This window comes from Nicotiana attenuata, unplaced genomic scaffold, assembly GCF_001879085.1.
Source record: "Nicotiana attenuata strain UT unplaced genomic scaffold, NIATTr2, whole genome shotgun sequence".
NCBI lineage: Eukaryota > Viridiplantae > Streptophyta > Magnoliopsida > Solanales > Solanaceae > Nicotiana > Nicotiana attenuata.
The window spans coordinates 68,211-127,636 of NW_017671415.1; the positions used below are offsets into that span (position 1 = coordinate 68,211).

General features: G+C 40.7%; 2 protein-coding genes across 2 annotated transcripts; both read left to right on the forward strand.

The window, feature by feature from the left end:
* Nucleotides 1-13,464: 13,464 nt before the first annotated feature.
* On the forward strand, nt 13,465-16,531 carry LOC109208148. Its single transcript, XM_019371196.1, has 8 exons — nt 13,465-13,626; nt 14,528-14,620; nt 14,710-14,901; nt 15,096-15,149; nt 15,514-15,669; nt 15,746-15,799; nt 15,885-16,025; nt 16,148-16,531. The coding sequence occupies exons 1-8, from the start codon at nt 13,465-13,467 to the stop codon at nt 16,529-16,531; spliced, it is 1,236 nt and encodes a 411-aa protein (XP_019226741.1).
* A 26,555-nt stretch (nt 16,532-43,086) lies between these two features.
* Nucleotides 43,087-45,663, forward strand: LOC109208150. The gene is made up of 9 exons (XM_019371197.1): nt 43,087-43,151; nt 43,270-43,434; nt 43,796-43,888; nt 43,980-44,174; nt 44,288-44,341; nt 44,553-44,708; nt 44,862-44,915; nt 45,002-45,142; nt 45,278-45,663. The coding sequence occupies exons 1-9, from the start codon at nt 43,134-43,136 to the stop codon at nt 45,656-45,658; spliced, it is 1,257 nt and encodes a 418-aa protein (XP_019226742.1). The 5' UTR covers nt 43,087-43,133; the 3' UTR covers nt 45,659-45,663.
* Nucleotides 45,664-59,426: the final 13,763 nt, after the last annotated feature.

Below are 59,426 nucleotides of genomic sequence, written 5' to 3' on the forward strand. Positions count from 1 at the left end.
CTATGACGGTTGGAGAATGTTCTTCGATGGAGCAGCAAACTTCAAAGGAGTTGGCATAGGAGCAGTCTTGATATCAGAAACTGGTCAGCATTATCCAATGTCCGCCAAACTCAGGTTCCCCTGCACCAACAATATGGTCGAGTATGAAGCTTGCATCTTAGGGCTCAAAATGGCCATTGACATGAACGTTCAAGAGCTGCTAGTGATTGGAGATTCAGACTTACTTATACATCAGGTACGAGAAGAATAGGCAACCAAGAACTCCAAGATACTCCCGTATCTGCATCACGTACAGGAGTTGAGAAAGAGGTTCGTAAAGACGGAATTCCAGCATGTCCCCAGAATCCAGAATGAGTTCGCCGATGCATTGGCTACCCTATCATCTATGATACAGCATCCCGACAAGAATTTCATTGATCCCATTCTAGTAAAAATCCATAATCAGTCAGCTTACCGTGCCCATGTTGAATAGGAAGCAAACGGAAAACCTTGGTTTCATGATATCAAGGAATATTTGGCAAAAGGAGAATACCTAGAGCTTGCAAATCCTACTCAGAAACGCACACTTAGGAGATTGTCCAACAACTTCTTTCACAGTGGAAGAATCCTGTATAGGAGGACACCCGATTTAGGATTATTGAGACGTGTCGACGCAAAAGAAGCATCCAGGCTACTAGAGGAAATTCATGCTGGGACCTGTGGTCCACATATGAACGGTTTTGTCTTAGCAAAGAAGATACTCCGAGCTGGTTACTTTTGGATGACTATGGAAACAGACTGCATCCAGTATGTCCAGAAATGCCACCGCTGTTAGATACATGCAGACATGATAAAGGTACCTCCAAGCGAGCTCAACACAACAAGCTCACCGTAGCCATTCGCCGCCTGGGGGATGGATGTTATCGGACCAATCGAGCCTGCCGCTTCCAACGGGCACATGTTTATCCTAGTAGCCATCGACTATTTCACCAAATGGGTCAAAGCAGCATCTTACAAAGCAGTGACTAAGAAAGTCATGGCAGACTTTGTCCGCGGCCGAATTGTTTGCGATTCGGAATTCCAGAGTCGATCATTACTGATAATGGCTCCAATCTCAATAGCGATTTGATGAAAGCTATGTGCGAAACTTTCAAGATCAAACACAAGAATTCCACAGCCTACAGACCTCAGATGAACGGAGCTGTATAAGCCGCCAACAAGAATATCAAGAAGATACTAAGGAAAATGAAGAGAAACATAAACAGTGGCACGAGAAGTTATCATTTGCTTTACTGGGATATCGCACCACAGTCCGCACATCAACCGGGGCAACCCCCTATATGCTGATTTACAGTACAGAGGTTGTCGTTCCCGCTGAGGTAGAAATTCCTTCCCTAAGGATCATACAAGATGCTGAGCTCAACGATGCAGAGTGGGTAAAAAGTCGTTACGAGCAATTAGCCCTTATAGACGGAAAGAGAATGAATACAGTCTACCATGGTCAACTCTATCAGAACAAAATGGCCAAAGCCTTCAACAAAAAAGTCAAGCCAAGACAGTTCACATCGGGGCAGCTGGTGTTAAAGAAAATTTTCCCCGCGTCAAGATGAAGCCAAAGGGAAATTCTCTCCTAACTGGCAGGGCCCATACACGGTTCACCGGGTTTTGACGGGAGGAGCCCTCTACTTGCAGAAATGGACGGAGAAGTCTGGCCAAAGCCAATCAATTCAGATGCAGTCGAGCATTACTATGTGTAAACTTTATGCTTTCCTTATATGATGTAAGTTGAACTATGCCTGACCTGATTCCCGTTTAAGAGGGGATACGTAGGCAGCCTTATGGGTTCGGTCACAATTCATTAAAATTTTCATTTCCCCCCGCAATTGGAAACTGGGGCAGAATTTTGAGGAGGACCCTCAAAAGTCCGAAGTAATTTCAGCCGATCGCAGCACGAGCAACAGTCAGAAGCGTCGAGCCATCAAACTGGGGCAGAATTTTGAGGAGGACCCTCAAAATTCCGTAGCAGGAGAGGTTGCAATGTCCTGAACTACGTCACAGTCGTCGGTTCATCTAAAAGCTATTTTTGTTTAGGCCATATTGAAACTGCTTTGTTTAGCAACGCTACCCCAATGATACAGACGGTATCACCGGATCGAAGCTAAATGCGTCAAGCGAAAGCCAGCGGGGATACGAACTAACCTTCCCCCTTACAAAACTCGCGATTTTTCTTTGGCAGGCACTAGAACTGCGAAATCATTAAACATACTGTACACCCATGGAATAAACATGTTCAAGAATACGACTCTCCAAACCGTCGCACTTGCCAACATTTGCTATCAGGACACACCAGTAATGCTCCGTAGTCACAATGCTCCCAGTAATCACAACGCTGCAATCTGCTCTCAGCTAAGAAAACTCCACTGTCATTTGTTATTTTATTTCTTGCATGAGGCTACTATTCTGCCTTTCGAGGTTAAGCTCTACCGCCATCTGCATCTGCATTGCGTAAGGCTACCATTCTGCCTTCCAATTTGCATAAGGCTACCATTCTGCCTTCGAGGTTAAACGCAACCTCCATCCACATCTGCATTGCATAAGGCTACCATTCTGCATTCCGAGGTTAAGCTCTACCTCCATCTGCATTTGCATTGCATAAGGCTACCATTTTGCCTTCCGATTTGCATAAGGCTACCATTCTGCCTTCCGAGACTAAACGCTGTCTCCATCTGCATTCGCATTGCATAAGGTTACCATTCTTCCTTCCAAGACTAAACTCTGTCTCCATCTACATACTGCATGGCTGAAAGATCGCCACATACTGCATGGCTGAAAGATCGCCACATACTGCATCTGCATGGCTGAAAGATTGCCACATACTACATACTGCATGGCTGAAAGATCGCCACATACTGCATCTGCATGGCTGAAAGATCGCCACATACTACATTTGCATGGCTGAAAGATCGCCCCATACTGCATTTCATAGGCTGAAAGATCGCCACATACTGCATCCTTCATGGGCTGAAATATCGCCAACTCATCCAAAGGCGTCATCGTTCGGAGGCACCATCTTCATAGCCCGAGAACACCATGTCATGGCTTGAGGATCTCTTTTAATCTTTTTCATATCATTATTAAAAGGCGTCATGGTTCGAAGGCACCATCCTCATAGCCCGAGAACATCATTTCATGGCCAATCCCTTATCATACAACCCATGGCCCAGGATATCATGGTCTAAGGACATGATCCTCATCGTCCAAAGACAACATTCATCGTCCAACGGGAATTCGCATCATGTTTAAATTTACGTACAATATATGCTTGTATTGCTTATTTGCAGGTAAACCGGCAAGCAACGACCATCCCGGCAGGAGCGATCCCGCTCCATTTCCCGCAGCCATATCAAACCTAACCATTCCCGTAAACCGTCCACTCACACAACCCTAGATGTTGCGTCCGTTCTTGAAATCGCCCCATCGGTATACTCCACTGGTGGATCCTGAACTACATACAGCCTGATTCCTGTAAAACCAGGGATATGTAGGTAGCTCAGAAGTCGGGGTGCGGCCTAACCTCTTCAAACCGTTTCGCTCGGTCAAAATTGGTCATCATTTCTTTACCCGGAAACTCTTCCATTCTTCCCGGGTAAAGAGGAGCAGTTGTTGATAGCCAATTTTTCCCTATATATTTTCAATATGCAAAATAACTTCAAAATAGCACATATATGCATACATAAGCATGTCCAACTGTTTTATTATTTTTCCCATAATTTTAAAGGTTTAAATTGATTTATTTTCTCCCTTTTTACCCATAAAATCCCCAATAATTATTTTCAAAATTATTATTTTTTTTGATAATTCATCTATTGGATTTTTATATTTATGCCAAAGTATGGCTAAAGTAATTTTTACATATTTTTATAATTATATTTAGTATTTTTGAAGCTAAATTGCACATAATTGCAATATTAGCCATTTTAAGGTTTAATTATGTTTTATACGCATAAAATTGGATCCTGTATTTTTTAATTGTTAATTATGTATTATAAATCATTTTAGACCTTTAATTTACTTTTTCAGAAACTATTTACTTTTTTTTTATAAATTAAAAGGGGAAAATTGGCTATTTAAATAACAGCCCATTTGTATTTCAATTATAGCCTAAATCAAACCCCAATTCCCCAGCCCAATTTTAATTTAAACCGGACCCCAACCCAATTGAAAACCCACCAGACCCAAGCCCAAACTCGGATCCCCACCTACTCTCTCTAATCTCGACCGTTGATTTGGGAGATCAACGGTCCACATTGCCTCTTACCATTTTTAACCCCAAACGACCCCCTAACCTAATTTGTTTCCTACCAATCCACCGCCCTTGAATCCCCTTTCCTCTCCAATTCTCTCTGAAACCTAACTCAAACCCTAGCCGCCGCCACCCAAACTAACGCTAATCCCCTTCGATCCTCTCTCAATCCATGGATTCCCATGGCTGTTCGAGACGTGTACTTGTCTCTTACGTCCTCTGGTGGCCCGATTTTGTGATTTCGTGGAAAGATCTCGAAGAGATCTAGTCCAGACCTTGCTCAACTTCTATCCATGGTCTTTTTCCGGCCATCCATGGTTGTTCGAGTCAGATCCATGGCTTTTCCGGCTAAAATCGGTAACGATCTAATGTTCTCTCATCCTCTTTGGGTTCTCTGAAACCCTAGCCCTTGAGATTTCTTACTGTTCTTTAGATCTGTCTTCGATCTAGGTGTATCCATGGGTTTTAACCAATCTTTTCTTCGTCTCTTTCATTTTCTGAAAAAACCTAGTTATAAATCTTCCGATCCTTTTAGATCTGTGATAGATCTGTGGGTTTCTTAAGGTTGTCACTTGTCTTCTTTAAAATGTTCCACCAATTTTAAACAGTTTCTTCATTTTCCAAACTAGGGTTTCAAAACCTTTTTGCAAAAAAACGATTTCTTTCTGATTACTGTGATTTTTAGCATGTTTAAACATTACCCGAGCCTTTCATTTTGGCTCGACTCATTTTTGTCAAGAGACCCTAATACTTCTGGGTTCGATTCGAAGTTTGAATTTGTTTGTAGTGTGTTTGCATGACTACCATGAACATTCTGGGCTTTATGTGTGTTCTATATGCTCTTGTGCTTCTTGTTTTCGTTTGTTCTTAAGGTCTCTTTGATTTTGTCCAAACCTGTGTTATTTATAGGTCCGACCATTTGTTTTATTGATCGTTCACATAATTTATGTTGATTCTGTGTAATCTCCTTAAACCTACACCTTTGATTCTGTGTATTTTCCTTGTAGTTCTATACTGATTTTTCAAAATTGCTTCCTTACTTTTGAGATCCTTTCCTTGGTTAGTACTGATTCCCTGTGATTCTCAATCTCATCCGTGATTCTTTGAACTAATTTTCAGAATCAAATTATACTCTGCCTTGTTTATTTGCTGTTAATTAATGTGTACTTTCCTTATGTTGAAACTATTCTGTACTTAGACCCTATTACATGCTACATGCTTTTACTATTCCTATTATGGTAAAATCACTCTTACAAACAATTTTTTTCCTTATTTGATACAACTGGTACCCGTTTGAACTATGACTCCCTAATTAAAGGGAGCCCGGGTCTTTAATTGATTCTAATTTGTATTATTTCTATAATTATGCTAAGTCGGTACTTGTTACCTTATATTCCTGCCTGTTTTCAAAGCTATAAATACTCTACCCTCTCTTCTTTAAAGACACGAACAATTAGTTCAGAACACACACATACACACTCAAACTCTCTCTTATTTCCCTACTACTTGTGTTACTGCTTGTCTAGCCGGCTGAAAGCCAAGGCTAGACTGTGGAATTCTGCTTGCTTTACTTTTCTGCACTTTGCTTCCTTAACTGGTATGTCCTAGTTTAATTTTAAAAGCCTCAACAACAACATGCTTCTCTTATTGTTTAAGTTTCTCTCATCGCTGGACTACTTCTACTTGTGGTTCTGTTGTGAAACCTATAGTTGAGTGTCATTTCTATCATGCTACTATGTCTCCCTTTCCCCTTAGATTAATGAATTTCCTTATGTGTGTTTCAAAGCATGCCTTGTCAATCACTTACTGTGTACTTACCATCTTATGAATCCCAAATCCCTGTCCCTTCCATGTGTTTATGTTCTTTCTGACTGGTCTGTGATTATGCCAGTATCAGCTGTTGTTGGGCATGTCCAAACCAGTCCTAGGACCCTTGCTGGGGTTATGTGTTTACAGCCAAATATCTGTGTATCCCCAAATCCCTTGACCCCCCCTGTGTGATTACTGATTCTGTGTGTGATCCCACCTTAAGGTGTTTGAGTTTTGTTTAATACTGCAACTGCTTTCAATCATCTCTGTCACTGATTGCTTTCAAAATGGACTTGTCAGTCCAATTTTTAAATAAACTCCTTTCAAACATGTGTTCTGCACCTTCACTATACTCTTAGAATACTAGGTTCAGCCCCTTTTGTGTGAGCCTTGCCTTGGGATCCTTGAGCTCCCTCTTAACTTGGACACATGAAAGCTGGCCTTTCCACACTGCACTTACTCTGTCTTGGCTATGAAATCTGGGTGTGAGCCTGCCCGGGATCCCTTGAGGTCCTTAGGGAACTCTGACACACCTAGATATGAGGGAAAGTAATGAACAATCTTGGCACTTGAAGTGATTTATTACGTAAATTAGGGAGGAAGTCCTAATCAGGCTTCCTATAGTGTAACTTCTTATTTTTATTGCTACTTATGTAATTCATTTCAATGTTGGTCTGTAATAACCTGTTGTAAATAAGTATTGGGGTGGCTAGTGAAAAGGAATGGGGTAAATATGCATGCTATAGTTGTTAAGGGTAGAAAACATGTTATTAGGGTTATATTCCTAATTTTGCAATAGAAACCATGTTTAGGGTTCATACATGCATTAGAAATCATGCTCTTAGGACCCATGTTTTCTTGCTTCAGCATCTCATCCATCACTAATCCATGTTTTATGTCTATTACTTAGAGATCCTGCTCCTAGGACAATAACAACATTAGTATAAAAGCTGTTACTCTCGTACTTTCAGAAGTCACATTTCAATAATTCTGCAACTCTTTTGCGCATTTAGAAATCATGCCTTAGGGATTCTGTTTTTTTTTTTTTTTACAATCCTGCCATTTGCATGTGCATCTTAGATACCATGTTTTAGGATCTTATCCACACTTGCATTCAAACTTAGTGTAAACAGCTGTTTATAAAAGAGGTAAAACAGTTTCACACTTGATTATCCTGTTTAAAATAACTGGTAATAATCTCTGCATTCGTATCGACTAGAACAGCATGCTCTTAGAGTAAAATAATTTCCACTGTTTTAATAATTCTGAATAACTGCTGCATATTATTTTACGCCTAGGCAAGCCTTAGGTAATCAACTTTAAATAAAACCAAAATCATCTTTGTGATTAGTGTCTAATTATCAACTATTAAAATCAGTAGGCAAGCCTGATTCAGACTTCTTTTCTGAGTCATGTGATAAATCTAGTTCTGCTGTTATCACTTAGATACCATGCATAGGACTTAAGTTCAGACTTTAATTGTGTATGCGTCATGCTGCCTATGTGTATTACATATGGAGGTATATTTGAGCCTTCCGTTTGTCTTTCATGCTCCCCTTAATTGAAGTCCTACTTGTTATTGTATGTCGCCTTAGTATTTTGCCTTTAAACCTGAGGGTCTGCCTAGAACCTCCTTCTTATAGGATAGGAGTCCTAAATTCCTCCGGGACTGATAGGAAGGGATGGGTAACAGCATGCGATAGGGGTCGAGACCCACCTTCGCTTTAATTACCTTCACGTGGCGGGAAAGGGTAGATATGGATATGATGATCGGTGCGCTAATGCCATGCGTAGTCCCTTTTCTAAGGAATGATTACCGGGCATTGTACTGATGTGATCCATATTACAAATAAACCTAGGACACCCCTCTTTACATTCATGAACATGCTTAGATTGTAATCCTTTCAAAAATCTCGTTGTCCTTCAAACATTTGTATGTTTAACTTAAATCCCCTACTCTTTGAGCCATACTTGCTTACTTGCTAATTGTACAAATTCACAAAAACCGTCTGGCCGGGAACCACACTAGTGGATCCTGAGGGGTGCCTAACACCTTCCCCTTAGGATAATTTCAAGCCCTTACCCTATCTCTAGTTATCAAACATAGTTAGAAATGAACTATATAGGTGCCCTAACGCACCTTAAAATCGTTAGGTGGCGACTCTTCAAAAAATGCAAACCCCCTTTCCCAAAAGGAAAGAGTTGTCCCAACCAAAAATGTCATAAACCCGATTCCCTTCGCGAGGAAAGGAAAAAGGGGGCGCGACAAATAATACTCCTCGATGCCTTTGCCTCCCGACTCGGCCTCAACACGCGTCGAATTTATTCAAAATCAGAATCATAACGTCAATATATGCTAAGGGAACGATGCCATGCGAAAACAATCAAATTACATCAAGAATCCCGAAATTGGTCCAACCCGACCTCCGGGCCCACGTCTCGAAATTCGATAAAAATCACATCAATAGAATCCTTATCCTCCCACGAGTCCATACATACCAAGAACATCAAAATCCGACCACAAACGACCCCTCAAATCTCTAAATCAAGGTCTCCAATTTCAAACCCTAAACCCCCAATTTTAACCACTAACTTCCATAAATTCCATGTCTAATTAGTAAAATATGACCATGGAACGAGTTTTAGTTCCATGAACCTTACCTCCACGAAGTTCCCTTGAATTCACTCTTCAAAATCTCCCAATAAGCTTCAATCCCGGATAAAAATGGTGGAAAACAACCCAAATTTCGCGAAGGGGAACTTATATACTTCGTGGCCCAGGGATTCCACACCTGCGGCCCTTTACCGCTTCTGCGGTCTAACCAACCGCATATGCGGTTTCCACTTAAAGTCCTGGGACCGCACCTGCGCCTCGCTTACCGCACCTGCGGTCTCACATGTGTGTTCAACCTTCCGCACCTGTGACTTCTGGTCTTCTAGCTCATGGCCGCATCTGCGGCTGCTCTAATGCTTCTGCGATCTCGCACCTGCGGTCCCCAATTCGCAGGTGCGGTTATGATAGGAACTCAGCAGCTTCAGCTGCAAATTCGAACTTCCAACTTCCCGATAACCATCCGAAATCACCCCGAGGCCCCCGGGACCTCAACCAAAAGTACGAACAAGTCATATACCACTATTAAAATTTATACCAATTTTCGAAACACTTAAGACAACATCAAATTATCATAACGCCCTCGGATTCAAGCCTAAGGTTTCCAAAACTTCCGAATCTCGTCCGAATGACCTGAAATTTTGCACACACGTCAGAAATGACACAACGGACCTACTCCAATTTTCGGAATTCCATTCCGACCCCGATATCAAAATTTTCACTACCAACCAGAAAACGCCAAAATTCCAATTTCGCCAATTCAAGCCTAAATCTACCACGGACCTCCAAAATACATTCTGATCACGCTCCTAAGTCCCAAATCACCTCACGAAGCTATTCGAACCATAAAAACCAAATTCCGAGATCGTTTTCACACAAGGCAACTTCCGATTGACTTTTCCAACTAAAAGGCCATCTTAAGAGACTAAGTGTCTCATAACTCTCCAAAACTCCTTCAAACCCGAACCTACCGACACGATACGATGAAATGAAGCTGAACAACACATAAAGAAGCAGAAATGAGGAAAACGGAGCGATAACTCATGAAACGTCCGGCCGGGTCGTTAAACTATCCCGGCAAGTCATATAACAGCTATAAAGTACAAAAATGAGCAGTAAATGGGAGAACGGGGCTACAACTCTCAAAACGACCGGCTTGATCGTTACACCTCCCCAGACCCACTTGTGAGATTCCACTAGGTTGTTGTTATTGTTGTATGTCCAAATGCCCACTAAATGTAAACAGACTAATTAGTATGTAAAGAATATTACACTGTAGAGCGTTCAGTTTTCAAATACAAGAATTTACAACAAGCAAAATAAGAGAGGAAAAAGAACATAAAGTTCATTTTTCCCAAATTTAGGACCCGTTTGGACAGAGATTCCCAATTTTTTTTTTTTTTTTTTTTTTTTTTGAAAAGGTTGATTTGGATAAGTTTAATGTGAAATTGAAAATGTGTTTGGACATGAATTTCGGTGCAAGTTTTGACATGTTACAAAGTTCTTTTTTTCAGCTAAAAAATCCCAAATGGTCATGATTTGGCCAAAAAAGAGGTCTTAAGCTATATTTGGGATTTGAATTTTTGGTTTTCAAAATTTCCCAAAAACTAGATTAGTTCTATTAAGAAACACATATTTGAATTTATTTTTGAAAAAAATTCAAAACTTATGGCCAAATGCCCAGTTAGTTTGATTTGGAAACTCTTCCTGGGCAAAAGATCATTCGACAGAGGAATTGCATTTTTTCTACAAAAGTGAGATTATCAAATAGAAACAATATTGGCTCAAGAGATTACTAAAACAGTGATCATTTTGAATCCAAAACAAATACCTTTACTGTTTTGACGGCAGATTTGTTCAAAAGTTTTAGTTGCTTTTCTAACTCTGCATCTTCTAGTTCAGATAGATTTTTTTCTCCTTGAACACCATTATAACTCAAAAGTAAATATAGCACCAACAAAGTTTGTCGAACAATTCTTTGATGCATCCCGAATTCTTTCATTTTTTTTTCAGTGTGAATATCAGAATATTTTTTTTAAAAAAATCGAATTAATTTATAAAATATGAAATATCTAAAAAGTATACTTGGTTTGCTAGGTACATGAGACCGTTGCTATTATGAGGATAACGTTATTTAGAGGAATAGAAGAGCATTAACTTGACAATTATACCATGATATTAAACTTATATAGTCTTGTGAAACGTGATTAACCGAATCTACAAAAAAAAAAAAAAAAAATGTTCTTTTAGTAAATGTTTATTGCTCATTTCTAAGTAATATCCAAAATAACAATAGGAACATAGATTTCAGCAGATTAACTGAATCTACACAAGTTATTTGTTAATGAATATTTATAGATCGACATAATATCCAGATAAGAACTTTTGACCAGCGATTGTCACTCTCTTTGTCAAAATTTTGGTGGGGATAGTGGGTGATGATGGCCGATAATGCTGGCAGTTATGATTGAGGATTATGGTTGCGTGGTGGTGGTGGTAGTGGTTGAGTATGGTGGTGGTGGTGGCATGGTGGTAGTTGATAATGGTAGGCGGCGGCGGCAGTTAATAACGAATATGTGATAACATCTTAATGAAATTAAGTCTCTGTTATAGATCTTAATCATACAAACCTATTCAGACCCATTAAGTGGTTATGAAGTAAAAAAACAAACACACTTAGTGATTAAGATCTGAATAATTAAGATTCAGATTTTAAAAATAAACGCACTTAATGTCTGAGATCTGAATGATTAAGATTCAGACATCCATTAAGTGCAAACAAATGAGGCCTTAGACTCTTTAACTTTTCCTACTGAACTGGATTTCCCACTTCAGCAGAAAAAGTTTTTCAATAAATTAAAAAATCGATCGTATTTCAATAATTTTTCGATAAAATACGCATTTTCTTTGTTGACCATGGCACTCTAAAAAACAGAATTTGAAGGTGTTTAAATTGAGTTTTTAGTTGATCAAACTAACTTTTAAGCTCTTTTTATTTTATTTTTTAAAAATATTTTGGCATGTTGAGAAACAGGGGCGGTCCTTCCGAAAGCAGGTAAAGCAACTGCTTTAGATCCCACATTTATAGGGGTCCCATTTTTTGTTTCACCTAATAGGTTTTATATATGTTTTAAAAAAAGTTATGTGAAGTGAAAATGTTTGATTTCATTCTTTAATAATATAGAAAAGAAAGATTTGCAACTGTTATAATTCCTGCCAAGAAATTGCACTTGAAATGGATATTGAACCAGAATTTGGTAAGACATGTGATATATAGGAAGGAATAATTTGATGAAAATGTTGATAATCAAACCTCATAATCTCTCGAAAAACATTTTAGAATTTATTCCTTTTTATACATAGTAAATAAAGCTATTTTTTCACTTTAAAATAAATTTGAACAATTCGAAGCATATGAAATTTAGCGGTAAAACTGAAATTACCAGGAGATGGAAATTTGAAAGAAAATATTATCTTAATCTTGCATGTTACTTAAAGTATAATAATCAATCCGATATTGATGGTTTAGATTTATTTTCTGAATTAACTGTTAAGAAAAATAATACAATTAGAAGATAACAGTTTAATTGATATACTCAATCAAATAAAAAGATTTGTTTCTTTTTCAAATGCCTATACTGCTTATAAAATAAAGTTTATAACTCTTCTTATTGTTGCTTCAGTGGAAAGAAGCTTTTCAAAATTAAAACTGATAAAATCTTACATAAGATCAACAACGTCTCAGGAGAGGTTAATGGATTAGCTATATGGTCTATTGGGAAAGACTTACTAGGAGACATTTATTATAGGAAATTTTTTTAATAATTTTGCATATAAAAAAGGCTAGAAAAATAGATTTTAAATTAAAAATAATATATTTTTTTGTCTCAAAAAAAGTCAAGGCCCCTCATAAAATTTGTCTTTAGGCACAAAATTCGCCGGGCTCCACTATTGAGAAAGTTGTTAAAATAAGTTAATAGTACTTAAAATAAGCCAAAAGCTATAAATTGGGCAATTCCAACTTGTTGCTTTTTAATTTAAAAGTTATCTATGTTTGACTGAGCATTTTATTATTATATCCCTTATAAGTTTTTATAATTCCAAAAATACCTTCAAATCAATTCCCACAATATTTCTTTTCTCTTCTTTCTTTACTCCACCATGGACATTCTTCTTCCTTGTCTCCATCTTTATCTGGCCTCTCTCAATTGCCCCGTTCTTCAGTTTTTTTTTCATCTTTAGAATTTAATTTGTGCAATCTATTTCTAGTAAGTTGGTATATCATCAAAAAAAACACAGGATGACAATCTATGGTCAGATTTGTCTTTTTAAATCACTTAGAGGTGAACAATCAAGCTTAAATGCATAATAAACTTTGACACCTGTCGATTCTATTAATTTTACTGATAATCTATGATCAGATTATCTTTTTGGATTATACATAGAAGAGAACAATCAACATTCATTACCAGAAAATCTTCCCTGGATTATGTTAATCATGCTTTAATAAATTACACTTATTTAATATATATGTATAATAGCCATTTCCCCTTGCTCCTCTATATAACATCTTCCCCATAGTAGGAAAAAGGATATATAGGTGCTCAAAAATTCAACTCTCATACATCTTGTAAGTCAAGTTAGTTAGTTGTTTAGTATCTTCAATGTGTTAATAATTTTGTCTTTAAAGTATTTTTTTTTTAATTTTACATATAAATATTTATCATTCAAATCTGTAAAGATAATTTAATGGATTCAGATAATGCCGATTCGTCAGCAAATTGTTCGACAAACTTTATTAGTGTTATATTTTCTTCTGAGCTATGATGGAGTTCAAGGAGAAATAAAGCTGTCCGAATTAGAGGATTTAGAGTTGGAGAAACAACTTAAATTGTTGAACAAGCCAGCGACCAAAACAATTAAGGTATATAATCAGAGAAAAAAAATCATATTCATAAGTCTCTCGAGTTTTTTTTTTTTTTAAATTTCTCTCAAGTTTTTTTTAATTGGATGTCCCGAAGGGACTAATAAGCAAGCGTTTGGCTATAGATTCTAAATTTATTTTGAAAAAATCATATTTGGGTGAAGTTTGGTTTGAAGATGAAAATGTGTTTGGACATAAATTTTCAAAACATATTTCACTTTCTTTTTTTTTTTTTGAAAAAAACATGAAACATGAGTTATACCCACCAATTCTAAAAAGTATCATAAATACCCAATGGTGCATTTATCAATAATATTCATTATATTTTCGCAACTCATAGTCCTGAACATTAATAAATTTGGTACAAAATTATCATTTTTATAATGAACTACATCATACACTATCAGACCGAGAAGACGAAACAGCATTGTTACAAAATAATAAGTGATGGGCTCTTTTATAAATTACAAAAGTTTGGGGCAATTTTTAAAAAATACACTAGTGATATTTTGGGCCAAAACTAGCTCTTGAGCTGGTTTTAGGATTGGGTTTTGGGAATTTGCCAAAACACTAACTTGTTTTAAATTGATTTTATCCTATATTCTTTTCTTATAAACTGATATTGTATTTGAAAATTAAGATTTTTGTATGTCATAATACTTTCCGCCTAGTTTCTAACTTCATTTTATCTTGAAAATTACAAATGAATGAAAATGGCTTCGATAAAAGCATATTAATTTCCTTTGAAACTCAACATTGATTAATTAATCCAAAGATGGAATAGTGATTATCATCTCGTGGACTTTTTTTATTGGGTAAAATTTGTACGTATTCAGAGGTCACATATTGAACATCAATTAGTGTAATCAAGATTACGTATTTATAATGTTTTGGATGACAGACTAAATATGGAGATACGTATGATTGTGTGGATTTCTACAAACAACCTGCATTTGATCATCCGTTGTTAAAGAATCACAATTTCCATCCAAAGGCATGTATCTACTCCTTTTATTTACCTTCAACTTTTTAATAATAATTTTTGAATTGTTGACACGCAAAAATTTAATATTTGATGAACAGGTGAAACCTACTTTAACTAGGACACTGCACAATTCAGATATCTCAGCAGTTAATAAGTTATCGAGCATATCGTTAAAGAAAAAAGGTTGTCCTTCTGGAACAGTTCCCATCAGAAGAGTTACCAAAGACGACCTTATTAGACACAAACATATTCCACCGCCAGAAACTATCATTGAAGCTCAATTGACTAATGTAAGATAATGTTATCCTTAATCATTGCTTATCTTGAATAATTTATTTCAAAAAAAGATAAGTATTGACTTCATTCTTAGAATCTAATAGTTTAAGCATTAATAGAATTATAATTAGAAAAAAAGTACATTAAAAAATTAAAAATAATGTTTGGCTTCCATCATTACGGCAACTCATATATTATTTTTCAACAGATTAACAATAACAGTGAGCCCAAAAGAAGTTACATATTCTCGCATGGATACAAGGTACGTATATAAATATGAATATTTATCATATCTTAGTTTTGCAATTTTGTATTTTCCTTTATGACAATCTAATGACAAATCAAAGGACTAGCTTTTAACATGGTTATCTTTTCTAATAACCAAAAAAAAAAAAACCATTAAGATATTTAGTCTGACACAATAAGGCACTTCTTAGAATGTCATATTGAGTAAAGATTTGTGCGCGATCAGTATTTACACTAAATTATACTAATTTATCGTTGTTAAGTCATAAATTAGAGTGAGAATGTTGCATAACAAAATTAGGATTTTAGGCGAATATAAATAGGCTAAATTTGATATACCTAGTCATTTGTTAACAAAAATATTCGTTTTCTATGTTCAGCGTGCAATAGCTCAAATTCCAAATAATCCAAATAATAAGTTTGCCGGAGCTGGAATGACGGCTAATATATATAATCCCCGTGTTGAAGGTCAACAACACAGTGCAGTTCGATTGAAAATCTTCAAAGGATATGACGTTTTACAAGTTGGCTGGAGAGTAAGTTTAACCAGTTGTTCATGAATAGTTGGTTGCTCCGATTTAATAATCATGATAATCCTATTTCACATTTCAGGTGGATCCAACACTATATAACGATACTAATACTAGACTTTATATACATACGCAGGTAAATCGTCTTATCTAATTTAAATCGTCGTAGCTATTTACCTCAATTGGAAAGATAAGATGCATATATAATTTATGTTTACTAGGTTGGTAATAAGCATTGCTTCAATACACTATGTTCTGGATTTGTCCTCGTAAATACTGAGTTACCTGTTGATATGGTATTTGATGAGATTTCACATCGTGGAGCTAAAGTCGTAGTGGAGATCACAATGTTCCTCCAACGGGTACGTTTTATAATTTTTTTTTTTATGTATAATTATTTATGAAGTTGGGTCTAATAATACAATTGCAAGGATTAGAATTGAAATGTACAAAATTGTAATACATATATTTTCCTATGAAAAAGGATCCAGCCAATGGACTGTGGTGGCTTTTGATTGGTGAAAACTACGACGAAGTTGGTTTTTGGCCTCAAAGAATTTTTACTGACTTGGCAAGCTTGGCTACTCATGTTGAGTTTGGAGGAGTCGTGTATATTCCACCAGGTGGGCCTAAACCTCCGATGGGCTCTAGTTGTTTTCCTATTGCAGATCCATTGTATGATGCTTATTGTAGGAGACTTCACGTTTTTATCAATGACAGTAATGAGACGGTACATGTAGACACAACCATTGCACAAGCTGAGGATCCTAATTCATATGAGGTTAGGGATGTACCACATTGGGGACATGGAAAGTTTCCGCATTTTATATTTTATGGAGGACGTGGTGATATCGACACATGGTGTTAATTACTTATATGACGATGTTTACTTTCCTATGTTTCAAATAAATATGTCTTCTTTTTTTGCGTTTTTTTCTCATAAATTTCGCACGGTGTCCGACTTAAAAATTTCTTCTCACAAAACTCTGTCATTCTCACTAGAAAAAAATATATGACATCGACCCCATAAAGCTAAATTTGAACGAAGAAATCATTAGACCGATTGTACAATATTTAGAAAAGTACACTGATTTAATCTTGCTTTAAAAAATGAAACCTCCCCTAGATCTTGTTAATCATGCTTTAGAAAATTACACTGATTTAAGATATCTTATAGTAGGGGTGTGTTCATAGGTTGTTTGGTTCGATTTTTTATTTACCAAATCAAATCAACTATTTCAGTTTTTTAAATCTATAAACCAAATTAAATCAACAAAAATTGCTTTTTATTTCGATTTTTTCAACTTTTTTCTCGATAAGATCTCCACAAGATACAGCGTGTAACTAGCAGGGGCGGATTTAGGGGGGCGGAAGGAGGTTCGCACGAACTCCCTTCACCGAAAAATTACACTGTATATATAAGGTAAAATCAGGTTTTTACCTCTATATATTAAGTTTTGAACCCCCTTAACACAACCCAAAAGTGTAGTTTAGTGGTCAAGGGAGTTCAAAACTTTCATAAGGTTGTAGGTTCAATTCCTATTAGCTATAAAAAACATTTTTGAACCCCCTTCGTGGAGATCCTGTCTCTGCCACTGGTAACTAGTGCTTCCAAATATTTCGTATGTCCTAATAAGATATAACAATTATATGGTGCTTACTAAGTATACGTGGTCGACAAGTAATATAAGATTGTAAGTTCAGATATCGTACCCACAGGGACTTGTGATTAACTATCAACTAATCTAAACCAANGCTCCCCCTAAGAGTTAAGATCTTGCTCTACTGAATCTTATATGCAATCTAGAATTTCCTCTCCCGAGTTCAATCCTAGATTCATACATAGTATTCAATTGGTGATCAAACAATCAAATAATTAAGCGCAAGATTGAATAAATAAACCAATATGATAAAATAATAAGAACAATTCAAGCTTCAAACTACTACGTTCATGTAGCACCCAAAACTCTAGAACTAATGAACTATAAAATTAAAGGAAGAGAAAAAAAAACTAGTTAGAAGCCTCCTCCAAGCGTGGTGTGTGTTCCCACACGTGAATTCCCTTCAAAGTGTGTTGGATATCTCCCAAATTAAGTTTAAAACCCCTTTTATATGAGTTGGGATCGTGTAGAATCAAAATAATCTTATCCCGAGCGAAATAGGAAAATCCCCGCAACACAGCGTCCAGGCCAGCGCTTGGTGCCGGACCTGGCGCTGGAGGCAGAACGTTTTTCAATTTTTGCCTTCTCTTCTTTCAACTGAATTGGCCTTCCTTCTTTTGAATTGTAAAATTCCTTGGTTGTCTCCACTTGGGGGGACAAAACCCAAAGGGTGTCCCCCCTTTTTTTCATTATTTAATTTTCTTTCTTTTTCTTCCGCGTTTATTCAATTTTGTTCCAAATCTCTACATCTTCATACCGCTATATTCCTACACAATTAAAATATAATATTAAGAACAAAATAATATAATTAAACTCAAAAGACGATTAAAACTACTAGAATATGAGGGAATAATGGGTAAATATATGCATTTTTGGCCGAACATCAACACCCCACACTTAGACTCTTGCTCGTCCTCGAGTAAGCATTAAAACCACTCTCAACAAATCAAGCCTAGAAACACCAACACTTTGGTAGATACTAACAATTAGGCCCTATAGCAACTCAAACCATCATATATTACTTCCTCATCATCGTGCAAGATATACAAGTTACAAACAAACAACAAACTTTTAACCTCCTAACCTCAAAGACGGACTCTGACTTACGAAATTTATGCTCGCTCACCTACTTTGTCTAAGAAGCTAATAACATCACCTATCTATCATGAAACAAGTGCCCTCACAAAAATAAATAGTCCATACACTCAAATCAAAGAATTATTATAATTTAAGGACTTAGCATCAAAGCACAACTCTCGCCTCACAAACGAATTCACATGTATGCACAAAGAACCATAGGATTGCCCATTATGTACATCTCTATTAATTAAGTATGCTCGAATAAATCAAATAGGACTTTAACGGGTTGTAATGTGGCTAAGGGACGGGTAGGAGAATTGTATAATAGTGACTTACACTTCCCTAAGCACTTTGCATTTTTAGACTTCATCACACACTATTTTCTACTCTTCACTTTTATTTTTCAGCCATCTCTTCATCTATTGTTTCACAAGTATTTCCCTCATATCAAGAACATTTCAAATTTTTTTCAAAGAATTTTTTTTCATTCTCTCTTTTCTTTCTTTTTCATGTCACATTCTTTTCAAGAAGGCCTTTTCATCACCTTTCATCCATCATTGGTCACCATTTTTCACTTAACCATCCCATTCTTCAAATATATCAATTAATATCACGGTCTAAGCAACGGTGCTCAAGGAAGCAGGGTGCAAAAACTAGGGATTCAACAAAAGGATCAAGGCAAAAATACGGCTTCCAAACAAAAGGCTACAGGCTTAAAGGGCTAACTAGTGGTACAATATCTGAAAAGGCTAAAATTCACAAGACATATCAAAGAAAGCCTATTATCATCTTCTAAACAGAGCAACACTTTTATTTCGCTTCAATAACAAGCAGGGCAAGTTCTAAACTAAGATGCAAAACATGGAATATATGTAAGAAATCCTCACCACACATGGCACAAGTATCAATCAAGATGGATCAATTTCACTCTAAGACAGGCAGGATCATCGCGAACCACAAAATAAGAATAAGTTATATACAGAGTTACAACCCTGAGCTTGGGTATCAAAAAGTCTGCTATTTTATTTATTACTCAAGCACTCAGAGGAAAGTACGACTCAAGCTTAGGCCTAAATATGCTAGTATCAAACAAGTGACGAAAGTTTTTTTTCTTCTCCTCTTTTACTACTCCTAAAAATAAAGAAAAAAAAATTTAATCCTATAAAAAAAAAATTTACCCGGTTCAAGTTACATCCCCTGGAAAAGAACCGATGTACAAAGAAAAACCAAGGGGGATTATTATCTAACTAAAACTAACTAGAAACAAAAATAAAACATTTTTGATTTTTTTTATTGAACCTTAATCCCTCAAGAAACCTGTCCACAAAATCCATCGTCGGGAAAAGTCCCAATTTTCTAAATTTTTTTCTTTTTTCATTTCAATTTAAAACACAAGTAAATACACTAAGAAAAAGTAATACAACAAATCTAGGATTGCATAGAAAATCACCCAGACAATCTCCTCACCCCATACTTAAAATTGTGTAATGTCCTCAATGCACACTGAAAATAACAAGAGGGTAAAAGAAACTCCCTGGTAGGCCAAAGACCGAAGAATTAGCAGCTCATGGGATACTCAGACTTCTCCCAGGTATGATCCCTTGTGCGGGTACCTCACACTTAGTTTCAACCACCTGCTCGCTTTTGCACATGCCTATTGGCTTTGACTCCATGCTCCTACTCCTACAATACACAAAAATAATACTACAAAAAAAATATACAATAAAATAAAAAATAAACAAAAGAAAAAGAAAAAAAATAGAATTGGGTTGCCTCCCAACAAGCGCTTGATTTAACGTCGCAGCACGACGCCAACACTTTCATCACCTTTCCTTCCACTTTGAGGATATAAATTGCGCCCCCAATTTTGCATCAACTTTTGTATCACGTTCCTGGGGCGGTGGTGTAAAAATAAAGAAACCAAGTAATAGGTATCGCATCTTGCACTTCTTGGCCTTTAAGTGAGGAATGTCGTTTTGTCTCCTTGGTGTGGCAAATTTCAGAATATAAATACTTTGTTCCTCATCTATTGAATCCTCAATATGCTCTAGTGGATCAATTTCCATGTCACTAACCAAACACAATATTGAAAAGTGTTTAGAATGAGGTCCAATACGCTCCAACTCCAAAATTGCATTATTTTTGACATCCTCAATTTTGCACTCTTCGTCAACCTTGGCATCATTAATAATATTTTGGTCGAACAGTTGGAATTCCTCTTTTTGCTCCACAAGCTGGCTAGTATCCACAAAAATTGGTTGTAGGGCATCAGACGCCTCAACCTTTTTATTCAATTGAGCCTGCAAGTCATGGATATCTGAGCCAAATTGGTTTATCTCTTGCCTGAGCTCAATTCTTCCTTCTATTAGTTGTTCTGTCATATTTGAAAGACCATCACGGAGAAACTCATTAGATTTTATGAGTTGAGCTTGTTGCTCTAACCAAGATTGGCTCACTATATCCGCTTCTTCAAAATTATTTTCTGGTGGGAACTCGCTCTCTTCAGCCACTTCCTCCGCCTCGGCCTTCATTATCATGATTACTGCACTAATTCTTTGTATAGCCTTTCAATTTTCATCTTGTTGCTCGGCTATTTGCCTCAGAATATCCCTAATATATGCATCACGTTCCATATCCTTGTCATGACCCGGATTTCCCACCCTCGGGAGTCGTGATGCCTCCTACTAATGTGAGCTAGGCGAGCCAAACTTTTAATCTAAATACTTCATTAACCAATTATTTCCTTTTAACAAATATAAGGCGATAACGTGATAACAGCGGAAATTCAAATTTAAGCGAAAGGCAACAATAACATTTATGAAAACTGTAACTATTACAAATACTTAATCCTTAACCACCCAAAACCTGGTGTCACAGTGTCACAGACGGTCTAAGATTACTACATACAAGGTCTGAAGAAATAACAGTACACTGTTTCGGAAACAAGGAAAATGAAACAGGGAATAGAAGATAGAGGAGACGCTAGGGCCTGCGGACGCCTGCAGGTCTACCTTGGATCTCCGTGTGGACTGAAGGTAGCCAACTGATCTACTGTCCGTAGTCAGCAGCACTGGGATCTGCACAAAAGAGTGCAGAGTGTAGCATCAGCACAATCGACCCCATGTGCCGGTAATTGTCTAGCCTAACCCCGGCGAGGTAGTGACGAGGCTAGACCAGACTACCACATAAACCTGTGCAATTCAAATATATACAGCGGAAAAGAAATACAGAAGTAAACAAGTAAAGATGGGAGGGGGAAACATGCTTCGGGGAATAACAGGTAAAAAAAATAGAATATCAAGAGAATTATAAAGGGATCAAAATCCAACCACTAACAAGAATAAGGAAATAAAAGCAGATTTCACTTTCTTTTCACATCTTGTTGCAGGAGTGCAACCCGATCCCATTTCTCATATATTGTGGCAGGCGTGCCACCCGCTCCCATTTCATGTATCTCGTGGCAGGCGTGCCACCCGTTCCCATTTCATTATATCTCATGGTAGGCGTACCACCCGCTCCCATTTCATACATCTCGTGGCAGGCATGCCACCCGCTCCCATTTCATTATATCTTGTGGTAGGCGTACCACCCGCTCCCATTTCATTATATCTTGTGGTAGGCATACCACCCGCTCCCATTTTATTATATCTTGTGATAGGCGTACCACCCGCTCCCATTTCATTACCAACAATAATCACAAGGAATCCCGGCAAGGGAACAATAATATCAAACAAACATCCCGGCAAGGGAACAATGATATCTCAACAATATCCCGGCAAGGGAACAATAATATCAAACAAACATCCCGGCAAGGGAACAATGATATCAAACAGACATCCCGGCAAGGGAACAATGATGATAATAACATGTGAGGCACAATAAACCACAATGGAGTCATAACAATGTATGACACAAAGCTCACGGGCATGCTTGACACTGACGTATAAATACTCGTCACCATGCCTATACGCCGTACTCCACAATTAACACGTAGCAAATAGACACAACTCCTAATCTCTCAAGCTAAGGTTAGATCAAACACTTACCTCGATGCCACGAACACAATTCACGATTCAATTATAGCTTTACCCCTTGATTCCACCACCAATTCGCTCGTATCTAGTCACAAGTTACTTAATTACATAAATAAACGCTAAATGAATCAGCCTTAATGCATAAAAATGAGTTTTCCAAAGTTTTACCCAAAAAGTCAAAAATCGCCCCCAGGCCCACATGGTCAAAACCCGATGTTCGAACTAAAACCCGATCACCCATTCCCCCACGAACTCAAATATATATAATTTGTTTTGAAATCGGACCTCAAATCGAGGGCCAAATCCCCAATTTTTGAAAAACCTAGGTTCTACCCAAAACACCCAATTTCCCCCATGAAAATCATTGATTTGAAGTTGAAATCATGTTAAAAGATGTTAAGAATTGAAGGAAGTTAGTTAAAATCGACTTACAATTGATTTGGAGAAGATGAAATCCTTGAAAAATCGCCTAAGTGTGTTTTTATTTTGAGAGAATGTGGAAAATGGGTTTAAAATTGTCTAAGTATAAAAACTGCAGGTCTCAGATGTGGGAATTGCGAAGCTTGGGAATTGCGAACATGGGTTTGGGAATTGCGAAGCCTGGGAATTGTCGAACATGGGTTTGGGAATTGCGAAGCTTGGGAATTGCGAAGATGGGTTTGGGAATTGCGAAGCCTAGGAATTGCGAAGGGAGGTTGGGAAATGCGAAGCCTGCAGGCCTGCAATTCCTTAAGTCCAAAATTTCACCCCGTGGCCTATCCAAAACTCACCCGAGCCCTCGGGGCTCCAAACCAAATATACACACAACCTCAAAAATATCCTACGGACTTATTCGTGTACTCAAATCACCAAAATAACATCATGAACATCGAATTAAACTTCAAGACCAATGAAATTTCTCAAAACTTCTTTAAACATCAAATTTGCATTTAAGGTCCGAATCATGTCAAATGGATTCCGTTTCTTACCAAACTTCACAAAATTATCTTATCATATATAAGACCTGTACCGGGCGCCGGAACCAAAATACGGGCCCGATAACAACATGTTCTAATCAAATTTCATTTCCAAATCCTTTAAACAATTTCAGAAAACAATTTTCTTCAAAAATTTATTTCTCGGGCTTGGGACCTCGAAATTCGATTCCGGGCATACGCCCAAGTCCCATATTTTCCTACGGACCCTCCGGGACTGTCAAATCACGGGTCCGGGTCTGTTTACCCAAAACGTTGACCAAAGTCAAATTAATTCATTTTATAGTCAAAATTTATCATTTTTCACAGATTTCACATATAGGCTTTCCGGCTACGCGCCCGGACTGCGCACGCAAATCGAGGTGATGCTAAAACAGGTTTTTAAGGCCTCTAAACGCAGAATTCTTTTTAAAAATAAGTGATGACCTTCTGGGTCATCACATTCTCCACCTCTAAAACAACCGTTCGTCCTCGAACGGACAGAAGAAGGAAGTACCTGAGTCGGGGAAAAGATGAGGATAACGGCTCCGCATATCAGACTCGGACTCCCAGGTCGATGCCTCAGGAGGCTGACCTCTCCACTGAACACGTACGGAAGGAAAACTCTTCGATCTCAACTGAAGAACCTGCCGGTCTAGAATGGCTACCGACTCCTCCTCATAAGACAAGTCCTTGTCCAACTGGACAAGACTGAAATCTAACACGTGGGACGGATCACCGTGATACTTCCGAAGCATGGACACATGAAACACTGGATGCATGGTTGATAAGCTCGGCGGCAATGCAAGTCTATAAGCCACCTCTCCCACTCGATCAAGAATCTCAAACGGGCCAATGAACCTAGGGCTAAGCTTGCCCTTCTTCCAAAATCTCATCACGCCCTTCAAAGGCGACACTCAAAGCAATACCCGTTCACCGACCATGAATGCCAAATCACGAACCTTGCGGTCGGCATAGCTCTTTTGCCTGGACTGAGCTGTACGAAGCCTATCCTGAATAGTCCTAACCTGTCCAAGGCATCCTGAACCAGATCCGTACCCAACAACCGAGCCTCTCCCGGCTCAAACCATCCAACCGGAGACCGAAACCGCCTACCATATAAAGCCTCATAAGGAGCCATCTGGATACTCGACTGTTAGCTGTTGTTGTAGGCAAACTCCGCTAAAGGGAAAAACTGATCCCACGAGCCTCCAAAGTAAATGACACAAGCTCGGAACATGTCCTCCAAAATCTGAATGGTCCGCTCGGACTGCCCGTCCGTCTGAGGATGAAATGCTGTGCTCAACTCGAGCCGTGTGCCCAACTCTCGCTGAACTGCTCTCCAGAAATGTGAGTTAAACTGCGTACCTCGATCCGAAATGATAGACACGGGCACACCATGAAGACGAACAATCTCCTGGATATAAATCTCAACTAACCTCTCGGAAGAATAGGAGAGTGCCACAGGAATGAAATGTGCTGACTTGGTCAGCCTATCAACAATGACCCGCACTACATCGAACTTCTTTTGAGTCCGTGGGAGTCAAACAATGAAATCCATAGTGATACGCTCCCACTTCCACTCAGGAATCTCAATCTTCTGGAACAAACCACCAGGCCTCTGATGCTCGTACTTAACCTGCTGACAATTCAAACACCGAGCCACATATGTAACGATATCCTCCTTCATTCTCCGCCACCAATAATGCTGCCGCAAGTCCTGATACATCTTCGCGGCGCCCGAATGAATAGATTACCGGGAGCTATGGTCCTCCTCTAAAATCAACTCTCGAAGACCATCCACAATTAGGCACACAAACTCGACCCTGCAATCTCAAAACTCCATCATCACCTAAGGTAACCTGCTTGGCACCACCGTGTTGCACCGTGTCTCTAAGGACACACAAATGGGGATCATCATACTGCCGATCTCGGATACGCTCCAATAATGAAGAACGAGCGACTGTGCAAGCTAACACACGGCTGGGCTCAGAAACATCCAACCTCACGAACTGATTGGCCAAAGCCTGAACATCCAAAGCAAGCGGTCTCTCACTGACCGGAATATAAGCAAGACTACCCATACTGGCTGACTTCCTACTCAAAGCATCGGCCACCACATTGGCCTTTCCCGGATGATATAAGATGGTGATACCATAATCCTTCAACAATTCCAACCACCTCCTCTGCCTCAAATTCAACTCCTTTTGCTTGAACAAATACTGTAGACTCTTGTGATCCGTGAAAACCTCACATGCCACGCCATACAGATAATGCCTCCAAATCTTCAATGCGTGAACAATGGCTGCCAACTCCAAGTCATGAACCGGATAGTTCTTCTCATGAATCTTCAACTGTCGCGAAGCATAGGCAATGACCTTGCCATCCTGCGTCAACACTGCACCAAGTCCAATACGAGATGCATCACAATAAACTATATAAGGCCCTGAACCTGTGGGAAAAACCAACACCGGTGCCGTAGTCAGAGCTATCTTGAGCCTCTGAAAGCTCGCCTCACACTCGTCCGACCATCTGAACTGGGTACCCTTCTGGGTCAATATGGTCATCGGGGCTGCAATAGATGAGAACCCCTCTACAAACAGACGATAGTAGCCTGCCAAACCCAAGAAACTCCAGATCTCTATGGCTGATGCTGGTCTAGGCCAGTTCTTGACTGCCTCAATCTTCTTCGGGTCAACCTGAATACCCTCTGCTGACACAACATGACCCAGGAATGCAACCGAACTCAACCAGAACTCACACTTCGAAAACTTAGCATACAACTGACTATCCCTCAAAGTCTGAAGAACCACTCTAAGATGCTGCTCGTGCTCCTCCCGGCTGCGGGAATATATCAAAATATCGTCAATGAAGACTGTCACGAACGAATCCAAGTAAGGCCTGAACACTCGGTTCATCAAATCCATAAAACCTGCTGGGGCATTTGTCAACCCGAATGACATCACTAAGAACTCATAATGTCCGTTCCAAGTGCGGAAAGCTGTCTTAGGGACATCGGACTCCCTAATCCTCAACTGATGGTAGCCATATCTCAAGTCAATCTTTGAAAATACCTAGGCACCCTGAAGCTGATCAAACAAATCATCAATCCTCAGCAGCGGGTACTTATTCTTGATTGTAACCTTATTCAATTGCCGGTAATCAATACACATCCTCATCGATCCATCCTTCTTCTTAACAAACAACATCGGCGCACTCTTTCAACTGCTTTGCAACTGCTCCTTCAACTCTTTCTTCTAACAAACAACAAACCTTCTCAAGCAAGCCTTGCAACTGCTCCTTCAACTCAGGCAGGGTCGTACGATACAGCGGGATAGAAATGGGCTGAGTGCCCGGAGCCAAATAAATGCAAAAGTCAATATCCTTGTCGGGTGGCATACTTGACAGGTCTGAAGGGAATACCTCCTGAAACTCACGAACAACGGGCACAGACTCAATAGGAGGAACCTCAGCACTAGAATCACGAACATAGGCCAAATTGGCCAAACACCCCTTCTCGACCATACGCCGAGCCTTCATATAAGAGATAACACTGCGGGTAGAATGACCAGGAGTCCCTCTCCACTCCAAACGAGGTAAACTCGATAAGGCTAAGGTCACGGTCTTGGCATGACAGTCCAAGATAGCGTGATAAGGTGATAACCAGTCCATCCCCAATATAACATCGAAATCAACCATGTCCAGAAGAAGCAAATCTATACGAGTCTAAAGACCTCCAATCACAACTATACATGAACGATGGACTCGATGTACCACAATGAAATCACCCACCGGTGTAGAGACATAAATAGGAACACTCAGAGAATCACTAGGCATGACCAGGTACGGTGCAAAATAAGATGACACATACGAGTACGTAGACCCTGGATCAAATAACACTGAAGCATCTCTATCACAAACCAGAACGGTACCTGTAAGAACTGCATCTGAAGCCTCAGCCTCGGGCCTGGCTGGAAGAGCATAACATCGGGGCTCGGCCCCTCCATCCTGAACAACATCTCTGGGATGGCCTGCCGCTGGCTGGCCTCCACCTCTAGCGGCCTGAGATCCACCTCTAGGACCTCTACCTCCACCTCTAGCACCTCTACCCCCACATCTAGCTGGCTGGGCGGGCTGTGGAACACTCGGTGCCTGAACCATGGCACGGGAACCCTGATGTTGAGAGCTACTCGGTGCTCGAGGGCAATACCTAGCAATGTGCCTTGTGTCGCCATAAGTAAAAAAAAGCCCTCGGCTGTTGGGGCTGACGACCCTGGAAACTCTGAAGCGGCGGTGCACTGATAGGAGCTGGTGGTGCACTGTAGGACTGCTGATCAGAATACTGCATCTGAGAACCACGGCCACCTGAAGCACCGTGAGAAACCTGAAGTGTTGACTGAAAAGCCTGGAAGGATGGCCTCTACCATACGAATCCCTGTCTCCAGATGAGGTACCACTGAATCGGCCTGAATGACGATGCCTCTTGTCCGAACCATGACCACCTCCTTGCGACAGAACCATCTCCACTCTCCTGGCCATATTGGCCGCCTCCTAGAAAGAAATCTCACTCCCTGTCTCCCTAGCTATCTGAAGACGAATCGGCTGAATAAGTCCATCAATGAACCTCCTCACCCTCTCTCTCTCGGTGGGAAGTATGATAAGAGCATGACGAGCCAAGCGATGAATCTGGTCTCATACTGGGTAACAGTCATAAAACCCTGCTGGAGACGCTCAAACTGCTTCTGATAGGCCTCTCTCTGAGTGATGGGGAGAAACTTCTCCAGAAATAGCTGCGTGAACTGCTCCCAAGTCAAAGCTGGTGATCCGGCTGGTCTAGCCAAGCAATAATCTCTCCACCAAGTCTTGGCGGATCCAGACAAGCGAAAAGTGGCAAAATCGACCCCATTGGTCTCAACTATCCCTATGTTCCTGAGAACCTCATGGCAGCTATCTAGATAATCCTGGGGATCCTCAATAGATGCACCGCTGAAAGTAGTGAAGAGCTTGGTGAAGCCTGTCCAACCTGGACAAAGCTTCCGAAGACGTAGCTGATCTATCACCGGTCTGTGCTGCTGTTCGGCTGAAGAAGCGGTACGTGACCTCGCCATTCGCGAAAGGACAAGAGTAGGGGTTTCAATTTAGCACTTAGAGAACAAAATTGCACGACAGGAAAGAAAAGATATGGAATTTTCCTAACTCTGTAGCCTCTGGGGGATAAATACAGACGTCTCCGTACCGATTCCTTAGACTCTACTAAGCTTGTCTATGAACTGTGAGACCCATGTCACCTAGAGCTTTGATACCAACTTGTCACGACCCGGATTTCCTACCCTCGGGAGTCGTGATGGCGCCTACTAATGTGAGCTAGGCAAGCTAAACTTTTAATCTAAATACTTCATTAACCAATAATTTCCTTTTAACAAATATAAGGCGATAACGTGATAACAGCGGAAATTCAAATTTAAGCGGAAGGCAACAATAACATTTATGAAAACTGTAACTATTACAAATACTTAAGCCTTAACCACCCAAAACCTGGTGTCACAGTGTCACAAACGGTCTAAGATTACTACATACGAGGTCTGAAGAAATAACAGTACACTGTTTCTGAAACAAGGAAAATGAAACAGGGAATAGAAGATAGAGGAGATGCCAAGGCCTGCGGACGCCTGCAAGTCTACCTTGGATCTCCGCGTGGACTGAAGGTAGCCAACTGATCTACTGTCTGTAGTCAACAGCACTGGGATCTGCACAAAAGAGTGCAGGGTGTAGCATCAGCACAACCGACCCCATGTGCTGGTAAGTGTCTAGCCTAACCCCGGCGACGAGGCTAGACTAGACTACCACATAAACCTGTGCAATTCAAATATATATAGCGGAAAAGAAATACAGAAGTAAACAAGTATAGATGGGAGGGGGAAACATGCTTCGGGGAATAACAGGTAAGAAAAAACGAATATCAAGAGAACTATAAAGGGATCGAAATCCAACCACTAACAAGAATAAGGAAACAAAAGCAGATTTCACTTTCTTTTCACATCTTGTTGCAGGCGTGCAACCCGATCCCATTTCTCATATCTTGTGGCAGGCGTGCCACCCGCTCCCATTTCATGTATCTCGTGGCAGTCGTGCCACCCGCTCCCATTTCATGTATCTCGTGGTAGGCGTGCCACCCGCTCCCATTTTATTATATCTCGTGGTAGGCGTACCACCCGCTCCCATTTCATACATCGCATGGCAGGCGTGCCACCCGCTCCTATTTCATTATATCTTGTGGTAGGCGTACCACCCGCTCCCATTTCATTATATCTTGTGGTAGGCGTACCACCCGCCCTCATTTCATTACCAACAATAGTCACAAGGAATCCCGACAATGGAACAATAATATCAAACAAACATCCCGGCAAGGGAACAATGATATCTCAACAATATCCCGGCAAGGGAACAATAATATTAAACAAACATCCCGGCAAGGGAACAATGATATCAAACGGACATCCCGGCAAGGGAACAATGATGATAATAACATGTGAGGCACAATAAACCACAACGGAGTCATAACAATGTATGACACAAGACTCACGGGCATGCTTGACACTGACGTATAGATACTCATCACCATGCCTACTCGTCACCATGCCTATACGCTGTACTCCACAATTAACATGTAGCAAATAGACACAACTCCTAATCCCTCAAGCTAAGGCTAGACCAAACACATACCTCGATGCCACGAACACAATTCACGATTCAATTATAGCTTTACCCCTTGATTCCATCACCAATTCGCTCGTATCTAGTCACAAGTTACCTAATTACATCAATAAACGCTAAATGAATCAACCCCAATGCATAAAAATGAGTTTTCCAAAGTTTTACCCAAAAAGTCAAAAATTGCCCCCGGGCCCACATGATCAAAACCCGATCACCCATTCCCCCATGAACTCAAATATATAATTTGTTTTGAAATCGGACCTCAAATCGAGGTCCAAATCCCCAATTTTTGAAAAACCTAGGTTCTACCCAAAACACCCAATTTCCCCCATGAAAATCATTGATTTGAAGTTGAAATCATGTTAAAAGATGTTAAGAATTGAAGGAAGTTAGTTAAAATCGACTTACAATTGATTTGGAGAAGAAGAAATCCTTGAAAAATCGCCTAAGTGTGTTTTTGTTTTGAGAGAATGTGGAAAATGGGTTTAAAATCGTCTAAGTATTAAAAGTTGCAGGTCTCAGATGTGGGAATTGCGAACAGGGTTTGGGAATTGCGAAGCTTGGGAATTGCGAACATGGGTTTGGGAATTGCGAAGCCTGGGAATTGCGAACATGGGTTTGGGAATTGCAAAGATGGGTTTGGGAATTGCGAAGCCTGGGAATTGCGAACATGGGTTCGGGAATTGCGAAGGGAGGTTGGGAAATGCGAAGCCTGCAGGCCTGCAATTCCTTAAGTCCAAAATTTCACCCCGTGACATATCCAAAACTCGCCGGAGCCCTCGGGGCTCCAAACCAAATAAACACACAACCTCAAAAACATCCTACAGACTTATTCGTGTACTCAAATCACCAAAATAATATCATGAACATCGAATTAAACCTCAAGACCAATGAAATTTCTCAAAACTTCTTTAAACATCAAATTTGCATTTAAGGTCCGAATCACGTCAAATGGATTCTGTTTCTTACCAAACTTCACAGAATTATCTTAAATCATATATAAGTCCTGTACCGGGCGCCGGAACCAAAATACGGGCCCGATACCAACATGTTCTAATCAAATTTCATTTCCAAATCCTTTAAACAATTTCAGAAAACAATTTTCTTCAAAAATTCATTTCTCGGGCTTGGGACATCGGAATTCGATTCCGGGCATCCGCCCAAGTCACATATTTTCCTACAGACCCTCCGGGACCGTCAAATCACGGGTCCGGGTCCGTTTACCAAAAACGTTGACCGAAGTCAAATTAATTTATTTTATAGTCAAAATTTATTATTTTTCACAGAATTTCACATATAGGCTTTCCGGCTACGCGCCCGGACTGCGCACGCAAATCGAGGTGATGCTAAAAGAGGTTTTTAAGGCCTCAGAATGCAGAATTCATTTTAAAAACAAGTGATGACCTTCTGGGTCATCACAATCCTGCACTTCATTGCCCCTATCAAACTCACAAACACTGTTAGAAAGATCATAAAAAGGGCTCAGAAAAGGATTAAAAGAATTAGGACAACCATCCCAATGGCTACCGTAACCACCACACATATTATAAATATTCCACCCATAAGATTGAGATTCACAATTTTGCCACAAGTGTGGTCCTCCACAATATGGACATGGATCAACAAAATAAGAATAACCAATATTCGACCAATTATCATTCCAAGATGCCATATCAACAAAGATAGTTGTCACGACCCAAAATCCAGTAAGGGTCGTGATGGCGCCGGACACCATTGTCAGGCAAGCCAACAATAAATGACTAGTAACTTCTCGTTTTAAATATTTCTGAATAAACCCATAAACATCCCAGAACCCGGTGTCACAAGTGCATGAGCATTAACTAGGGAATGAAATAAAATATAGTAACTGTTCGGTATACAAAGTGGACAGAAATAAAAATACAGTACAATACTCTGATGGAGACTCCGCTGGCTGCGGGTCGTCTCGATAAGTGCAGCTCACCTAAGTCTCTGTATCAACCATGCCGCTATGCCACTAAGCCACTAGTCACACATAAACCTGTGCAACAAAAATGCACAGCTAGTGTAGTATGAGTACGAAAACAACATGTACTCAGTAAGTATCCCGTCTAATCTCGAAGAAGTAGAGACGAGAAATTTCATATCAGTAATATATTAAATCGTGGATTTTTATAAACATGATTGTAATTCAATAGAATGAAGCAAGTAAACAATTCTTTCTTTTATAGGAAATTTCCAAATTCCTTTCCGTCATTTATACATTTATTCTCAAGCCGGGAAGGAACGACATCACTTCAATAAATTCCAAGGCAAGCAATACAAGCATGCGCAAATCATGCCGAGGACGTATGACCTGATCCAACAATATTTAAACTGTGCATTGCCAGAGGGTCGAATGGCGCGAACCATAGATGCATCTATTTAATCTACCGAGGCGTTCGGCCCGTTCCACAATAGATAAACACATTCAAACAATCAAATCAATAATTCATCAAGGAGCAAATATTCAGGAAAAGGCAAGTTTCTCGTTTAAAAGTCAAGAAATGATATCTACTTTTTTTTAGAAATTCATTTACACGTTAGATATGTTTTAAGCTTTTTAAGTTTGTCAACAAGGTTGCAAGTATTACAAGAAAGCATGCTTTTGGGCCCTAAACTACCCGGACTAAAGCATAATAGTAGCTACGCACGGACTCTCGTGACCTCGTGCGTACGTAGCCCCCGCAAATAGGAGCACATAACCAATTAACTCATCTATGGGGACAATTCCCTCTTACAAGGTTAGAAAGGAGACTCACCTCGCTCCGAAGATTCATAACTGGCATTCCACGCCCTTCCGAAGACTCGAATCGATGCAAAATGCTCCTAAACTAGCCAAAAGTCATGCCAATCCATTAATATAAGTTCAATTACCCATTATGATCCAATTTATAACAAATTCCTAACCCCGATCGACAAGTTGACAAAATTGCCCTCGGGCCCACGTGCCCGGATTCCGAAATTTTTCGAAGATAAAGTTTACCCATAACCTCACGAACTCAAATATATAATTTACTCTCAATTTCATATCCAAAATCGTAGCCAAAATCCAAAAATATCAATTTTCTAGGTTTTCCCTCAAACCCCAAGTTTCTACCAATTTTCATGCTCAATCCAAAACAAAACCATGTATTTAGCGTCTAATGAGTGGGAACAACTTACCTTGACATAGATGGAGAAAATCTCTCTTCAAAAAGCTCCAAAATCGCCCAACCCAAAGTGAAAATGGGAGGAAATGAGCCTAAACTCGATTTTTAAAGATAGCTCACTGCCTCCAGTCTTTTCGCACCTGCGGTCCCTTGACCGCTTCTGCGGTCCCGCAGGTGCGGACCAAATGCCGCTTCTGCGGTCCGAGGCTCCAAGCCCATTTCGCTTCTGCGCCCTCTCCTCCGCAGATGTGGTCCCGTATCTGAGATAAAACGACCGCATCTGTGGTCCCTGGCTGGCCGTCCATTTTTCGCTTCTGCGGCATGACGACCGCTTCTGCGGCTCCTCACCTGCGGCCCTGGTCTCGCAGGTGCGGTTATACCAGCAACCAGCAACTTCAACCTTTTCCAAATTCTATTTTCGATCCGCTAACCACCCGGAATCCACCCGAGGCCCCCCGGGACCCCAACCAATCATACCAACCAGTTCCAAAACACATTACGGACTTGCCCGAGGCCTTAAATCATATCAAACAACGATAAAACTACGAATCAACCCCCAATCCAAGCTTTATGAACTTTAGAATTTCAAACTTCTACTTTCGATGTTTAAACCTATCAAATCACGTCCGATTGACTTCAAATTTTGCACACAAGTCATATTCGACATTACAGACCTACTCCAACTTCCAGAATCGGATTCTGACCCCGATATCACAAAGTCCACCTACGGTCAAACTTCTCAAAAACCTTCAAATTTCTATCTTTAGCCAAATGACCCCAAAATGACCCATGGACATCCGAATTCACTTCCGATCGCGCTCCCAACTCCAGAATCACCATACGGAGCTACTCCTAGACTCGGAATCCCAAACAGACATTGATAACACTGAAATGCACTTCAACCCAAACTTATGAAATTTATTCCAAAATGCTAACTTCCACAATAGGCGCCAAAACGCTCCCGGGTCATCCAAAACCCGAACCGGGCATACGCTCAAGTCCGAAATCATCATACGAACCTACTGGAACCTTCAGATCCCGATTCCGAGGTCGTTTACTCTGAAGTCCGATCTCAGTCAATTCTCTCAACTTAAAGCTTCCAAAATTAGAATTTCCTCTCCAAGTCAACTCCGAACTTCCTGGAATTCAATTCCAACCGTGGCACAAGTCATATTACCTTAAATGAAGCTGCTCATTGCCTCAAACTGCTGAACGGCGCGCTAGAGCTCAAAACGACCGGTTGGGTCGTTACATTTTCTCCCACTTAAACATAAGTTCGTCGTCGAACGTGCTAGGAACTGTGCTGGGGTTATCTGAAATCACTGTTTAACACCTCGAGCACCTACCCGTGCTACCACAACTCAGCTGGGCTTCCTAGCTCGGTCAATCTGAAGGTATCCTTTTTCACTTAAGCAAATAAGCCTTAGAGCCCAATTCCATCATCCGGAATTCTCTGTCAGGCCTGTTCAAACATACGCTCACCGTATCAATAACTACACGCAGCACCAAAACATGACTGCATATCTTAGCTGAATTCACACCTTGCACCACTTTACTCACAGGACCACAATAGCATTCTCTGATCGAACAAATCGAAATTCCACGAATCTGATGCACCCATTGCACCTCATGACCTACATAGGTCTTTCTCTAACTCTTACAATACCGCCACGACAGAAGAGATATGTAGGAATTCATAACCAACTGCCGAATCAGCGATTCATAGGGTCTATACTCCTGTCAAGAACCATCACCTCTTTCTGAACCAAATAATGGTCTTTGCTCCTTAATATACTTCATATATTCAGGTTGCACTGATCCTAAGTCCAATGATCTCGTCTCACCCAGTACGAACTGGTCAGACAATAAGCCACCTCGGACATGGTCAAAAGTCTCATATGATGCCGCAATGTGCCAATAGGCCACCAATTCGAACGCGATACAAAAGGAAACGAACTCTGAAAAGGAATTCCAATTACCCCGCTTGCGAATCATACATGCGACGCGATCAACATATTTGAACAGACACCCCGCTCGCGAATTATGCATGCAACGCGGGCACACAGCTAATATAAGTTCCTCTCAGGAAAGGAGGAAACAAAACACATAAAAACAGATACGGGGAACTGTACTCAGCATCTCGCTGTTGCGGTGTGCAACCCGATCCATATAACATACCCATGGCGGCGTGCCACCCGATCCACACATAGATTTCACATAAGGAGATATACCTCGAGCTAAATTGCTCATTACAACCAAATGCCGAATATCGGTCACCAGCACGCTAAGTGCATAATTCCATCCCTGGGGAGACATATAGTGCCATAGGCTACAAAACCCAAGCACAACTGAGGTGCGATATACGATCTGAATCCCGAGAGCCATCATGCTCACATAACATCATCTCTACACGGAACCTCAACACGTAAGCAATTCACCAAGCCGTCTCACAACTCACACGGCACAATATATCATTACTTGAAATAATTGACGATGAAATAGCACCCTGACTGCTCTTCCACCAGGGGCGCCTTACTGAAATGAACATATCTGGCCTGATATAGAGCCCATATTAACATTTAAACCCCTCCGCAGACCTCAAGCTGGTTCTGATCGCACTGAACTAGGCTAATGACCTTTCAAAGGTCCATAAATACTCCCCGTTTTCCTCATAACACACAAGAACAACCATCATAACCGGAGTAATCCTCCACAGTCCACAACCCAATAAGTCGAGTGCCCTCCAAGCATAACTTCTCAAATTAATGATATCACCACCATCTTCATACTTGGTTTAAATCTTCAATCAATCCAGTGACTACACGCCACACTTATACAATCTTCCTGTGGGGCATGCTCCCACGACCTTCCGTAATAGACAACAAGTTTGTACATCCAAACCACCGGCCGCGCTAACGCTGAATCAAAAATCCTTAGCCACGATGCAAAAGCCCCTTTTGACAAAACACCAATCTCAGGCGACGCTAAAGACAATACCAACTTACTTTAAACATTGAAACTTCCATACTGCTCATCCGAGCTCGTGACATCCTTGTCAATACCGAATTGCAATCTTGATCCTCACTTCAAATTCCATACCACTCACTGCACCCAACATGCCAATATACGATAGAACACGATTTCTGTCATAACTCCGGAACCACTAATAGATTAACACTTCATCATATAAGAACTTTTTACTTAACTCATTCCAAGAGAACCATAGCAACACGCGAATGAATCCTCATAATCGTAGAACATGCAAATCTCTAAGTAGTGGCCTAAGCCACCAATATGCCACTTCAACTATGGCTAATCAATCTATCTTCTTCCAATTTATCCTTGATTGCCTTAGAAATAATAATAACTCCATTCAACACATAACACATTCCGTCCGCACTCATCTCGAGTGACCTTGAATCACGAGACCATGCTGTCTCAAATCCCACGAACCATTTCATACCTCCCAAAGGCTACACTGCAAGTCAAAACATCATTGAACATTCTGTGCCTCTTCTCATAAGCTGCTACAAAGGTTGATTCTTAACCGTACTTACAGGCTCAAAATCACTAGGACTACGCTTTGCCCCTTTGAATCCACTAGGACCGCTGCTGAGAGCCACCCGCTCTGACTTGGCCCCGAATATAATCAATTCCATCAATCTCCTAGCATATGAATACCCTCTCGACGAAGCACCCGGCAGAATCATTTGCCTTGAAACCCACCTATACAAGGCATAAATCCTGAATCCTTCCCCAAGTCTGAACATGAGCCAATGAGGCCAACCATAGCACACCTTTAACAATTCCTTTGCTCGAATTACTGCTTATGTTCTTTCCGTAGCTGAAATGACCCATCAATATGCTAATAACCAGAAAACCTCTCATGTAGTTAACCATGCAACCTTAATCATAGGCGGTGGGACTCTCCCGCTTAGCTTGAAGCCATTATTACACAATTATGGAATTCACCAGGATCCCTTATCTCTTGTTGACGTAACCTTGCGCAATCGACCGCCAAAATTCACAGAATCTTTCTGTAAAAACCCTTGTTATACCCTGAATCATCAACCACGTTCACACGACCGATCTCTTTGCTGTATGGCCAATAGAATCCTTTGCAGAAACTTCGCCAACAATGCGACCGCTGACCTGCTCACTGGAGATAACCCGCCTGTGGAATCTACGTGCCGACGTCTTCCAACGCTGCTACGCGGGGCGCAATCACCACGACGTTAACGACCCATCTTAAGTCCAAGCTCACTCTCTAGATGCACGAGTCCATTCACCCCTTGTGGATAATAATTGAGTGCGCGACAACATCCTTCCAATTCAAAGTTAGGTTGTATCCTTCTTTAGTTCAAGCAGCTCCCTTCCGTTATATCAAATATCCTGCCGCATAATAGCCCATGCTTGAAATTAATCCCTAGGCCTAAATCACCAATCACTAAAATTCCCAAATCACTCCAAACTCTCCCATTTTGGCGAAACTCACCCCCTTTAGTCCACTACTCGACCTTTGCTTCTTATACCTGGCCTTCTAGAAATTTTAACCACCGCCTGACACTCCCCACATGTCCTTCCTCATCCTTTACTGCTCAGTTGTTGCCTTAAATAAAATCTATCTTCGTGGCACTTGAACCCACAATTGCTGCTAACTTTACACATTTCCGAAGATCATCTTTCTCGAACCGTCAACATTAGAAACACTGATTTAATCCTGAACTACTGCACCCCGCGATATCTGACAGCCGCTTCTTCAATACTATTTCCCAATATCTTACCCCAAAGGAGGATTGTAGAAGATCATACACCGGCGAACTTAGTACGTTCAATTAGGACAACGACACCTCATCATAGAAGAAAACTCCACCACACTCGCAAATACCAAGTCTCGTTACTCCGTCAGCCCACATCTGACCATTCCTAGTCTGATTGTCTTTCCCCTGCCGGGAATAAAATACCGAATCTCTAGATCATGCACTGAGTAAACCTCCCTTCAAGTCATTCACTACCTCGACACGTAGGCAAACATCCTACCATCATATCAATACTGCGGAACAATCGTTCATAGCATCATGGAAACTTGTGCCTAGCCTCAGAGCTCTCAAAAGTACCGCTACTGAGCTAAAACGACAGAACATCCTTCCCCAAGGCGACGATAATAGCTTAGACAACTATGCAGGGAGAAACATCCCGCACCAAATCGGTAGTACTACTACAATTCTTCAATCCTCGATTTATAACAAGCGGTTCGCGTCGCATAAGATTGAATAGGAAGGAATTAAAGGCATGGCCTCCAGGGATCAAATCGCACGATGAGGAATCAATAAGGGAAGTACAGACGTCTCCGTACCGATCCGCGAGACTCTACTATACTTGCTCATGACTCGTGAGACCTACGGGAGCCTAGTGCTATGATACCATGTTGTCACGACCCAAAATCCACTAAGGGTCGTGATGGCGCCGGACATCATTGTCAGGCAAGCCTAAACTCGATTCTTAAAGATAGCTCATTGCCTCGAGTCCTTTCGCACCTGCGGTCCCTTGACCGCTTCTGCGGTCCCGCAGGTGCGGACCAAATGCCGCTTCTGCGGTCCGGGGCTCCCAGCCTATTCCGCTTCTTCGCCCTCTCCTCCGCAGATGCGGTCCCGCATCTGCGATAAAACGATCGCATCTGCGGTCCCTGCCTGGCGGTCCATTTTTCCCTTCTGCGACACGACGACTGCTTCTGCGGCTCCGCACCTGCGGCCCTGGTCTCGCAGGTGCGATTATACAGCAACTTCAGCCTTTTCCAAATTCCATTTCGATCCGCTAACCACCCGAGGCCCCCCGGTACCCCAACCAATCATACCAACCAGTCCCAAAATACATTACGGACTTGCTCGAGGCCTCAAATTGTATCAAACAACGATAAAACTACGAATCGACCCCCAATCCAAGCTTTATGAACTTTAGAATTTCAAATTTCTACTTTCGATGTTTAAACCTATCAGATCACGTCCGATTGACTTCAAATTTTGCACACAAGTCATATTCGACATTACAGACCAACTCCAGCTTCCGGAATCGGATTCGACCCCGATATCACAAAGTCCACCTCTGGTCAAACTTCTCAAAAACCTTCAAATTTCTATCTTTAGCCAATGATCCCAAAATGATCCATGACATCGGAATGTACTTCTGATCGCGCTCCCAACTCCAGAATCACCATACGGAGCTACTCCCAGGCTCGGAATCCCAAACAGACATCGATAACACTGAAATGCACTTCAACCCAAACTTATGAAATTTCTTCCAAAATGCTAACTTCCACAATAGGCGCCAAAACGCTCCCGGGTCATCCAAAACCCGAACCAGGCATACGCCCAAGTCTGAAATTATCATACGAACCTACTGGAACCTTCAGATCCCGATTCCGAGGTCGTTTACTCTGAAGTCCATTCTTAGTCAATTCTCTCAACTTAAAGCTTCCGAAATGAGAATTTCCTCTCCAAGTCAACTTCGAACTTCCTGGAATTTAATTCCGACCGTGCGCACAAGTCATAATACCTGAAATGAAGCTGCTCATGGCCTCAAACTGCTGAACGGCGCGCTAGAGCTCAAAACGACCGGTCGGGTCGTTACAATAGTAAATATTAAACTAAGATAAAAATTTAAAAACTTGAATAGACAAAGAGTAAAAATCTAATATAGTATGCTAGTTAACTTCTAAGTCCCCGACAAAGGCGCTAAAAACTTGTTGCTCCCTAGCGCACACGTAAGTATACGTGGTCGACAAGTAATATAGGGTTGTAAGTCCAGATGTCGTACCCACATGGACTTGTGATTAACTATCAACTAAATTAAACCAAATAATTTATCTATTCAAACGATTTCTAAAGTATGAATATTTAACTAAAATTAATCTAGATAACAAATTAATAGATTAAAGAAAACAAGTTGGCGAATTATAGATACGAATTCAATATGGGTGAATATTCTAGAGCTATGGTTTAGCTAACAGTCCCGTTGAGTTGTCCACTTAAATCGTCTAATTAATTTATCTGGTTTATTGGTTGACAGGGTTAATATTGCTCGTAGTCTTCTCCCGAAGTACAACTCGCCTATTCAAGCTAACTAATGCCTATATTCCTATGGAATTAGAATTAACAAGAACGCATTTATAATTCCTGTACAACAACCAAGCAAGGCGATTAGGTATATTCCTATCCTAACCGCAAATTCGCCCCCCCCCCCCCCCTCCCAGAGTTAAGATCTTGCTCTACTCAATCTTATATGCAATCTAGAATTCCCTCTCCCGAGTTCAATCCTAGATTCGTAGATAGTATTCAATTGATGATCAAGAAATCAAATAATTAAGCGCAAGATTAAATAAATAAGCCAATATGATAAAATAATAAGAACAATTCAAGCTTCAAACTACAACGTTCATGTAGCATCCAAAACTCTAGCACTAATAAACTATAAAATTAGAGGAAGAGAAGAGAAGAAAAATTAGTTAGAAGCCTCCTCCAAGCATGGTATGTGTTCTCCCACATGAATCCAAGCGGTAGACACAACGATTGCCCAAGCTGAGGATCCTAATTTATATGAGGTTAGGGATGTACCACATTGGGACATGAAAAGTTTCAGCATTTTATATTTTATGGAGGACGTGGTGATATCGACACATGGTGTTAATTACTGATATGACGATGTTTACTTTCCTATGTTTTAAATAAATATTTTTTCTTTTGGTCATAAATTTCCCACGTTGCCCGACTTAAAAAATTCTTCTCACAAAACTCTCTCATTCTCACTAGAAAAAAATATGACATCTAGCCTATAAAACCTAATTTGAACGAAGAAATCATTTGACCAATCGTATAATATTAAAGAAAATACACCGATTTAATCATGCTAGAAACCTTCCCTAGATCTTGTTAATAATGCTTTAGGAAATTACACTAATTTAAAATATCTTATAGTAGGGCTGTGTACATAGGTTGTTTGGTTCGATTTTTTATTTATCAAACCAAATCAACTATTTCAGTTTTTTAAATCTATAAACCAAATTAAACCAACAAAAATTGCTTTTTATTTCGATTTTTTAAAAAAAATTATCGATAAGATCTCCGCAAGACACAACGTGTAACTAGTGCTTCCAAATATTTCGTATGTCCTAATAAGATATAACAATTATATGGTGCTTTCCAGATAGTAATACAAATGTGAAATGAATTATGACATTATGCAAAAATATAGTGTCCCAACAATAAATATAATGAAAACCAAGACGACAAGTACTGTTAATAAGAGATCATGAAATAATGAACACAATTTGATTTGGATGGGTTATTAGACATCTATGAGCTATAATTTTATAACAGACTTCTCGTTCTATTTAAAATTACAAGTTCAAACCTGAAATAATATATTGGGAAATGAAAACTAAAATAAAATTCAAGAAATATTTACATATTACAAAATAATAAATATTCTTAAGTGTAAACTATTTTAAAGAATTGTATGCATATAAAGTCGGTTCGATTTAGCTTCTGTTTGACTTTTTATATAAAACCAAACCAAACTAATTATGGCCGGACTTTTTATATAAAACCAAACCACTAATTAGCTTTTTTCGGGTTGACTCAATCTATCGGTTCGGAGCAATTTGTCGGTTTTCTTTAAACATTTCTATCACGTATAATAGATTAACAGGAAACTTGTAGATTATTTTAATTCGGGGTGTACATAGGTCGGGTTGGTTCTGATTTTCTAGTTACCAAACCAAATCAATTGTGTCAAGTTATTAAATCTAAAGACCAAACCAAACCAATAAAAATTAGATTTTTTAATCTCGATTTTTCTCGTGTTTTTTGGATTTTCGGGTTTTTTCAGTTTTTTTTATAAAGTCTTCATAGCACAAAATATAGAATTTGTTCTTCAAAAATTTCTTTGATCCTAGTAAGACACAACTATAAAAAGTGTTTTTCAAGAAATTAACATAAAATATGAGATGAGCTATGGTATTGTACTAAAATAATCAACAATGAAGATAATAAAATCGCATAAAACAAATATTATTAATTAGCCATAATAAGAATAAACATAATGTAAAATTACTAAGTTGCTAAAATAAGTACGACTGACAAGTACTATTTTTACATGACTAAACACTATAAAAGAAAAAGTTATGCAAATTATCTAAACCATGAAAAAACTACAAAAAAATAGATATCCAACACTATTGTTATTCCTAATACAATTGAATTGAATGTCTTTTATTAGTGATAATATTAACTATAAAACTTATTGTGGCATTCAAGAATTATAAGTCCCAACTTAAAATAATTCGTTGAAAAGATAAAATTATGAAAATATTTAAGAAATATTTATAAACTACACTGTAATAAATATTTTATATGTAATGTTGGGTTGATTTGATTTCGATTTGACTTTTTTAGTTAAAACCAAAACAAAGCAATTATGGTCGGGTTTTTTCCCAACATCAAACCAATAGTCGGATTTTTTCTCGGTTTGATTCGGATTATTGATTTGGTATAATTTGTCGATTTCCTTTGTACACTCCTAATTTTAATGTTACAAGTAATCTATGGTCAGATTATCTTCTTGGAATATACATAGAAGAGAATAATTGATATTCTTTACCAGACAGTCTACCCTGGATTCTACTACTCATGATTTGGAAAATATATAACTAATAATAGCCATTTTAAATATCTGCCATTTAAATCTCTTGTATCCCTATATATAACTTTTTCCTATAATAGCCATTTTCAATCTCTTCTATCCCTATATATTACTTCTTCCTCATAAAAGAAAAAATTGTAGGTGCTCAAGAACTTCAACCTCATGCATCTAGTAAATCAAGTAAGTCCACTGTTTAGTACTTCAATATTTTGTTAATTAATTTTTTCTTTAAATATTATTTTATTGTGTGTATAAATATTTCGCATTCAGGCCGTTAAAATAATTTTAATTGATTCAGACCATGTTGATGCGGCGAAAGGTTGTTCTACAAATTTTGATGGTGCTATATGTTCTTCTGAGTTATGACGGAGTTCAAGGAGAAATAAAATTATCCAAAGTAGAGGATTTAGAGTTGAAGAAGCAACTTAAACTTCTGAATAAGCCAGCGACCAAAATAATTAAGGTATATATCCAGAGCAAAAAATTATTGTGTTCATAAATTTCTCAAGTGATTATTGTGTTAATAGCACTTTTATAGAAGAAAAAAAAAAGAAAATATAATTCCATTCCATATTTGTACTTGAAGATTTCGATATAGCCATACTAACGGTTTAAAAATTAATATTATTCTATATTCGATTTTTTATAAAGTGATATTGCAATTGAAAATTATGATTTTTGTATTTCCTAGTACTTTTTTCTAACTTCATTTTATATATGGTAAAATTCTTACGTATTCAAAAGTCACATCATTGTGATAACAAGACATTCAATTAGTGTCACCAACACTATTTATAATACGATTGCAACATTTCGTGTCACAGACGAAATATGGGGATACATACGATTGTGTTGATTTCTACAAACAACCTGCGTTCGATCATCCGTTATTACAAAATCACGATTTTCATCCCAAGGTATAATGTCTCTGGTCTTTTAATTTTACTTTCCACTTTTAATAATGATTTGAGAATGTTAGCATGCATAATTTTTGTTTCTGATGGACAGATGAAACCTACTTTAGCTAGGACGTGGCAAAATTCAAATACCTCAGCAACTATATGGTCATCTAGCATATGGTTGAAGGAAAGAGGTTGTCCTTTCGGAACCGTTCCTATTAAGAGAGTTACTAAAGATGACCTTATTAGACACAAACGTATTCCGTCACCAGAAGCTATCTCATTTGAAGTTCAATTTATTAGTGTAAGATAATGTTACCCAAATCATTGATATCTTGAACAATTTTTTCTCTTTTTTCTTTTTCATTCGATGTGTTGTATTTTTTTGGACAAATATATTTTATTGTTTTTACACAGATTAACAACAATAGTGAGTCAAAAAGAAGTTACATATCATCGCAGGGATACAAGGTATATGAATATGAATATTTATCATCTTTTCATTTTGCAATTTTGTATTTTCCTTTATGGCAATCTAATGACCAAGCAAAGTAATCTTTATAATTTTAGAGTGTTGAATACAAAATATTCTTCGGATGATTTTTTAGATGAATATAAATATATGCTAATTTTGGTATACCATGTCATTGGTTAACAAAAAATATTCATTTACTATATTTAGCTTGCATCAGCCCAAGTTCAAAATAATCCAAATACTAGGTTTTCGGGAGCCGGAATGACAGCTAGTTTATGGAATCCTCATGTTGAAGGTCAACAAAATAGTGCATGCCGACTAAAAATTCAAAAAGGGTCAGATATTTTACAAGTTGGTTGGAGAGTAAGTTTAATAGCTCGTTCTACTTTGGTACTTAAATTATTTTTTTAATTTATTTCGTGACAGCTTTTTTGCTTTTTAATTATTTTTATGAGGTAAGGTAGGGGAGAGAGAAAGGAAGAGGAAATTTAAGATTAACCCAATTTCATGTTGTAGGTGGATCCAACATTATACAAGGACAATAAGACTAGGCTTTTTGTACATTTTCAGGTATGTAATTCAATGATTTTGTATATATTGTAAAGTTAGCTATTTACCTCAATTGGAAAAATTACAACAAATTTCATGTTTATTAGGCTGGTAATACACATTGCTTCAATGCACTATGTCCTGGATTTGTCCTAGTAAATACCGAGTTACCTGTTGATATGGTCTTTGATGAGATTTCACACCGTGGAGATCAACAAATGGCAGAGATTACAATGTTTATCGATCGGGTACATATTTTTCTCTCTCTCTTTTTTTTTTTTTTAAAAAAATTTCAAGTTCTTGATTTGGTTTTCCAATAATACAATTGTATGAATTAGAACTTAAAAGGTACAAAATAATAATACAGATATTTTCTTGTGTAGGACCTAGCTAATGGAAATTGGTGGCTTTTGATTGGTGAAAACCACGAACAAGTTGGTTTTTGGCCTCATGCGATTTTCACTGACTTGGCAAGCTTTGCTACTAACGTTGAGATGGGAGGAGTTGCATATAGTCCACCAGGTGTGCCTGAACCTCCATTGGGCGCCGGTTGTTCGCTTGCTGTAGATCCTAGGTATGATGCTTATTGTCGGAGACCTAATGTTTTAAACGATAAAGGTGAGACGATACCCATAGTAGAATCAATGAACGTCAAACTTAGTGATTCTAATTTGTATGATGTTTTGGATATACCATATTTTAGAAGTGGAAATGAGCATTTTGTATTGTATGGAGGACATGGTGAGGTCGACACATCATGTTAATTAATACTATGACGAAATTTACTTTCTATTTTCAAGAAAATATGGTGTCTTGTTCTACATTATGAATTTTAACGAATATCTAGATCAAAGTTCAAAACGTAATTTGTATCTCGTCTCGAATTTTTTGGTCCGTCGTAATCAAAGTACTCCAAATTATTTGACCAAATTCGGATCTCATACCTACGCCCATACTAATGTCGTGTCGTACGGGTGCTGCGCTTAAGTTGCCGTGTCGGAGCAACTTAGCTTTGAAGAAGATAAGTAAAATCTAGCAAACATGTCTTTCATTCACTATCAACACTCATCATTTTAGTAAAGAACCAGTTGTTTACAAAGAATCAACAGTAGCATCTCTTCGACTCTACTTTTCTCAGACTCAAAATTTACATGAACTCAACCATGACACCAGAACATTGGGAACAAGATCGACAGATCAAAAAGAAAGGAAAGGAGAAAGTGGTAGACGGACAGTTACAATTTTCCGATGTATATATACTGTTAGCCTTCTGTCAGTTAGGATGAAAGCGCAAGCTCGGCCCACACCAAACAAGATGCCTTGAGCTCTGGAGTGATGGAAGTATCAATGTTACTCTCCAACATAGCACACAATTGTCACGATGCGGATTTTCCACCCTCGGGAGTCGTGATGACGCCTACTATTAGGAGCTAGGCAAGCCAACTATTTATTATCTCTTTTAGCAAACCTCGACATTAAATAAAACAACGAAGCATTTAATATAACAGCGGAAGTCTTAAACATAAATAAACGAAAAACAATGCGGAAGTTCAATACAACTCTACCCAAGAACTGGAGTCACAAACTCACGAACGTCTAGAGAATGCTAAATACAAGGTCTGAATAAAAATATAATTATGTTTGTTCCGGTGCAAAGGATAACAAACTAAAGTAAAGATAGAAGAGACTCCGGGCCATGCGGACACCGGCAAGGCTACCTCGGGATCTCTGGACTGAAGTCAACTCCCAAATCTCCTATTGCTGTCAAAAAGCTGCTCCGGCACCGTGATCTGTGCAAAAAGATGCACAGAGTGTAGCATCAGTACAACCGACCCCATGTGCTGGTAAGTGCCTGGCCTAACCCCGGCGAAGTAGTGACGAGGCTAGACCGGACTGCCAAACAACCTGTGCAGTTCAATATATATGTGTGCAATATAAAGGTATACAGAAATTAACCAGTCAAGGGGGAGGGGGAGCATGCTGTAGGGGTTGTAGCAGTTCAGGTATAAAATCAATAATTGAGGAATGAAACAGTACAACTACAGTAGCAACGATAGTAGGAAATCAACAGTTGCACGGCACCATCCTTCGTGCTTTTACTCTCATTCTCACCCAAACAATCATATAAAGTGCATGGCATCACCCTTCGTGCTTTACCTCACAAAATGATGGCACGGAATGACCCTTCGTGCATAAACACTCATATCATGGCACAGAATGTTCCTTCGTGCATTAGTAATCAAATCAGGGCACAGAATGTTCCTTCGTGCATTAATAATCAAATCAGGGCACGGAATGTTCCTTCGTGCATCACTATTTATATCACAATCGTGCACGACATCACCCTTCGTGCTGTATCACTCGTCCTCACCCAAACAACAATCACAAACAATGGGGCAAGGGGATAGACAAACAGTAATAGAAGTCCCGGCAAGGGAAACACAAGTAAACAATTAAATCCCGGCAAGGGAACAACAATAATACCTTTCACATCCCGGCAAGGGAACAACAAGGATAACTTTCACATCCCGGCAAGGGAATAATCACAATTCTTTCTCTTTCTTTCTTTTCTTACTCAATAATTACTTTATCATTCGAGCCAACGCTCCAAGAGTTCACAAATCATAATTCTTTCTCATACTCTTCACATTACATAGAGTTCATCAATTACACGAGGAAGAGTCACAACAAAATAGGAATAAACACAGTATACGGACTCACGGTCATGCTAGACACCAGTGTATAGATACTCGTCACCATGCCTATACACCGTACTCAATCAATTAGCAATTAGCAAACAAGACTCAACACCTATTCCCTCAAACTAGGGTTAAACCAAACACTTACTTCAACTTCCACAGCTAAATCAATCCACAACGACCGCCTTCCCTCTCGAATTCGGCTCCAACTCAATCAAATCTATGAAATAACGACTTTACAACATTAATATAAGCTAAACAAATCAAACTCAATGCCTAAATGTAGTTTTCTAAGTCTTCTTCCCAAAATTTCAAAAATCGACCCCGGGCCCGCTTGGTCAAAACTCGAGGTTCGGACCAAAATCAAATCCCCCATTCACCCGCGAGCCCAAATATATAATTTGTTTCCAAATTTGACCCCAAAACGAGGTCTAAATCAAGAAAAATCAAAAAGACCTAACTCTACCCATTTCCCCCAATTTCTACCCTAAATTACATGTTTTAAGCCTAGAAATCTAATGGGTGTTAACAGAATTTGAAGATAATGAGTTAAAGATTACTTACCTAAGAGATTATGGTGAAAAAGCCCTTCAAAAATCGCCCCAAGAGATGTGGAGAAGAAGATGTTATGAAATTTTATGAAAATCCCGTATAGCTACTGTTCTGGACTTTTAAAAATAACTGGGCGGATTTGGCCTACGCGATCGCGGACAAAGGGATGCGATCGCATAGAGTAAATGAGGCGGAGCACTGCGATCGCGTACGATATCATGTGATCGCATAGAAGAAAAGGAAGGCTGGGGGGGGGGGGGGGGCTAACACATTGCGATTGCAGAGGAGACAATGCGGTCACGTAGAACAAAAATGGACCTCTCAAGTTTAGCTCTACGCGATCGCCGAAGGGAGTATGCGATCGCGTAGCACAAAAATAGAATCCCTGAAAATTACACTATGCGATCGCGGACTTATCTATGCGATCGCGTAGAACAAAATACCTGGACACCAGCAGACAGCTGATTCTGCAACTTTTCTTAAGGCTAAAACAACCCCGGAACACATCCGAATCATACCCGAGCCCTCGGGGCTCCTAACCAAACACATGAACTAACTCAACAACATCATACGAACTTATCCGTGCGATCAAATCGCCAAAATAACATCAAAATCAATGAATTAAACCTCAAAATCATCACTTTTTCATCAAACTTCATAAACTTTCATTTTTAGATATTTAGGTCCGAAACACGTCAAATGACGTCCGATTTCAACCAAATTTCACAGAAAGTGCTTAAACCACATATAAGACCTGTACCGTGCGCCGGAACCAAAATACGGGCCCGATACCAACACGTTCTAATCAATTTCCTTTTCAAATTTCCATATTAATTTCTGAAAAACAATTTCACAGAAAAATTCATTTCTCGGGCTTTAGACCTCGGAATTCAACTCCGGGCATATGCCCGAGTCTCATATTTTTCTACGGACCCTCCGGGACCGTCCAATCACGGGTCCGGGTCCGTTTACCCAAAATGTTGACCAAAGTCAACTTTATCATATTAATATCAAAATTCATCATTTTTCACACAGAATTCATACTTAAGCTTTTCGACTACGCGCCCGGACTGTGCAGGCAAATCGAGGCAAGCCTAAATGTGGTTTTCAAGGCCTCGGAGATACAGAATGAGTGAGAAAACAGGTGATGACCCTTTGGGTCGTCACATTCTCCACCTCTAAAACAGTCGTTCGTCCTCGAACGGACAAAAGAAAGAAGTACCTGAGTCGGGAAATAGATGAGGATAACGGCTCCGCATATCGGACTCGGACTCCCAGGTCGATGCCTCAGGGGGCTGACCCCTCCAATGAACTCGTACTGAAGGAAAACTCTTCGATCTCAACTGTCGAACCTACCGGTCTAAAATCGCCACCGGCTCCTCCTCATACGACAGATCCTTGTCCAACTGGACAGTGCTGAAATCTAACACGTGGGCTGGATCGCCGTGATGCCTCCGAAGCATGGACACATGAAAAACTGGATGCACGGCGGACAAGCTAGGCGGCAAGGCAAGCCTATAAGCCACCTCTCCCACACGGTCGAGAATCTCAAATGGGCCAATGAACCTAGGGCTAAGCTTGCCCTTCTTCCCAAATCTCATCACGCCCTTCATAGGCGACACTCGGAGCAATACTCGCTCACCAACCATGAAAGCTACATCTCAAACCTTACGATCTGCATAACTCTTTTGCCGCGACTGAGCCGAACGAAGCCTGTCCTGAATGATCTTGACCTTATCCAAGGCCTCCTGAACTAAATCTGTACCCAATAACCGAGCCTCTCCTGGCTCAAACCACCCAACCGGAGATCGACACCGCCTATCATACAACGCCTCACAAGGGGCCATCTGAATGCTGGACTGGTAGCTGTTGTTGTAGGCAAACTCCGCTAAAGGCAAGAACTGATCCCACGAACCTCCGAAGTCAATAACACAAGCTCGGAGCATGTCCTCCAATATCTGAATAGTCCGCTCGGACTGTCCGTCCATCTGAGGATGGAATACTGTGCTCAACTCAACCTGGGTGCCCAACTCTCGCTGAACTGCTCTCTAGAAGCGCGAGGTAAACTGCGTACCCCGATCCAAAATGATAGATACCGGCACCCCATGAAGGCGAACAATCTCTCTGATATAGATCTCAGCTAACCTCTCGGATGAATAAGTGATTGCAACAGGAACAAAATTCGCTGACTTGATCAGCCTATCAACAATGACCCAAATTGCATCAAACTTCTTCTGGGTCAACGGGAGTCCAGTAACAAAATCCATAGTAACCCTCTCCCACTTCCACTGGGGAAGCTCAATCCTCTAAAATAGTCCACCAGGCCTCTGGTGCTCGTACTTAACCTGCTGACAGTTCAAACATCGAGCCACATATGCAACAATATCCTTCTTCATCCTACGCCACCAATAATGCTGCCGCAAGTCCTGATACATCTTCGCGGCGCCCGGGTGAATAGAATAACGGGAACTATGGGCCTCCGCTAAGATCAACTCTCGAATCCCATCAACATTGGGCACACAAACTCGCCCCTGTAGTCTCAAGACACCATCATCATCTAAGGTCACCTTCTTGGCCCCTCCACGCTGCACCGTGTCTCTCAGGACACACAAATGAGGATCATCAAACTGCCGATCACGGATACGCTCCAATAATGAAGAACGAGCAACCGTGCAAGCTAACACTCTGTTAGGCTCAGAAATATCCAACCTCACAAATCGATTGGCCAAAGCCTGAACATCCAAGGCAAGCCGCCTCTGGCTAACCGGAAAATAAGCAAGACTACCTATGCTGGCAGACTTCCTACTCAATGCATCGGCCACCACATTGGCTCTCCCCGGGTGGTACAAAATAGTAACATCATAATCTTTGAATAACTCCAACCACCTCCTCTGCCTCAAATTCAACTCCTTTTGCTTGAACAAGTACTGAAGACTCTTGTGATCAGTGTACACCTCACATGTCACACCATATAGATAATGCCTCCAAATCTTCAGAGCATGAACAATGGCTGCTAACTCTAGGTCATGAAGCGGATAATTCTTCTCGTGGATCTTCAACTGCCTCGAAGCATAGGCTATGACTCTGCCATCCTGCATCAATACTGCACCAAGTCCAATACGAGAAGCATCACAATAGACTGTATAAGGCCCTGAACCTGTGGGCAAAACCAATACCGGTGCCGTAGTCACATCTGTCTTGAGCTTCTGAAAGCTCGCCTCACACTCATCCTACCATCTGAACTGGGCACCCTTCTGGGTCAATCTGGTCATCGGGGCTGCAATAGATGAAAACCCCTCCACGAACCGTCTGTAGCAGCCTGCCAACCCCAAGAAACTCCGAATCTCTATAGCTGATGCTGGTCGAGGCCAGTTCTTGACTGCCTCTATCTTCTTCGAGTCCACCTGAATACCCTCTACTGATACAATATGACCCAGAAATGCTACTGAACTCAGCCAGAACTCACACTTGGAGAACTTGGCATATAACTGACTATCCCTCAGAGTCTGAAGAACCACTCTGAGGTGCTGCTCGTGCTCCTCCTGGCTGCGGAAGTATACCAAAATATCATTAATAAAGACTATCACGAACATGTCCAAATATGGCCTGAACACTCGGTTCATCAACTCCATAAATGCTGCTGGGGCATTGGTCAACCCAAATGACATGACCAATAACTCATAATGCCCATACCGAGTGCGGAATGCTGTCTTAGGGACATCAGACGCCCTAATCCTCAGCTGATGGTAGCCAGATCTCAAGTCTATCTTTGAAAACACCTTCGCACCCTGAAGCTGGTCGAACAAATCATGAATCCTCGGCAGTGGATACTTGTTCTTTATCGTCACTTTGTTCAATTGCCGGTAATCAATGCACATCCTCATCGAACCATCCTTTTTCTTCACAAATAACACCGGCGCACCCCAAGGCGAAACAGTGGGTCTAATGAAACCCTTCTCAAGCAAATCCTACAACTGATCCTTTAACTCTTTCAACTCTGGCGGGGCCATGCGATACGGCGGGATAGAAATGGGCTGCGTGCCCGGAGCCAGATCAATACAAAAATCGATATCCCTGTCGTGCGGCATACCCGACAGGTCTGAAGGGAAAACCTCGGGGAACTCCCGAACAATAGGAACAGAATCAATAGAAGGGACCTCTACGCTAGAATCGCGAACATACGCCAGATAAGCTAAACACCCCTTCTCGACCATACGTCGAGCCTTCACATATGAGATAACACTGCGAGTGGCATGACCTGGGTTCCCTCGCCACTCCAAACGAGGCAAATCTGGTAAAGCCAAGGTCACGGTCTTGGCGTGGCAATCCAAGATGGCATGATACAGGGACAACTAATCCATCCCTAATATGACGTCGAAATCCACCATGTCTAAGAGCAATAAATCAACACGGGTCTCAAGACCCTCAAACACTACCACACAGGAACGATGAACTCTGTCGACCACTATAGAATCACCCACCGGTGTAGATACATGTCACGACCCGGATTTCCCTCCATCGGGGATCGTGATGGCGCCTACTGTCGGAGCTAGGCAAGCCAAGCAGTTAAAACATTTCCTGGTAACATCTCAACAATAATAATAATACGAGTCATTTAAGTAAAAGCGGAAGTCTTAAAAACATAGATATCTGAAAACCAAATGCGGAAGTTTAACATTTCTCTACCCAAGACTGGTGTCACTAACTCACGAACTACTAAAGAGTGCAAAAAACAAGTCTGAATAGAAGTACATCAATGTTTGTCTCGGTACAAGGAATATAAACTAATAACATAGAAGGGACTCCGGCCTGCGAACGTCACCTAGGATACCTCGAAAGTCCCTGGACTGAAGTCAGCTCCCGATCAAATCCTACTGCTGAGGCCCAAAAGCTGCTCCTGAATCTGTGCAAAAAGATGCACAGAGTGTAGCATCAGCAAAACCGACCCCATGTGCTGGTAAGTACCTAGCCTAACCCTGGCGAAGTAGTAACGAGGCTAGACCAGACTACCAGATAAACTTGTGCAGTTATGAAATATATTGCGGAAAATAACAGGAAACAAACAGTTATAAAAGGAGGGGGAAACATGCTGTGGGGAAGCAATAGTTAAAACAGGAAGTCTAAACTTAAAGGATAGAACAGCCAACAGAAACTTAAATCCGGAGTAAACACAATTAAACTATAGCTTGTTGCGGCGCGCAACCCGATCCGATCACATACAATACTGTTGCGGCGTGTAACCCGATCCTCAACTGTCACTGTTGCAGCGTGCAACCCGATCCATAAATAGATAGTGTTGTTGCGGCGTGCAACCCGATCCACTATTATACAGTGTTGTTGCGGCGAGCAACCCGATCCACAATTATATAGTGTTGTTGCGGCGTGCAACCCGATCCACTATTATATAGTGTTATTGCGGCGAGCAACCCGATCCACAATTATATAGTGTTGTTGCGGCGTGCAACCCGATCCACAATTATATAGTGTTGTTGCGGTGTGCAACCCGATCCACAATTATATAGTGTTGTTGCGGCGTGCAACCCGATCCATGTATAAATAACACAACCTCTCCCAATCAACAATCACAACCAATGGGGGCGAGGGGATAGAAAAAAAGTAATAGAAAATCCCGACAAGGGAAACACAAGTAAACAGTTAAATCCCGACAAGGGAGAATACGACTAAGCAGTTAAATCCCGGCAAGAGAGCAACAACAATAACTTACACGTCCCGGCAAGGGAATAATCACATCTCTTTCTATTACGTTCATTTCTTACTTTTTAATCAAGTCAAAAATCGAGCCAACGCTCCAAAGAGTTTACACATTCCTTCTCATTTTCTTCATATCATATAGAAACCATCAATTAACAAGGAAGAGTCACTACAGAATCCCAATTAAGCACAAATAAAGACTCACGGTCATGCTAGACACCGGTGTATAGATACTCGTCACCATGCCTATACATCGTCCTCAATATTTAGCGATTAGCAAATAATACTCTAATCCTATTCTCTCAAGCCAAAGTTAGATCAAACACTTACCTCGGTCCAAAGAATAGCAATCAATCCTCAAATACCGCCTTTCCTCTACAATCCGACTTCGAAACAATGATATCTAGGCATAATTAATTCAATAACATCAATAAAGACTCAATGGCAACATCCCAAAGCCTAGATATGAATTTTCCTAGCATTCTTCCAAAAATACCAAAATTCGACACCGGGCCCACATGGTCCAAACACGAGGCTCGGACCAAAACCCAATCACCCATAACCCCACGAGTTCAAATATATAATTTGTTTTAAGATTCGACCCCAAATTGAGGTTGAATCAACCAAAATTCTCAAAAACCTAACTCTACCCAAAACCCAAATTTCTACTTTGATTTCATGTTTTTAGGCTCGGAATTTAGTGATTGATTGAAGAAGTTAAGAGAAGACGAGGTTAGGAACACTTACCTATGAAGTTATGGAGGAAGAGCTCTTCTAAAATTCGTCTATGGGGTGTGAGGAAGAAGGTTCGTGTGGAAAAGTGGAGTGAATCCCGTAACTATTCTGTTTTTAAACTTAGAAAAATCACTGAAGGGTTTTACTCTACGTGTTCGCGACACAGAGGTCGCGTTCGCGATGAAGGGGGACTGGAGGCATCGCGTTCGCGATGGGGTGATGCGAACGCGAAGGGGAAACTGGTGGGGGTCCTGGGGGTTGGTCTACAAGAACGCGAGGAGGTAGACGCGAACACGGTGAAGGGTTTAAAAGAACTACGCGAACGCGGGAAGGGGGACGCGAACGCGAAAGGGGGGGGGACACCAAAGCACTGCGAACGCGAGCCTGAGGCCGCGTTCACGAAGAACAAAAGGGGTTTGAGAAAATGCAGAAAAATCTGATCCTTCTCCTAAGTCCAAAACCACCCGAACACCTCCGAAAACACTCCCGAGCCCTCGGGGCTCCTAACCAAACACACACACTAACTCAACAACATCCTACGAACTTAACCGTGCGATTAAATCGCCAAAATATTATCATATACATAGAATCAAGCCTCAAATCACATGGTTTTCTTCTAAGTTTCATAAACTTTCAAATTTGGAACCTATAGTCCGAAACACGTCAAATGACGTTCGATATCGACCAAATTTCACAGAAAGCGCTTAAACCATATATAAGACTTGTACCGGGCGTCGGAACCAAAATACGAGCCCGATAGCACAGTCTTTTGATCAATTTTCATTTCCATTTTCCTTAATAATTTCAGAAAAATAATTTCACAGAAAAATTCTTTTCTCGGGCTCTAGACCTCGGAATTCAACTCCGGGCATATGCTCGAGTCCCATATTTTTCTACGGACCCTCCGGGACTGTCAAATCACGGGTCCGGGTCCGTTTACCAAAAATGTTGACCAAAGTCAACTTTAATAATTTTAAAGCCACATTTGAAATTTTTCACAGAATTTAACACATAAGCTTTCCGGCTACGCGCACGGACTACGCACGCAAATCGAGGCGAGTAAAAATGAGGTTTTCAAGGCCTCGGAAGCACAGAATGAAAGAGAAAACAGGTGATGGCCCTTTGGGTCGTCACATTCTCTACCTCTAAAATAACTGTTCGTCCTCGAACGGACAAAAGAAAGAAGTACCTGAGTCGGGAAATAGATGAGGATAACGGCTCCGCATATCAGACTCGGACTCCCAGGTCGATGCCTCAAGAGGCTGACCTCTCGACTGGACACGCACTGAAGGAAAACTCTTCGACCTCAACTGTCGAACCTGCCGGTCTAGAATAGCCACCGGCTTCTCCTCATAAGACAGATCCTTGTCCAACTGGACAGTGCTAAAATCTAACACGTGGGCTGGATCGCCGTGATACCTCCGAAGCATGGACACATGAAATACTGGATGTACGGCTGACAAGATGGGCGGCAAGGCAAGTCTGTAAGCCACCTCTCCCACAGGATCGAGAATCTCAAATGGGCTAATGAACCTAGGGCAAAGCTTGCCCTTCTTTCCAAATCTCATCACGCCCTTCATAGGCGACACTCGGAGCAAGACCCGCTCACCAACCATGAAAGCTACATCTCGAACCTTACGATCCGTATAACTCTTTTGCCGCGACTGAGCCGAACGAAGCCTGTCCTGAATGATCTTGACCTTATCCAAGGCCTCCTGAACTAAAATTGTACCCAATAACCGAGCCTCTCCCGGCTCAAACCATCCCACTGGAGACCGACATCGCCTACCATACAATGCCTCATATGGATCCATCTGAATGCTGGACTGGTAGTTGTTGTTGTAGGCGAACTCGGCTAGAGGCAAAAACTGGTCCCACGAGCCTCCAAAATCAATGACACAGGCTCGGAGCATATCCTCGAAAATCTGAATAGTCCGCTCGGACTGACCGTCCGTCTGAGGATGAAACGTTGTGCTCAACTCAACCCGTGTGCCCAACTCTCGCTGAACTGCACCCCAGAAACGCGAGGTAAACTGCGTACCCCGATCCGAAATGATAGATGCCGGCACACCATGAAGGCGAACAATCTCCCGGATATAAATCTCAGCTAACCTCTCGGATGAATAGGAGACTGCTACAGGAATGAAATGCGCTGACTTTGTCAGCCTATCAACAATAACCCATATCGAGTCGAACTTCTTCCGAGTCAACGAAAGTCCAGTAACGAAATCCATGGTAATCCTCTCCCACTTCCACTCGGGAAGCTCAATCCTCTGAAACGAACCACCGGGCCTCTGATGCTCATACTTATCTTGCTAACAGTTCAAACATCGAGCCACATATGCAACAATATCTTTCTTCATCCTACGCCACCAATAATGCTGCCGCAAGTCCTGATACATCTTCGCGGCGCCCGGGTGAATAGAATACCGAGAACTATGGGCCTCCGCTAAGATCAACTCTCGAATCCCATCGACATTGGGCACACAAACTCGCCCCTGCAATCTCAAAACACCATCATCATCTAAGGTCACTTTCCTGGCGCCTCCACACTGCACCGTGTCTCTCAGGACACACAAATGGGGATCATCAAACTGCCGATCACGGATACGCTCCAATAATGAAGAACGAGCGACCGTGCAAGCTAATACTCTGCTAGGCTCAGAAATGTCCAACCTCACAAATAGATTGGCCAAGGCTTGAATATCCAAAGCAAGCGGTCTCTGACTGACCGGAATATAAGCAAGACTACCCATGCTGGCGGACTTCCTACTCAATGCATCGGCCACCACATTGGCCTTCCCCGGGTGATACAAAATAGTAACATCATAATCTTTCAATAACTCCAACCATCTCCTCTACCTCAAGTTCAACTCCTTCTGGTTGAACAAGTACTGAAGACTCTTGTGATCAGTGTACACCTCACACGTCACACCATATAGGTAATGCCTCCAAATCTTCAAAGCATGAATAATGGCTGCCAACTCTAGATCATGAACCGGATAAATCTTCTCGTAGATCTTCACTGCCTTGAGAATAGGCTATGACTCTGCCATCCTGCATCAACATACTAACCAAGCCCAATACGGGAAGCATCACAATAGACTGTATAAGGCCTGAACCTGTGGGCAAATCCAATACCGGTGCCGTATTCAGAGCTGCCTTGAGCTTCTGAAAGCTCGCCTCATACTCATCTGACCATCTGAATGGGGCCACCGTTCTGGGTCAATCTGGTCATCGGGGCTGCAATAGATTGAAAACCCTCCACGAACGACGATAGTAGCCTGCTAACCCAAGAAACTCCGAATCTCTGTAGCTGATGCTGCGTCGAGGCCAGTTCTTGACCGCCTCAATCTTCTTCGGGTCCACCTGAATACCTCTGCTTATACAACGCGACCCAGAAATGCACCGAACTCTACAAGAACTCACATTGGAGAACTTGGCATATAACTGACTATCCTCAGAGTCTGAAGAACCACCCTAAGGTGCTTCTCGTGCTCCTCCTGGCTTGCGGGAGTACACCAAAATATTCATCATAAAAACTATCACGAACATGTCCAAATATGGCCTGAACACTCGGGTTCATCAACTCCATGAATGCTGCTGGGCTATTGGTCAACCCAAATGACATGACCAGGAACTCATAATGCCCGTCACCGAGTGCGGATGCTGTCTATAAGGGACATCGATGCCCTAATCCTCAGCTGGTGGTAGCCAGATCTCAAGTCTATCTTTGAAAACACCTTTTTACACCCTGAAGCTGGTCACAAAATCATCAATCCTCGGCAGTGGATACTTCGTTCTTAATCGTCAACTTTGTTCAATTGGTGGTAATCACTGCACATCCTCTCTATCCATCCTTTTTCTTCACAAAATAACACGGCGTACTTAAGGCGAAACGCTGGGTCTGATGAAACCCTTCTCGAGCAATCCTGCAACTGATCCTTTAACTCTTTCAACTCTGGCGGGCCATGCGATACGGCAGAATGGAAATGGGCTGAGTGCCCTGAGCCAGGTCAATACAAAAATCAATATCCCTGTCGGGCGGCATACCCGGCAGGTCTGAAGGAAAACCTCGGGGACTCCCGAACAATAGGAACAGAATCAATAGAAGGGACCTCTGCGCTGGAATCGTGAACATACGCCAGATAAGCTAAACACCCCTTCTCGACCATGCGTCGAGCCTTCACATATGAGATAAACATTGACAGTGGCATGGCTGGGGTCCTCGCCACTGCACAACAGGGGCAAATCTGGTAAAGCCAAGCTACGGTCTTGGCGTGACAATCCAAGATAGCTGATATGGACAACCAATCCATCCCTAATATAACATCGAAATCAACCATGTCTAAGAGCAATAAATCAACACGGGTCTCAAGACTCATATAACACCAACAGGAATGATGAACTCGGTCGCAACTATAGAACCACCACTAGTGTAAGATACAATAAACAGGAATACCAAAAGCATCACTAGGCATAGCCAAGGTGGCGGTGAAGCAATATGGACGACACATAGATGAATAAGTACTGGATATAGGAACGTAAGCCAGGGTCAAATAGCAACTGCGAGTCATCCCTATCATCAGACCAGATGAGACCTGTTATGGATGCATACTGAAGACGATCGCTCTGGCCTGGCTGGAAGAGCATAACATCAGGGAGCTTGAGGCACTCTTGAACACGATATCTTCTGGGAGACGACTACTAGCTGGCTCTAACATCTGGGCGGTCGAGCGTCACCTCGTTGATCTGCTACTCTTCACCTTTATAAGCCTACGCCCCGCCTCTAGCTGGGGTTGGTGATGCGGGTCTTGTGGATCAACGAAAATGG

Coding starts and splice junctions, on each gene's coding strand:
- LOC109208148 (XM_019371196.1), top strand. CDS start 13,465: ATGCCGATTCGTCAGCAAATTGTTCGACAAACTTTATTAGTGTTATAT. Junction 14,621..14,709: donor ATCACAATTTCCATCCAAAG/GCATGTATCTAC, acceptor TTTGATGAACAG/GTGAAACCTACTTTAACTAG. Junction 15,800..15,884: donor GACTTTATATACATACGCAG/GTAAATCGTCTT, acceptor TATGTTTACTAG/GTTGGTAATAAGCATTGCTT.
- LOC109208150 (XM_019371197.1), top strand. Junction 43,889..43,979: donor ATCACGATTTTCATCCCAAG/GTATAATGTCTC, acceptor TCTGATGGACAG/ATGAAACCTACTTTAGCTAG. Junction 44,175..44,287: donor TTGAAGTTCAATTTATTAGT/GTAAGATAATGT, acceptor GTTTTTACACAG/ATTAACAACAATAGTGAGTC.